Below are 72,089 nucleotides of genomic sequence, written 5' to 3'. Positions count from 1 at the left end.
TTATTTAGCTGGCAGTATTGGTGCTTGCGGAATTGCTGTAGTTCGGGTAATGAAGATTTTTTTGTGAGGTAAGTGAATTATGAAATGTATAGGTTATTGTTAGGATTTCTACTAATTCAGGGCCAGTCTTTTATATTAATTATTAGAAGTCAGGTTATCACTTTTGAGCAATCAGATCACAATACCGTTGAATATTGTGGGCAATTACTGTATAGGGAAATTTTGAGTTCTGTCAGTCAGGGCAAATTCTGTATGTCAGTGTTGAAACGATGAGAATAAGTAAAGAGAAAGTAGGCTCAGTACGTTCAGTTTTACTCTGCAGATTGAAAAATAAATTAAGAAGTTTCAATTGTACAGTCGCTTGCGGAGTGTATATGAAAATCTACAAGACTTGGAAAGCCATATAACACGGGCCTGTGCAGAGATAAGGATTTATTTTATAGCATGCGTCTCTGCTGAAGATTAGCATTTCCAACACTGGATTAAATATTCATAATAAAAGGCACACGAACCGTACCGGAAATACATATTTACTTACATTTGGTACTGTAGGGTAGACATTTGAGAGATTTCTCCTCCTGAAGGTGGGACGATGATTTTGGGAGCTATTATCTCGTTACTGCGAAATCAGTTCCATGCACGTTATTTCGTTGAAGTCTTCTTCGGAGGCTCTTTCCAGTGACACAGGAAAAAGAAAATACACCCACAAAAAAGGTATATCGGTGTCATAATTTATAGCTATAAATGTGAATTACTAGTGCACGCTGAAAATTTGAAACATTGATAGCTGTTGTTGTTGTTGTGGTCTTCAGTCCAGACACTGATTTGATGCAGCTCTCCATGCTAGTCTATCCTGTGCTAGCTTCTTCATCTCCCAGTATATACTGCGACCTACATCCTTCTGAATCTGTTTAGTGTATTCATCTCTTGGTCTCCCTCTACGATTTTTACCCTCCACGCTGCCATCCAATACTAAATTGGTGATCCCTTGATGCCTCAGAACATGTCCTACCAAGTGATCCCTACTTCTAGTCACGTTGTGCCAACAATTTCTCTTCTCCCCAGTTCTATTCAATACCTCCTCATTAGTTATGTGATCTACCCATCTAATCTTCAACATTCTTCTGTAGCACCTCATTTCGAAAGCTTCTATTCTCTTCTTGTCCAAACTAGTTATCGTCCACGTTTCACTTCCATACATGGCTACACTCCATACAAATACTTGCAGAAACGACTTCCTCACACTTAAATCTATACTCGATGTTAACAAATTTCTCTTCTTCAGAAACGCTTTCCTTGCCATTGCCAGTCTATATTTTATATCCTCTCTACTTCGACCATCATCAGTTATTTTGCTCCCCAAATAGCAAAGCTCCTTTACTACTTTAAGTGTCTCATCTCCTAATCTAATTCCCGCAGCATCACCCGATTAAATTCGACTACAGTCCATTATCCTCGTTTTGCTTTTGTTGATGTTCATCTTATATCATCCTTTCAAGACACCGTCCTTTCCGTTCACCAGCTCTTCCAGGTCCTTTGCTGTCTCTGACAGAATTACAATGTCATCGGCGAACCTCAAAGTTTTTATTTCTTCTCCATGGATTTTATTTCCTACTCCGAATTTTTCTTTTGTTTCCTTTACTGCTTGCACAATATACAAATTGAATAATATCGGGGATAGGCTACAACCCTGTCTCACTCCCTTCCCAACCACTGCTTCCTTTTCATGCCCCTCGACTCTTATAACTACCATCTGGTTTCTGTACAAATTGTAAATAGCCTTTCGCTCCCTGTATTTTACCCCTGCCACCTTCAGAATTTGAAAGAGAGTATTCCAGTCAACATTGTCAAAAGCTTTCTCTAAGTCTACAAATGCGAGAACGTAGATTTGCCTTTCCTTAATCTATTTTCTAAGATAAGTTGTAGAGTCAGTATTGCCTCACGTGTTCCAACATTTCTACGGAATCCAAACTGATCTTCCCTGAGGCCAACTTCTACCAGTTTTTCCATTCGTCTGCAGAGAATTCGTGTTAGTATTTTGCAGCCGTGGCTTATTAAACTGATAGTTCGGTAATTTTCACATCTGTCAATACCTGCTCTCTTTGGGATTGGGATTATTATATTCTTCTTGAAGTCTGAGGGTATTTCGTCTGTCTCACACATCTTGCTCACCAGATGGTAGAGTTGTGTCAGGACTGGCTCTCCCAAGGCTGTCAGTAGTTCTAATGGAATGTTGTCTACTCCCAGGGCCTTGTTTCGACTTACGTCTTTCAGTGCTCTGTTAAACTCTTCACGCAGTATCGTATCTTCCATTTCATCTTCATCTACATCCTCTTCCATTTCCATAATATTGTCCTCAAGAACATCGCCCTTGTATAGACCCTCTATATACTCCTTCCAACTTACTGCTTTCCCTTCTTTGCTTAGAACTGGGTTTCCATCTGAGCTCTTGATATTCATGCAAGTGGTTCTCTTTTCTCCAAAGGTCTCTTTAATTTTCCTGTAGGCAGTATCTATCTTACCCCTAGTGATATGTGCCTCTACATCCTTACATTTGTCCTCTAGCCATCCCTGCTTAGCCATTTTGCACTTCCTGTCGATCTCATTTTTGAGACGTTTGTATTCCTTTTTGCCCGCTTCATTTACTGCATTTTTATATTTTCTCCTTTCATCAATTAAATTCAATATCTCTTCTGTTACCCAAGGATTTCTACTATCCTTGTCTTTTTACCTACTTCATACTCTGCTGCCTTTATTATTTCATCTCTCAAAGCTACCCATTCTTCTTCTACTGTATTTCTTTCCCCCATTCTTGTCAATTGTTCCCTAATGCTCTCCCTGAAGCTCTCTATAACCTATCGTTCTTTCAGTTTATCCAGGTCCCATCTCCTCAAAATTCTACCTTTTTGCAGTTTCTTCAGTTTTAATGTATAGTTCATAACCAATAGATTGTGGTCAGAGTCCACATCTGCCCCTGGAAATGCCTTACAATTTAAAATCTGGTTCCTCAATCTCTGTCTTACCATTATATAATCTATCTGAGACATTCCAGTATCTCCAGGCGTCTTCCATGTATAAAACCTTCTTTTATGATTCTTGAACCAAGTGTTAACTATGATTAAGTTATGCTCTGTGCAAAATTCCACCAGGCGGCTTCCTCTTTCATTCCTTCCTCCCATTCCATATTCACCTACTACGTTTCCTTCTCTTCCTTTTCCTACTATCGAGTTCCAGTCACCCATGACTATTAAATTTTCGTCTCCCTTCACTATCTGAATAATTTCTTTTATCTCATCATACATTTCATCAATCACTTCGTCATCTGTGGAGCTAGTTGGCATATAAACTTGTACTACTGTGGTAGGCGTGGGCTTCGTATCTATCTTGGCCACAATAATGCGTCCACTATGCTGTTTGTAGTAGCTTACCCGCACTCCTATTTTTTTTATTCATTATTAAACCTACTCCTGCCTTACCTCTATTTGGTTTTGTATTTATAACCCTGTATTCACCTGACCAGAAGTCTTGTTCCTCCTGCCACCGAACTTCACTAATTCCCACTATATCTAACTTTAACCTATCCATTTCCCTTTTTAAATTTTCTAACCTACCTGTCCGATTAAGGGATCTGACATTCCAATCTCCGATCCGTAGAAATATAGTTTTCTTTCTCCTGGTAACAACGTCCACCTGAGTAGTCCCCGCCCGGAGATCCGAATGGGGGACTATTTTACCTCCGGAATATTTTACCCAAGAGTACGCGTCATCATTTAATCATACGGCAAAGCTGCATGCAATCGGGAAAAATTACGGCCGTAGTGTCCCCTTGCTTTCAGCCGTTCGCAATACCAGAGCAGCAAGGCCATTTTGGTTAGTGTTACAAGGCCAGATCAGTCAATCATCCAGACTGGTGCCCCTGCAACTACTGAAAAGGCTACTGCCCTTCTTTAGGAACCACACGTTTGTCTGGCCTCTCAACAGATACCCCTCCGTTGTGGTTGCACCTACGGTACAGCTATCTGTATCGCTGGGGCACGCAAGCCTCCCCACCAACGGCAAGGTCCATGGTTCATGGGGGGAGGGGGGGGGGTTGATAGCTGTATATGTAAATTACTAGGAAACGCTGAAAATTTGACGCATTGTCCGCTGTTCAACTAAACAACTTTGAAAATTCGCCACATTGTCGGATGTTCAACCAAACAACTTAGTGCACAAATAAAGTGATCGGATGACATTCTACAAGCATCACCCAGGTGTGGCCGGCCGTAGAGACACGAACGGGGTGAGAAGCAACATGCATCTCTGGAACAACTTGAACGATTTCAAGCAAGTATATAATTTAATTGCTGACAAAAACGAGTTGTGGAAATGAAACACTCATGAGAGTGGGGTTGTTGTTGTGGTCTTCAGTCCTGAGACTGGTTTGATGTAGCTCTCCATGCTACTTTATCCTGTGCAAGCTTCTTCATCTCCCAGTACCTACTGCAACCTACATCCATCTGAATCTGCTTGGTGTATTCATCTCTTGGTCTCCACGATTTTTACCCTCCACGCTGCCCTCCAATACTAAATTGGTGATCCCAAGATGCCTCAGAACAGGTCCTACCAACCGATCCCTTCTTTTAGCCAAGTTGTGCCACAAACTTCTCTTCTCACCAATCCTATTCAACACCTCCTCATTAGTTATGTGATCTACCCATCTAATCTTCAGCATTCTTCTGTAGCACCACATTTCGAAAGCTTCTATTCTCTACTTGTCTAAACTATTTATCGTCCACGTTTCACTTCCATACATGGCTACACTCCGTAGAAATACTTGCAGAAACGACTTCCCAACACTTAAATCTATACTCGATGTTAACAAATGTCTCTTCTTCAGAAACGCTTTCCTTCCCATTGCCAGTCTACATTTTATATCCTCTCTACTTCGACCAACATCAGCTATTTTGCTCCCCAAATAGCAAAACTCCTTTACTACTTCAAGTGTCTCATTTCCTAATCTAATACCCTCAACATCACCCGACTTAATTCGACTACATTCCATTATCCTCGTTTTGCTTTTGTTCATGTTCATCTTATATCCTCGCTTCAAGACACCATTCATTCAGTTCAACTGCTCTTCCAAGTCCTTTGCTGTCTCTGACAGAATTACAATGTCATCGGCGAACCTCAAAGTTTTTATTTCTTCTTCATGGATTTTAATTCCTACTCCGAATTTTTCTTTTGTTTCCTTCACTGCTTGCTCAATTTACAGATTGAATAACATCGGGGAGAGGCAGCAACCCTGTCTCACTCCCTTCCCAACCACTGCTTCCCTTTCATGCACCTCAACTCTTATAACTGCCATTTTGTTTCTATACAAATTGTAAATAGCCATTCGCTCCCTGTATTTTACCCCTGCCACCTTCAGAATTTGAAAGAGAGTATTCCAATCAACATTGTCAAAAGCTTTCTCTAAGCCTACAAATGCTAGAAACGTAGGTTTGCCTTTCCTTAATCTAGCTTCTAAGATAAGCCGTAGGGTCAGTATTGCCTCACGTGTTCGAGTATAGACGGTAAGAAACCTCGAATGTCGTGTAAGGGTTGAGCGAGGTTTGGGGAGAGGGGGGACTGAAATGTAAAAGTGGTTGAAAACGACAGATATCGGCGTCTGATCCGTAGCTTCCTGGATCAGTTGACTGGTGATAGTCCTGATAACATTTCACTCACAGGGATAGGGGTGATGCGGGAATAGAAAAAAGGATGATAATCAACAAGAAAAATCACAACAGGTATTTGTAGCTTTTTACAACACTGGGCTGATCGAAGACAGCCCTGATGACATATAACGCCAAGTTTAATCGAATACAAAATTGTGAAGTACTGTATCTATCCTGGTTACATTTCACTCATAGTGATAGGGCAGAGGTGGGTACAATTTGTATTTGCGCGGTTGCATGCTCGAAATTTAATGGACTATTCATTAAACCGTGAAAAGTTGAAAATGCACGTGTAGTGTGTAGTTCGTTGCTCCAAGTGCTGTGCTAGAACATGCACACGCATTGCACATTAATTTTTTCCCCATAATTTATTTATTCCTTCTTCTCATTGTTTATGATCAACCATTATGTTAAATTAATACTAGCGAATTTGTAGAATATTCTCGTTACCATTCGTAAATTGTACAAATACTTTAAATAACATACAAATCAGCAAAAGCGGACAAAAACTATTAGTAACCCCTGTACACATGACGCTAATACCGCGTAACTCCGCCTCTAACCGTCATAATGGCCTCAACTGACGTAGGAAGAGTATCCACAGGTTCCTGCAGCCCTGCCACACCTTGATGAAGCCAGTTGTTGAATATTAGATCACACAGAGCTGAGAAACTGCGGGAGTGTTGATTGCTGCGTTTTACCCGCCGTTTCACACAGTCACAGACATCTTCTATGTAATTTAGCGAGACGGCGGTGTTTTAATAGGGTTCCTGAGTGTTCGCCGAACCATGAACGTATGCGTGAACACTTTTATTGTCAATTGGACGTGTCCATAGCATTGTATTGTATGTATATTGTATGTATTGTACGTTAACTGCCGGCCGAAGTGGCCGTGCGGTTAACGGCGCTGCAGTCTGGAACCGCAAGACCGCTACGGTCGCAGGTTCGAATCCTGCCTCGGGCATGGATGTTTGTGATGTCCTTAGGTTAGTTAGGTTTAACTAGTTCTAAGTTCTAGGGGACTAATGACCTCAGCAGTTGAGTCCCATAGTGCTCAGAGCCATTTGAACCATTTGTACGTTAACTGGGGGCCTAGAAACGACGGATAGGCTCCGTCCCCGCCACAGCCGCAGTGGTCCACAACCCCACGACGACCACCGCAGTCCACGTCACCTCCCCGCCGCCCCACACCGAACCACTCTTTCAGGGTAATGTGAAGTTCGGCCCCCGTTGCCCCCCCCCCCCCCGCCCCCACACCAGCCGAGTGTAACCCCTACGCTTGCGTGGTAGAGTAATGGTGGTGTAGACGTATGTGGGGAACTTGTTTGCGCAACAATCGCCGACATAGTGTAGTGGAGGCGGAATAAGGGGAACCAGCCCGCATTCGCCGAGGCAGATGGAAAACCGCCTAAAAACCATCCACAGACTGGCCGGCTCACCGGACCTCGACACAAGTCCGCCGGGCGGATTCGTCCAGGGACCAGGCGCTCCTTCCCAGTCCGGAAAGAACCAGGCGGGCTGTCCATAGCATACTCATCATGAAGACGTACAAGAGAGAGGCAAACTTGGTCACCGAGAATGTTGAAATTGAAATCCTGGTTCATGTTCCGGTAACCTTAATGAGTAGGACCAAATCATTATACGAAAAGTATTCCCAAACATCAAAGAACCATCTCTGGTCTGGACTACACCTAACACATACTGCAGATTAAATGTCTCATTGGGGAGTTGGTGAACTGCACGCCTTTTACCATTAGAAATGAGCCAAAATAGCGGCTTGTCGAACCACGCTACATGCCTTCTGTCGGCTATGTCCAATTCTGTGTTATTTGGCCTGCTGAAGATATGAAGCTTCATGTGCCACTGTGAAAAGTGACCTTTTACGAGGCAACCCAACCCGAAAAACCCATTTTATGAAGTTGCCATCTTAATGTTCGTCCGGACATTGATTAGTATGGACCCGGATTCCTATCGTGTTCGAAACTGACTGCAATTGTCAAGGTGTTACACTCGTCTTCGACCCCTGTCAGTTTCTGCGACAGCTGTTCTTAGGCTATGTTTCATGGCTGCGAGTGTTGTACCATTACGTGTAAAAACGTTGGAAAGCACGCGCTTGTACACCAACAGTTCGGGCAATTTCGTTCACAGAAACCAGACGGCAGTTACAAGAGTCGAGGCGCATGAAACGGAAGTAGTGGTTGAAAAGGAAGAGATACAGGGTTGTAACCTGTCTCGATATTATTCAGTCTGTAGACTAAGCAAGCAGTAAAGGAAACCAAAGAAAAATTTGGAGTATGAATTAAAGCTCAGGGAGGAAAAACATAAACGTTGGGGTTTCCCGGTGACTCTGTAAGTGTCAGAGGCTGTAAAGGACTTGGAAGAGCACATCAGCAGAGCGGACAGTGCCTCTAAAGGACCATTCAAGCTGTTCATCAACAAAAACAAAACAAGGATAATGGAATGTAGTGGAATTAAATCAGGTGATGCTGAGGAATTAAATTAGGTAACAAGACACTTTAACCGAGCGAGGTGGCACAGTGGTTAGCACACTGGACTTGCATTCGCGAGGACGACGGTTCAATCCCGCGTCAGGCCATCCTGATTTAGGTTTTGCGTGATTTCCCTAAATCGGTTTAGGCAAATGCCAGGATGGTTCCTTTGAAAGGGCACGGCCGTCTTCCTTCCCCGTCCTTCCCTAATCCAATGAGACCGATGACCTCGCGATATGGTCTCCTCTCCAAATCTACCCAACCCAAGACACTTTAAGTACTACATGAGTTTTACTATTTGGACAGCAAAAAAACTGATGAAGCCCGAAGTAGAGGAGATAAATATGTTAACATCGAATATAGATGCAAGTATTAGGAAGACTTTTCTGGAAGCATTTGTATGGAGTGTAGCCATGTATGGAAGTGAAACATGGACGATGAACTGTTTAGACAGGAAGAGACTAGAAGCTTTTGGAATCTAGTGCTACGGAAGAATGTTGAAGATTAAATGGGCAGATCGCTTAGATAATGAGGAGGCACGGAACTTAATTGCAGAAGCTATAAATTTGTGTTAGAATATGACTGGAAGAAGGTGTCGGATGATAAGACACGTTCTGAGACATCAAGGGATCACGAATTTAGTATTGGATGGAAGTGTGTATGTGTGTGTGTGTGTGTGTGCGTGTGTGTGTGTGTGTGGTGGGGGTGGGGAGGGGGTAAAATTCGTAGAGGGGGATCAAAGTTGAATACAGTAACTAGATTCAGAAGTTGCAGTAGTTACTGCAGTAGTTGGATAAAGAGACTTGCACAAGATAAAGCAGCGTGGAAAGGTGCATCAAACCAGTCTTCAGACTTAAGACCACAGCAGTCACAGCAAGACAACAACTTACTGTGCCGATCCCATGAACTGACTGTTACACACAGTCCACTTAAGTCCCACGACGTAGATCAGCGGTGGTGACTCACATGACAGCCTGTTAGCAGTCTTACACTATCCACAACGCTCCAAAGCCATCACCGTGCTCTTTCATAGGTGATCACTAATATTTTGTACCGTGAGGCTTCAATAACTGACATTTTACGCTGCAGAAACATTGTATTCATTATGATAACCAATGGAAGTCTAAGACCTCCGCGAAATGCTGAGCAATCGACTAATATTAATACGAGGGGGATTTAATAAATAATATAACCAGTTTTTTTTCTGTTTGCATGGTGGTTTTATTCAGGATTCCTATATAGTATTTTGTTATTCTCTCTTTTCGCTACAAAACGCTATTTTTCAACAATAATCTCTGTTGAATGAGACGACCTTACGCCACCTTACTGGCAGGGTCTGTATGCCCACATGATACCACTCTACTGGTTGAAGTTGGAGCCAGCGTTTAGCTGCATCAACAACCTCTCCTACCCGCGGAGTGCATCCTTCATTGGGCTAAACAGATGGCAGTCGAAAGGTGCGAGATCTGGGCTGTAGGGTGGATGAGGAAGAACATTCCATTGGAGTTTTGTGAGCCCTTCTCGGGAGCGCAGACTTGTGTGAGGCCTTGCACTGTCATAGAGAAGGAGAAGTTCGTTTGCATTTTCGTGTCGACGAACAGTTCAATTTCATGAGGATAGCACAATACACTTCAGAGTTGTTCATTGCAGCATGAAGGACGACATGAAAGAGAATAACCCCTTCGGAGCCCCAGAAGACAGTTGCCATGACTTTTCCGGCTGAGGGTGTGGCTTTGAACTTTTTTTTCGGAAGAGAAGAGGTATGACGCCGCTCCAAGGAATGCCGTTTTGTTTCTGGTTCGAAGTAATGAATCCTCGTTTCATCGCCCGTGACGATTTTCGACAAAAATGGCCAAGATCAGCCTCGTGATGCGCAAGCAATTCCACACAGCTGGGCCTTCGTTGCTCTTTAGGGTTATCTGTTGGGCGCAGAGGGACCTAGCGGGCACATACCTTTGAGTATCCTAATAGGTGGACGAGTGTGTCAGCACTACCAACAGAGACGTTGTATAGCGAGGTGTTTGATTGTGATCCGTCGGTCACCTCGAAGGAGAGTTTCCACACGTTCCAACACTGCAGAAGTTACACCTGTGTGCGACCGCCCAGCACGGGGCAGATCGGACAGGTTTGCGCGACCTTGTTGCGATGATGTCAGACGTCTAGCCCAACAACTCACTGTGCTTTTGTCTCTGTAGAGATTCTGCAAGCGTCTGTGAATATCTGCGATTGTCTGGTTTTCCGTCAAAAGAAACTCAGTGAGAGCTCTCTGCTTGGAATGCAGCTCCATTACAGACGCCACTGTAAAGACTATGTATAATGCCACACCTATGGGAATTCCGTAACACTACAGGGGCTGTCGATCATCTCGAAGGAGAGTGTCCACACCTTCCAACACTGCAGGAGTTCCACCTGTGTGCGACCGCCCAGCACGGGGCAGATCGGAGAGGTTTGCGCGACCTTCTTGCGATGATGAGAGACGTCTAGCCCAATGACTCACCGTGCTTTTGTCTCCGTAGAGATTCTGCAAGCACCTATGAATATCTGCGATGGTCTGGTTTTCCGACGAAAGAAACTCAATGAGAGCTCTCAGCTTGGAATGCGGCTCCATTATAGACGCCACAGTAAAGACTACGTACAGCGCCGCCACCTATGGGAATTCCGTAACACGATAGGGGCTGTCGGTCACCTCGAAGGAGAGTGTCCACACGTTCCAACACTGCAGAAGTTACACCTGTGTGCGACTGCCCAGCACGGGGCAGGTCGGACAGGTCTGCGCGACCTTGTTGCGATGATGACAGACGTCCAGCCCAACGACTCACCGTGCTTTTGTTTCCGTAGAGATTCTGCAAACGCCTATGAATATCTGCGATGGTCTGGTTTTCCGACGGAAGAAACTCAATGATAGCTCTCTGCTTGGAATGCGGCTCCATTATAGACGCCACTGTAAAGACTACGTATAGTGCCACACCTATGGGAACTCCATGACACTATAGGGGCTGAAGCGGGAACATTCCATGATGTTCCACAGCAACGCATTTTTTTCAACCGTAACTGGCCGAGAAAAAAAATTGTTGGGCTACTTATTGGCCACCCCTCGTAAAAGTTGAATGGTTCCTTCAAATGCCACATAAGTTCGCTTTCGCGAGTGTGTTGCGTCGCATTTAGGGGTTGTTATTACACGACAGCTACAAAGCAGCCTGGTCCACCCTCAGTGGCGACGTCTCAGCAACAACCAAAGCGATCGCTTGTGGCCTATAAATCACGATGCACGAGACAGATAATCGCGAGCCGCTAAATGGGACCCGCGCGCACTGGGGCGGATGAAGCGAGCAGGCCAACTCGGCACACGCGGGCTGCAGCCGCGTCAGCGTAGGAGGCTTCCTGTGCCGCCATTAAGCCGCGAGCGGAATATCTTGGCGCCACAAAGGACCACCTTCCGCTCGCCGCATCTGATTATGACGATAGCTGTTCTTAATATCGGGCGCGCGCGTCCTTGTAATGGCTGCGTGAGGACGCGCCTATTGTGTTGCAAATTCCAGCCGGCAGAGGGGCGCCCGCCCTTGGAGTCTTCCACATCAGGCGGCGGCGGCGGCGGCGGCGGCGGCGTCGCACTTGTAATTCTTTTCATGAAGAATGGCATCGCAGAGGGAGGGGGGAGGGGGGGGGGGCAGAGCATGCAGCCTCGGCGCCCTGCAGCCAATAAAACAGTCCATAAAGCCACGCCCCTGGTCGCCGAATAACAAGGAAATGAAATATAAAACGCTTCGCGACTATCTCGCGAAAACTTTAATCAATTTCTTCCTTTTTTCGCGCGCCCGCGTGCCTTCCCTTTCTCTTCTCCGGGAAAGTTAGCGCGGCGTGCAACTACGTAAATCACGGCTCCAGGGACGCGCCGTCTAGGTCCTGCCGGAATTAATGGCGCTGGAGGCGAACGGGGTTTATCGCTTCTCGACGATCCCTTCTCTGCATGCCTCTACGAGCTGACTGCAGTAACTTGGTCGCAGTCAACAAAGCTAAAGTCGGACGCTCATTAAGTTGCGGCAGTACGCATAAGGAATAAGGCTCTTTAAAGTAGGGGTGAGTCAGTAATGTCCTGCTCTTCTGTTACTGATGGGTACAAATGACCTTTCGTTTTTAGAATTGATGAGGCGCAAATAATTTTTGTCCTCGGGGATGCGACAGTTATAATTTAATCTACTGTAGACTCACAAAATATAAGGAACGATAACACAATATTTTTTAATTCTTAACTCCAAGGAAGAGCGGGCTATGTGAGATTCGCCCTATTTGTAAAATACTTTACTGATCGAAGTCTTGCACGACATAAATCACTATACATTTCCTCGGTTTCACAATCTTAGCCCAATCATCATGTGTATATGAAATCTGAAGTAAAACAACAGGTGTAATTAAGCAATTAAGAAATTTAAAAGTTGAAAAACAGATAAAATGATCGAACAACAGCCCATCTAGTGCATAGCGACTTCTGTCGTGCAAGATTTCGGTCAATAAAGTATATTACAAATGTGACGCATTTCATTACAATAAACGTGTTGCAAAACGGTTGTGGATATCCCACAAATAAAAATTAATGATATTTGATATCCGTCGTTTATAGAGCCTCGGCTATTTTTTTCAGCCAGTTAACAGGGAAAATGTATAGTACGTGTATGCTGTCAGCTCCAACCGCTTTGGGAACTGATGTAAAAAAAAAAAGCAGTACATATAGGGTTACCATACGTCCACATTTATGCGGACGTGTTCGCATTTTCGACGTTTAGTGTAGCGCATGTTTACGATTACTGCTGATGTGAGCATTTTTTAGTTTTGAAAGTTAAGATCTTTTCATTTTTTCATTTCGAAACGTCGGTTATTGAATTATTCCATCACTGATTTATATGGAAGAATCTATTAAATTTTTGTTGGATAAAAATATTGAAATTCATGATGAAAAGCGTTTTGATCACTTTTCATATTAAAAAAAATATCCGTACTCACATATGATGGAAAATCTGAATCAAGCCAGAAGAAATGCAAGTACATTGAGACATGTATTAGTGAAGAACATTTTAGTGAATTAATTAAAACTGTGTAGTTCTCATTTTTCAGTGCAAGCCCCTAACGCTTCTGTTGAGGGTTGCTCTCCTTAACGCAGAGTTAGGACAAAGTCCACATTTCATTTCACTGCACAAAGGAGAGAAATAGACTAACAGATGAATCTGTAAAACTGATTGCAAATGGTAAAATTTAATTTGTAGAAAATTCTGTTTGTCTCAACAAACTAACTTTTAAACAAATTCCAGTCCAGTGAAAAATACACGTGAGACATTGGCTCTATAGTAATGTAGACGTTATTATGTGCGTAATAGTTTTTATTTTGTTCGTTTCATATATATTATAGCCACATGAAAACATAAAACTGTACTAATAATGAAACTTCCTGGCAGATTAAAACTGTGTGCTCGACCGAGACTCGAACTCGGTCGGGCACAAAGTTTTAATCTGCCAGGAAGTTTCATATCAGCGCACACTCCGCTGCAGAGTGAAAATCTCATTCTGGAAACATCCCCCAGGCTGTGGCTAAGCCATGTCTCCGCAATATCCTTTCTTTCAGGAGTGCTAGTTCTGCAAGGTTCGCAGAAGAGCTTCTGTAAAGTTTGGAAGGTAGGAGACGAGGTACTGGCAGAAGTAAAGCTGTGAGTACCGGGCGTGAGTCGTGCTTCGGTAGCTCAGTTGGTAGAGCACTTGCCCGCGAAAGGCAAAGGTCCCGAGTTCGAGTCTCGGTCGGGCACACTGTGTTAATCTGCCAGGAAGTTTCATATCAGCGCACACTCCGCTGCAGAGTGAAAATCTCATTCTGTACTAATAATGTCCCACTCGGCAGTCGTAAAGGGATTACTCTGGATCTCGATAGGAACGTAACAGTCACTGTTTAACAGCAATCGTACTTTCTCATTTGAAACCAAGAAACATCCCAATATAGCACCGGTTACCTGAGTACGCTACATTTTAGCGCCGCTATCTACAATATGATGTCAAGCAATGTTTACCTTATTCTACCCTCTTATCGAGATCCCAAAAGCGTTGTCATCATTCGCGACGAGGGTGTCATGATTTAAGGGTTTCAGAATGCGGTAACCCTAACTACATGTAAACAAAATTATTACAAAAATGTGTGCCCCTGTATTTTTTCCGATTAAATCGTTACTGTATTATGATTCCCACTCGGATCAATACTTCTACTCTTCTCCATTACACCTGAAAGTTTATATCTCATTTTCCTAACAATATATATATATATATATATATATATATATATATATATATATATATATATATATATATCTGTGTGTGTGTGTGTGTGTGTGTGTGTGTGTGTGAGTGTGAGTGTGAGTGTGGGTGAGTGTGTGTGTGTTTGTTTGTGTGTGTGTGTGTTAAATAATGAGAACGAATCGCCTATGTCAGAGAATCAAAACTCTTTATTTAGTCACTGAGACGGCTCTCATGCACAAACAACGTAATGATAAGCCGTTCAGGGACCAAGCAACGACAGCGGACACACGAAATGAAGATTATATGCCTTTCTACCAGGACGTGGTTCGTCATCATTGAAACACATGTGTGGTTGGAATACAATGTTAAACCCATTGTCTGCCTGACACAGTGTGAGCTGCAAAGGCGACCAACTTTACTTTCACCTCCTTCGAGCTTGCATATGGCGTGCTGCAGCATCCCTTTAATAACATTAAGAGTCTCAACATTTTGTGGACGGACTCAATACTGATGTTTTTAGACAAACTTGCAACGAGCTTTAACAAGCTCTCTAGTCGCTCCTTATTTGGCGCAAGTAGCTTGTTGCTGTAGATGTAATCAACTTTTCATTGCCAGATGGAAAAACTAATTTTGCTTCCCAATCGTAAATATTATTTCTCAAGTGAACAGCCCTTTTTCTCAACGCATACTAATCGTGACTGGGTGAATGACGTATCGTTAGATTGATTTTGTAACCTGCTTCTGACACCGTAAAACACTTTCGCGCTGAAACTTACAATGTGTCGAAAATTTAACACAAAAGAGTTTTTAAATATCATAGGCAAAAGGGCATCGCAGATTCCTAGCTACATACCTATATTTTACGAAGCTAACTTATTAATCAACGAATTAGAGACGCCTTTTTCATACTATCTTATTACAAACACCATTTTATTTGTTTTAAAGTATTTATTAACTTGACAGTTTGTATACAGCATTGTCATAGATAATAACAGTGAGTACTGCGTAAAAGTTGACTTTTCTAAAAGAACATACTCGTGCTTTCCGAAACGACAAACGTATTTCTCATTGTTGCCTTTAATTGTAATTTATCGATTGCTATTAGGGCGTAACGTGGTTACTGTAATTGAAAATGTTTGCCGAGTTGAAATTATAGATTATGTGGCCCTACTGACAGCCGAGACAAACATTCCGAATGCAAATATGTACCATAAGTTCATGATTATTAAAATTTAGTCCAGATATTATTTGCCAGTTCTTTCGAGAAAAGTATTGAGGAGTGGACGTTAAAGAAAGAATAAAAAACACCAGTATTACCCTATAAATTCCAAGTTTTTGAAACTCTTCGCAAAAATGATGTTGTATTCTTATGCAGCTTCGTTGTAAAATCGTACAGCTATGTGGGCATTACGAAGAGTCATTGCCCTACATGTGCCCTAGATGTGCAGAACCGAATACGATGTGTCTTTTAGAAAATTGGGGGTGAGACCATTCGCAAGAACCTGGTCAAATGTAACTATTAAGAACATTGTTTATGATTTTTTCTGTTTCTGTGTGTATGCTTGGATTGTTGGAACACTGGTGTCATCTCCAAAAAGAATTAATTCTGTTTGTTGTATATTAGACGGAAGGTCGTTTACATATGTGAGGTGCAACAGGGGACCTAAGATTCAGCCTTGGGAAACCCCATATCTGATTTCTTCTCAGTCAGAATATTGTCCCCAGACCACATCTGTTCAATTACGAAGAACAATTTTCTGCATTCTTTTAATTAGGCGCTGGTTGTCTATATCATTATTCCCATTATAGTCTTTGGGTGTTGATGACTGAGTGGAGCAGATTAGCAAAGGAGCACCGACTAACGTTGTTCCCTTACAGAACACTCACCTGCGGACCTTCTGTCCCAGGCGTTGGACTTCGTTCCTTACGCAGATGTTTCATCGCCTAGTAAGGAATTGATTTACAAAGGGGGCAGTAGGAAAACTGCAGGCAATGCAAGTCAGAATATTCTGGAGGAACATATATTCAATAATGAAGACATAAACGAGAGGTAGCCTTGTCATAAGTTTCCATAAATTATCACTCACAGACTGCAGCAGCCCGGCGAGCAATAGACTTGCTGCTGGACAATTTGAACGTACACAAGTTCACACTACGGAACCGTCTTGAAAAGAAAAACCAGTCGCCAGAGAAAGCACAGAAGGGCTGTCCTTATAACAGGAGATACTAAACATGAGGTCACGCTTAAGGTAACAGTGACATGAAGCGGCCAAAACAGTCTAACAGGCTACATGTCGATCTCCAACGCTAGTATCTTGGGGCGGACACATAGAGGTAGTACAGTCGCAATCATTGCGATTGGTCTGCGGACGACTAACCTAGGCTGTTCCCAAGGTAATGGGATGCAGAAGTTACTAAATGGCGGTAACTACCGTTTGCTGAAGTTCGTAATGTTGACAACTCTAGAAACTTCAACGGAATGGGCTGGACAGCTGATCCCCAGGTTATTTAGAGACTCAGCCGATGAGTTACGGTGCACCTCCAAGGTACACGAAAAGGTTCTTGTAGCCAACCCTAACAGCGATGAGACGTGGAAGCGTTCCTGCGTTCATGACCGCTTGGAGTGGCCGAGTTCCGGCCCTCAAGTTGGATGACCTGCACTGGCTCGAATTCTCAGAACGCTGGACAGCTGTGTATGCCTCCGGCACCGCGTAGCTGCAACGACGATTCGAAGAAACGCCCATATTAATTAAACGAGGAATTTTAAATTTGTCCTGCCCCATCCAACCGATGGTCATCCATCTAGACAACAGCTCAGTAGTGCCTGTGGACTTGGGAAAATTAATCCAGTAATTAATATTCATGAATTGTTAATTAATTATTCGACTGGGCTCAGTTACGTATCAGTTTACTCGGAAATTTATTTGGAGTTCGAATCTGTGATCAGAGTTAGAGCATTAATTGTATTATTCCCTCTTCCTTTGTGGTGAGGATTAATTTGGACAGATACTGTTGGTTTAATAGGTGCGTTTTGTGCTTGACGAAGTCACTATGTTACACCATAAAACTTCAGTTTATCTACGAGAATATTGTAATTCACACTGTCAGTATGAAAATCTCACGGTACAGTGTGACTGAGAATATAGCGCTAGTGAAGGCCTACTATGCGTTCAATAACAGCCCAACTGATGCTCACAGGGAGTTTGCGACCGAGTTCAAGGTGAAGACAACCAGTCCAAGTGTGCTAACAATCAAGAATTTGATTAGCAAGTTGAGAGAACTGATAGTGTTCGTGATGGCAGTGTTGGCAATGTTGGTTAAACACCTGAAAACATCAAAAAGAGGCGCGCTGTGTTTCAAACCCGCCCTAGGTAATCGATCAGACGAGCTGCACAACACGTGGGAATCAACCGGGAGACACTGCAAGAAATTGTTGTTGAAGACCTCCTCTTTCATTTAGGTTGGATCGTCAATAAGTAAAAGTGGCGCGTTTGGAGGACTGAGAATCCGCATTTCGCGATCAAGAAGTCTCTTCACCCTCAACAGGAGACTGTGTGGTGTGCAATGTCCAGTCACAGAATGATCGGTGCGATATTCCTTGATGGCACGATGACTACTGAATGTTACGTGAAAGTTTTGGAAGATAACCTCATCCCCATTATCCAAAGCTATCATGATTCCGACAAGATGTGATTCATGCAAGACACAGCTCGGTCCCATAGAAGCAGGAGAATGATGTCCTAGAGGAGCACATTGGGAACTCAATTCTGCCTCTGGGGTATCCAAAGGCCACTGGTATGGGTCTCGATTGGCCGCCATCTTCTCCGGATCTGAACACGAAAGGCTCCTTTTTGTGAGGCTACATTAAAGACAAGAAGTACAGCAATAATTCCAAAACCATTGCTGTGCGCCGGTCGTTGTGGCCGAGCGGTTCTAGGCGCTTCAGTCTGGAAACGCGCAGCCGCTATGGTCGCAGGTTCGAATCCTACATCGGGCATGGATATGTGTGATGTCCTTAGGTTAGTTAGGTTTAAGTACTTCTGATGACCTCAGATGTTAAGTCCCATAGTGCTCAGAGCCATTTGAACCATTACTGTGCTGAAAACAACTATTCAGGAAGTCATCGACAGCCTCGATGTTCCGACACTTCAGCGGGTCGTGCAGAATTTTGCTACTCGTCTGCGCCATATCATCGCCAAGTGGGGCAGTCATATTGAACAACCCGTACCCTAAATGCGAATATCAGTAGTGATGTTTACATCTACACTCCTGGAAATGGAAAAAAGAACACATTGACACCGGTGTGTCAGACCCACCATACTTGCTCCGGACACTGCGAAAGGGCTGTACAAGCAATGATCACACGCACGGCACAGCGGACACACCAGGAACCGTGGTGTTGGCCGTCGAATGGCGCTAGCTGCGCAGCATTTGTGCACCGCCGCCGTCAGTGTCAGCCAGTTTGCCGTGGCATACGGAGCTCCATCGCAGTCTTTAACACTGGTAGCATGCCGCGACAGCGTGGACGTGAACCGTATGTGCAGTTGACGGACTTTGAGCGAGGGCGTATAATGGGCATGCGGGAGGCCGGGTGGACGTACCGCCGAATTGCTCAACACGTGGGGCGTGAGGTCTCCACAGTACATCGATGTTGTCGCCAGTGGTCGGCGGAAGGTGCACGTGCCCGTCGACCTGGCACCGGACCGCAGCGACGCATGGATGCACGCCAAGACCGTAGGATCCTACGCAGTGCCGTAGGGGACCGCACCGCCACTTCCCAGCAAATTAGGGACACTGTTGCTCCTGGGGTATCGGCGAGGACCATTCGCAACCGTCTCCATGAAGCTGGGCTACGGTCCCGCACACCGTTAGGCCGTCTTCCGCTCACGCCCCAACATCGTGCAGCCCGCCTCCAGTGGTGTCGCGACAGGCGTGAATGGAGGGACGAATGGAGACGTGTCGTCTTCAGCGATGAGAGTCGCTTCTGCCTTGGTGCCAATGATAGTCATATGCGTGTTTGGCGCCGTGCAGGTGAGCGCCACAATCAGGACTGCGTACGACCGAGGCACAGAGGGCCAACACCCGGCATCATGGTGTGGGGAGCGATCTCCTACACTGGCCGTACACCACTGGTGATCGTCGAGGGGACACTGAATAGTGCACGGTACATCCAAACCGTCATCGAACCCATCGTTCTACCATTCCTAGACCGGCAAGGGAACTTGCTGTTCCAACAGGACAATGCACGTCCGCTTGTATCCCGTGCCACCCAACGTGCTATAGAAGGTGTAAGTCAACTACCCTGGCCAGCAAGATCTCCGGATCTGTCCCCCATTGAGCATGTTTGGGACTGGATGAAGCGTCGTCTCACGCGGTCTGCACGTCCAGCACGAACGCTGGTCCAACTGAGGCGCCAGGTGGAAATGGCATGGCAAGCCGTTCCACAGGACTACATCCAGCATCTCTACGATCGTCTCCATGGGAGAATAGCAGCCTGCATTGCTGCGAAAGGTGGATATACACTGTACTAGTGCCGACATTGTGCATGCTCTGTTGCCTGTGTCTATGTGCCTGTGGTTCTGTCAGTGTGATCATGTGATGTATCTGACCCCAGGAATGTGTCAATAAAGTTTCCCCTTCCTGGGACAATGAATTCACGGTGTTCTTATTTCAATTTCCAGGAGTGTATATCTACATCTACATGGACACTCTGCAAATCACATTTAAGGACCTGGGAGAGGTTTCATCAAACCACCTTCACGACTCCCTATTATTCCAATCTCGTATAGCGCGCGGAAAGAACGAACACCTATATCTTTCCGAACCAGCTCTGATTTATTTTACGGTAATCGTTTGTCCCTATGTAGATCGGCTCAAGAAAATATTGTCATATTCGGAGGAGAAAGTTGGTGATTGGAATTTCGTGAGAAGATTCCGCCGCAAATAACAACGCCTTTGTTTTAATAGTGTCCGTCCCAAATCGTGTATCATTTCAGTGACACTCTCTCCCCTATTTCGCGATAATACAAAACGTGTTGCCCTTCTTTGAACGTTTTCGATGTACTCCGTCAATTCTATCTGGTAAGGATCCCACACTACGCAGCGGTATTCTAAAAGAGGACCGACAAGCGTAGTGTAAGCAGTCTTCTTTGTAGATCTGTTACATTTTCTAAGTATAAAACGCAGTCTTTGATTGTCTTCCCCACAACATTTTCTATGTGTTTCTTCCAATTTAAGTTGTTAGTAATTGCAATTCCTAGGTATTTAGCTGAATTTACGGCCTTTACATTTGACTGATTTATCTTGTAACCGAAATTTAACGGATTCCTTTTAGCATTCATGTGGATGACCTCATGCTTTTCGTTATTTAGGGTCAACTGCCTATTTTCGCACCATACAGAGATCTTTTCTAAATCGTTTTGCAATTTGTTTTGATCGTCTGAAGACTTAAGTAGTCGATAAACGACAGCGTCATCTGCAAACAACCGAAGACGGCAGCTCGGATTGTCTCCAAATTCGTTTATATAGATAAGGAAAAGCAAAGGGCCTATAACACTACCTTGGGGAACGCTAGAAATCACTTCGGTTTACTCGACGACTTTCCGTCAATTACTACGAACTGTGAACTCTCTGACAGGAAATCACGAATACAGTCACATAACTAAGACGATACTCCATAAGCACGCAACTTCACTACAAGCCACTTGTTTGGTACAGTGTCAAAAGCCTTCCGGAAATCCATAAATACGGAATCGATCTGAAATACTTTGTAAGTAGCACTCAACACTTCGTGCGAGTAAAGAGATAGTTGTGTTTCATAAGAGCGATGTTTTCTAAATCCGTGTTGACTGTGTGCCAATAGACCGTTTTCGTCGAGGTAATTCATAATGTTCGAACGCAATATATGTTCCAAAGTCCTGCTGCATATCGACTTTAACGATATGGGCCTGTAATTTAGTGGATTACTCCTACTACCTCTCCTGAACAGTAGTGTGACCTGTGCAACTTTGCAATATTTGGGTATGGATACTTCGACGAGCGAACAGTCGTATGTGATTGATAAGTATGGAGCTACTGCATCAGCATAGTCTGAAAGGAGCCTAATTGGTAGACAGTGTGGACCAGATGACTTGCTTTTATCGAGTGATTTAAGTTGCTTCACTACTCCGAGGATATCTACTTCTACGTTACTCATGTTGACAACTGTTCTTCATTCGAATTCTGGAATATTTACTTCTTCTTTTGTGAAGGCATTTCGGAAGGCTGCGTTTAGTAATTCTGCTTTGTCAGCACTGTCTTCGATTGTGTCACCATTGCTATCGTGCAGAGAAGGCACTGATTGTGTCTTGCCTCTAGCGTACGACCAGAATCTCTTTGGATTTTCTGCCAGGTTTCGAAGCAAAATTTCGTTGTGGAAACTATTATAAGCATCTCGCATTGAAGACCGTGCTAATTTGTGAGAGTCTATAAAAAATGGACAGTCTTGGCGATTTTGCGTCTGTTTGAATTTGGCATGTTTATTTTATTGTTGTTGCGTCTGCAACGGTGTTCTGACCCGTTTTGTGTACCAAGTAGGATCAGCTTCGTCTTTTGTTAATTAATTTGTTATAAATCTCTCAATTGCTGCTGTTAGTATTTCTCTGAGTTCAAGCAACATCTGTCTACACTTATATTGATAATTTGGAAGTAGCCGGCAGGGGTGGCCGAGCGGTTCTATGCTCTACAGTCTGGAACCGCGCGACCGCTACGGTCGCAAGATCGAATCCTGCCTCGGGCATGGATGTGTGTGATGTCCTTAGGTTAGTTAGGTTTAAGTAGTTCTAAGCTCTAGGGGACTGATGACATCAGAAGTTAAGTCCCATAGTGCTCAGAGCCACTTGAACCAATTTGGAAGGAGTGGAGATTGTCTCTCAGGGAAGCGTAAAGTGGATTTTTATCTGCTTTTTTGAATAAGTATATTTTTCATTTATTTTTGTAGGATTTGGAGGTTGCAATATTCAATCTCGCTACCACAACCCTGTTTTCACTAATCCCTGTATCCGCTTTGATGCTCGTTAGTAACTGAGGATTATTTGTTACTAAGAGGCCAACTGAGTTTTCACAATCGTTTACTATTCACGTGGGCACGTTGAATAAAGTGCGTGCACGCCGTAGTTTAATTGAGTTTTTTTTCATACGGTTCAATAATTGTTGCTTCTTCTTCAGTAGCGCTACAGCCCTTGGTGAGCCTTGGCTTCTTCAACAATCTTCCTCCACACTTCGCGGTTATTTGCTGCTCTTTTCCACCCCCGGACTCCCATATTGGTGATATCCATTATTACCTCGTCGATCCATCTTCTTCTAGGTCTCCCTTTTCGCCTAGCTGAATGAATCATAGCTTTCATCATTTTGTTTGGGATTCTATCCTCTGCCATTCTCTCCAAGTGTTCTAGGCATCGTATTCGCTGTGATTTCACAAATTTTACAATGTCCCTGCCTTGTATTACCTCTTGTAATTCGGCATTGTGGCGTATTCTCCAGCCTTCTTCCTCCCTCATTGGCCCATAGATTTTGCGAAGTATTTTCCGTTCAACGCTTCTTAGTGCATTTTTATCGTGTTCTGTCAACGTCCATACCTCTGAGCCGTATGTGATAACTGGGCGGACTAGGGAGTTATATATTAGCAGTTTAGTTTTTCTTGTAACAAGGCTATTTTTGAAAAGCTGCATATTTGCAAAGAAAGCTCTGTTTCCTGCATGTATTCTTTCCCTTATAGCCTTTCCAATACTGTTATCATTTGTTATTAGGGCTCCCAAGTAGTTATAAGAGGATACTCCATTGAAGCATTTCCCATTGATGTTTAGGATTTTAGGGGTTCTTCTGGCCTCAGATTGTGACATTACCATATATTTTGTTTTGTTTTCATTTACTACGACGTCAATTTTTAAGGCTTCTGTTTCCATTGCCCAGTATATTTCTAGGAGTGTATTGGTATTTCTTCCTACTATAGCAAAGTCATCAGCGTATGCACATATCTGGCTAGTTTTCATAAATATGGTGCCTCTTTTGTTGATTCTATTTACTACACTATGCAGGGCTATATTGAATAGGGCAGTGGAGAGACTGTCCCCTTGCTTCACACATTTATTAAAGTCAAAGCTTTCACTTGTTCTGCTTAAGACCTTTACTTTTGCTCTTGTCTCTGTCACTGTCATTCTGATTAGTCTTATTAATTTAGCCCATATGCCAACTTCTTTCAGTACTCCGTATAGTTCTTGCCGATTTATGCTGTCAAAGGCTTGTTTGAAATCGATGAGTAGGAAATGCAGGTGTATGAGCCAGTCCTGACAAAACTCTACCATCTGGTGAGCAAAATGTATGAGACAGGCGAAATATCCTCAGACTTCAAGAAGAATATGATAATTCCAATCCCAAAGAAAGCAGGCGTTGACAGATGTGAAAATTACCGAACTATCAGTTTAATAAGTCACGGCTGCAAAATACTAACGGGAATTCTTTACAGACGAATGGAAAAACTAGTAGAAGCCGACCTCGGGGAAGATCAGTTTGGATTCCGTGGAAATATGGGAACACGTGAGGCAATACTGACCCTAAGACTTATTTTAGAAGCTAGATTAAGAAAAGGCAAACCTACGTTTCTAGCATTTGTAGACTTAGAGAAAGCTTTTGACAATGTTGACTGGAATACTCTCTTTCACATTCTAAAGGTGGCAGGGGTAAAATACAGGGAGCGAAAGGCTATTCACAATTTGTACAGAAACCAGATGGCAGTTATAAGAGTCGAGGGGTCTGAAAGGGAAGCAGTGGTTGGGAAGGGAGTGAGACAGGGTTGTAGCCTCTCCCCGATTTTGTTCAATCTGTATATTGAGCAAACAGTAAAGGAAACAAAAGAAAAGTTCGGAGCAGGTATTAAAACCCATGCAGAAGAAATAAAAACTTTGAGGTTCGCCGATGACATTGTAATTCTGTCAGAGACAGCAAAGGACTTGCAAGACCAGTTGAACGGAATGGTCAGTGTCTTGAATGGAGGATATAAGATGATCATCAACAAAAGCAAAACGAGGATAATGGAATGTAGTCGAATTAAGTCGGGTGATGCTGAGGGAGTTAGATTAGGAAATGAGACACTTAAAGTAGTAAAGGAGTTTTGCTATTTGGGGAGCAAAATAACTGATGATGGTCGAAGTAGAGAGGATATAAAATGTAGATTGGCAAAGGCAAAGAAAGCGTTTCTGAAGAAGAGAAATTTGTTAACATCGAGTATAGATTTAAGTGTCAGGAAGTCGTTTCTGAAAGTTTATGTATGGGGTGTATGTATGGAAGTGTAACATGGACGATAACTAGTTTGGACAAGAAGAGAATAGAAGCTTTCGAAATGTGGTGCTACAGAAGAATGCTGAAGATAAGGTGGGTAGATCACATAACTAACGAGGAGGTACTGAATAGGATTGGGGAGAAGAGGAGTTTGTGGCACAACTTGACTAGAAGAAGGGATAGGTTGGTAGGACATGTTCTGAGGCATCAAGGGAGGGTAAAAATCGTAGAGGGAGACCTGGAGATGAATACACTAAGCAGATTCAGAGAGATGTAGGCTGCAGTACGCACTGGGAGATGAAGAAGCTTGCACAGGATAGAGCAGCGTGGAGAGCTGCATCAAACCAGTCTCAGGACTGAAGACCACAACAACAACAACACCTTCTCAAAAGTTTTGGAAAATGATGTCACCAGTGAAGGAGGTCGGTAGTTACTGGGATGGGTGGAATGTGCGGTGCAGCCGTTGTCCAGCCAGTCTGCCGGCCAGAAGGGTGCTCGTGGATGGTTCCTCTCAGGAGGCGAAATTTCAAAAGGATTTCCACTGTGTGCACAGCCAGACTTTGAGGCTGGGACGAGACGGAGCGGCTGAGTAAGGGGCGCCGTGCGGACAGAACGAGATATTGAGCGAGGCTGAGCGGGCGGCGCGGCTCGGCGCGACACACGGCCGTGCTCATCGGTGTGACTCCATTGTGAGTCGCGGGAACAACAGGTGCATCCGAGACACAATGCGGCGCGCTGCTCCGCCAGCGCCGCTCCCAATACAGCGGCAAAGGCGCGGCCCACGGCCAATCAGGCGGGGACCCGGCCTGCCTGCCCGCGCACAGTAGCGGCTGCAACCAGCGTCTAGCACAACTCGCACCTAATCATCACTGCCTTCCTTTCGCCCTCGTTCCACCAGTCTGCACAAGGCCCTTAATTAGACTGCGTCCCAACCCCCTATGACCAATCTGTTATCTTCAATTGCCTTGGGAAAAAAGCGTTATCTGGAATTATGCTTATCCATTACGGATATTTTAGAACCATGACTGTATATTGAATGTAAATAAGTTATACAAAACTGCAACCAGTCACTTTTTTGAATAATTATATTTTATTCCATGAACCGGTTTTCGAACCTATTCAGGTTCATCTTCAGATGGTTTCAGGAAGTTACATCATTACTGCAAGAATAATGCTGGGTGCTGGCTCTATGACACTCTAATGTATTGCCATGGCTATAGCTTATCTGTCGATATGGATGTAGATTTAGTCTCTATGAGTTCATAGATTTCACCGGTGTGGCCGTGCGGTTCTAGGCGCTTCAGTCTGGAACCGCGTGACCCCTACGGTCGCAGGTGCGAATCCTGCCTCGGGCATGGATGTGTGTGATGTCCTTAGGTTAGTTAGGTTTAAGTAGTTCTAAGTTCTAGGGGACTGATGACCACAGATGTTAAGTCCCATAGTGCTCAGAGCCATTTGAACCATTTGAAATTCATAGATTTCAGCTCTACCCATCGTCCCATGTTTGAGTAAGTTATTTCTTATTAAACTATTATTAATTTAAATTTAAATATAAAGATCCTAGTCTAAACTTTATTTATTTATTTTATTCTGTACTCTCATGTTGTCGCCAGTCTGATGAAAATATTTGCCCTTACATCGACTTCAATACATGTAAAGAAGAACAAATTACATCTTTCTGCGAAGTTGGCGTAGGCCATATCTTTTTGTCAAGATCTTTGTTACAAGCAACAGTTGTAAAGCGCATCCTGGATGCTGGAAAAGTCGCGCTTTCCGAGTGTAAATTAATATAGTTTGTGTGGAAGTGTGTGTAGTATTATAACAACTGGACGTCAAAATGGAGACAGACAGATGGACACTAACCGGAAAAAGCCGTCTGTACTGTCGCAGTAAGTAAAAAACTAAATTTACGTCCATATCAACAGATAAGCTATAGTCATGGCGATACATTAAAGTGGGTTCCATCATTTTATCATGGAGCCAGCACCCAGCATTATTCTAACAATAATGATATAACTCCCTGAAACCATCTGAAGATGAACCTGAAAAGGTTCGAAAACCGGTTCATGGAATAAAACATAATTATTCAAAAAACGGGACTGGTTGCAGTTTTGTATAACTTATTTACATTATCTGGAATTATTAAGTGGTTCTGTGGCATGTCAGTTGACTTCATTTATTTTCTTTATACGTTTGTAATATAATTATAATTGATTTTCTGGCCTACATTTGAACTTTCTGTATAGAGCTCGGAACGTGGGACGGCCGCTGTGGTCGAGCGGTTCTAGGCAGTTCAGTCAGGAATCACGCGGCTGCTACGGTCGCAGGTTCGGATCCTGCCTCGGGAATGGATGTGTGTGGTCCTTAGTTTAGTTAGGTTTAAGTACACTACAGGCCATTAAAATTGCTACACCAAGAAGAAATGCAGATCATAAACGGTTATTCATTGGACAAATATGTTAGGCTAGAACTGGCATGTGATTACATTTTCACACAAATTGAGTGCATAGATCCTGAGAAATCAGTACCCAGAACAACCACCTCTGGCCGTAATAACGGCCTTGATACGACTGGGCATTGAGTCGAACAGAACTTGGATGGCGTGCACAGGTACAGCTGCCCATGCAACTTCAACACGATACCACAGTTCATCAAGAGTAGTGCCTGGCGTATTGTGACGAGCCAGTTGCTCGGCCACCATTGACCAGACGTTTTCAGTTGGTCAGAGATCTGGAGAATGTGCTGGCCAAGGCAGCAATCGAACATTTTCTGTATCCAGAAAGGCCCGTGTAAGACCTGCAGCATGCGGTCGTGCATTATTCTGCTGAAATGTAGGGATTCGCACGGATCAAATCAAGGGTAGAGCCAAGGGTCGTAACACATCTGAAATGTAACGTCCACTGTTCAAAGTGCCGTCAATGCGAACAAGAGGTGACCGAGACGTGTAACCAGTGCACCCCATATCATCACGCCGGGTGATACGCCAGTATGGCGATGACGAATACGGGCTTCCAATGTGCGTTCACCGCGATGTCGCCAAACACGGATGCGACTTTCATGATGCTGTAAACAGAACCTGGATTCATCCGCAAAAATGACGTTTTGCCATTCGTGCACGCAGGTTCGTCGTTGAGTACACCATCGCAGGCGTTCCTGTCTGTGATGCAGCGTCAAGGGTAACCGCAGCAATGGTCTCCTAGCTAATAGTCCACGCTGCTGCAAATGTCATCGAACTGTTCGTGCAGATGGTTGTTGTCTTGCAAACGTCCCCATCTGTTGACTCACGGATCGAGACGTGACTGGACGATCAGTTACAGCAATGCAGATACGATGCCTGTCATCTCGACTGCTAGTGATACGAGGCCGTTGGGATCCAGCACGGCGTTCCGTATACCCTCCTGAAGCTCCCGATTCCATATTCCGCTAACAGTCATTGGATCTCGACCAACGCGAGCAGCAGTGTCGTGATACGATAAACCGCAATCGCGATAGGCTGCAATCCGACGTTTATCAAAGTCGGAAACGTGATGGTACGCATTTCTCCTCCTTACACGACGCATCACAACAACGTTTCAGCCGGCCGAAGTGGCCGTGCGGTTAAAGGCGCTGCAGTCTGGAACCGCAAGACCGCTACGGTCGCAGGTTCGAATCCTGCCTCGGGCATGGATGTTTGTGATGTCCTTAGGTTAGTTTGGTTTAACTAGTTCTAAGTTCTAGGGGACTAATAACCTCAGCAGTTGAGTCCCATAGTGCTCAGAGCCATTTGAACCATTTGAACAACGTTTCACCAGGCAACGCCGGTCAACTGCTGTTTGTGTATGAGCACTTTGTATGTGTCGCCACCGGCGCCAACCTTGTGTCAATGCTCTGAAAAGCTAATCATTTGCATATCACAGCATCTTCTTCCTGTCGGTTAAATTTCGCGTCTGTAGCACGTCATCTTCGTGGTGTAGCAATTTTAATGGCCAGTAGTGTATTTCTAAGTCTAGGGGGCTGAAGACATCAGATGTTAACTCCCATAGTGCTTAGAGCCATTTGAACCATTTGAATCGGATCATGGCTCTTAGCTCCGTTGCATTATTACACTGAGGTTACAAAGCCATCGGATACGCTCTGATATCGTGTCGAATCCCATTTTGCCCGGCGTAGTGCAGCAGCTCGACATGCCCAAGGACTCAGAAAGTCGTTGGAAGTCCTCTGTAGAAATACCGGGCAATGCTGCCTCTATAGCCGTTCATAGTCGGGTCAGTGCTGCCGGTGTAGGCTTCTCAGCACGATCTGACCTCACGATTGTGTCCTAAAAATTTTCTACGGTATTCATGTTTGGCTACCTGGGTGGTCAAACCATTATCTCGAATTGCCCAGAATGTTCTTCAAATCAGTCGCGAATGATTGTGGCCTGGTGACACGGGGCACTGTTTTCCATAAAAAAATCCGTCGTAGTTTGGGAGCATGAAGTCCTTGAATTGCTGCGAACGGTCTTCAAGTAGCTGAACATAAATATTTCCGTTCAATGGTCGGTTTAGTTGGACCAGAGGATGCACTCCATTCCATGTAAACACAGCCCACACCATTACAGAGCCACCCCCAGCTTGCACAGTGCCATGTTGACAACCAGGGTCCATGGCTTCGTGAGGTCTGTGTCACACTCGAACCCTGCCATCAGCCCTTAGCAACTGAAATCGGGACTCATCTGAGTAAGCCACTGTTTTCTAGTCGCCTAGGGCCCAACCGCTATGGACAGGACTTCAGAAAAGGTGCTGTAGGCAATGTCGTGCTGTTCACAAATGCCCTCGCGTCGGTCGTCTGCTGCCATAGGTCATTAACGTCAGATTCCGCCACACTGTGCTAACGGATACGTTCGTCGTACGTCCCATATTGGTGTCTGAGGTTATTTCACGCCGTGTTGCTTATGTGTTAGCACTGAAAACCTTACGCAAACGGCGCTGCTCTCGGTCGATAAGTAAAGGCAGTCGGCCACCTCGTTGTCCGTGATGATTGGTAATGCCTGAAATTTGGTGTTCTCGGCACACTCTTGACACTTTGGATCTCGGAATATCGAATTCCCTAACGATTTCCGAGATGAATTATCCCACGCGTCTAGCTCCCCCTACCATTTGCGCGTTCAAAAACTGTTAATTTACGTCTTGCGGCCATAATCACGTAGGAAACGTTTTCACGTGTATCACTTGAATACAAATGACAGCTCTGCATTGCCGTTTTATACTATGGGTACATGATGCTACCGCGAAAGTATATGTGCGTATCACTATCCCGTGACTTTTATCACCACAATGTACAATAAAATTATTTCGCACAAGCATTTACTGGCAAATGGCGTCTCCGCGTCTCCACAGACAGTCGTTGTCTAGTCTGCAATGTACAGTGCTCGGTGAGTGAACACGCAAGTGGGCAACAATACTATCTTTGCGAATTTTTGCGTGACAGCAGAGAAAGAGCTAGTAGTTGGAAGGAGAAAGACATGTGGCAGAGAGCAGAGTACTGTTCTAGCGTCTCTGAAGGACGATCTCGTATGTGGTTCATCTTTGGTGAAATATAGCTGTGCTTCGTGTGTGAAATTGTAGTTTATGGCAATGGTTTTGCTCGAGACGGGAACATGGGCGAGTGAATCCATACGATATTCACCATCCTCACTTGTGTCAGGGCTGACGACCCTCTTTCAAATGATAATGGGGATAAGCTCTCGTTTGCAGACGACATGGAGTGAGGATAATACATAGCTCGTGGTCTAGTGTTTAACGTTGGTGCCTCTGAATCCTGGGATCGCTGTTTCGAGTCTGGGCGGCTCGTGAAATGGTTATTTGTCTTGAGCTCATCAATTCATCTTATCCTCATCACAAAAAATTCGTATGTCGCCTAGGTGCCATTAAATAGAAATACTTCCACTAACCAAGCTAACTATCCCAGATATTTTATCCAGCCAATAATGCTGTACGGTCTTTATATACGTAGGTTATGCTATGAAATATTCTCTTGTTTGATATAGTCAGTCACTTTCCTTTCTACACAACCGACGTGTTTCCTGGGACATAGACTGATTTTCTATGTAGTGAAATTTGACCGTCAGTCTGATGTGAAGTTCGTGTTATTTTCATTGCTGGTTGTCAGGAGCGCCATCAATGACTCCACATGTAACTTATTGTTCAAATAAGTAGTTATGTGTAAATTTATATCGGTCTCACGAGTGTTTTTTTCTGGAACATAGTATCATCTTCTCCCTTGCCGCTACCAGAGCCCGTCGTAAGCCCATGACAGGCCCGGGTGTTCCAAAAATGATTGTGCAGTCCTCTCTCTGCTACAGCCTCCCATAGCGGCAGCAGAGTTATTTTTTTGTCATTAATTCTCAGCTCCATTAGAGTATGTTCGGCGAGCTGTGCCCACGTGCAGTACGAACCTTTATATGTTGTTCAAAAGCGAATTTCACTTGACGCTTGCGGTGGACGCCAAAAACATGTCAGTGTTTCAAGGCGTTTGAGCGCGTAGATAACTCAGTGAGGAAGTTATTACCGTAGTCATAAATGTGTAAATTTTTTCAATTACTCATTTATGTAGTCCTGTCCAGATACCAACAGCAAAAAGTTACAGTCATGTACTAAATGTTTTCGAGATTTAACCTTTTAATTAATTATTTTATTCAATCTGCATTCTGCTTACCAGAGACAACTTTCAAACTGGCAGCATACGCCAGGATTTTATTCAGATAAAAACAGAAAGCTTACAAATTGGCAACGTTTACCTGGACTTCATCGAGCTACTAATACATGAAGCTTAAAAGTTCTGCCATTAGTAGTAGCAGTTTCTCCACAACAGATGCAAACGGTACAGCGTAAACATTAGGCTCACTGTAGCCAATGAGGAAAAACTAATTATTACAGATTCTCGAATGAGCGACATGTGAGCTGATCCACTGTTCTCTGGTGCTGTTGCTCTCGAATATTGCACTGTTTACCTCCGACAGCCTTACGCTCGCGATATGCTTTGCTGAACTGCCATGGTTTAGTTCCTCGAGAAAACAACTCCTAAGCAAAACATGAGGAAGCCTGGTTACCTGCTACTCGCCTTAGTGGCCACAGGTAGTCATAACAGCTTGGCTACTTTGGTTTGCATTACGCGGCGTGCAAAGAGTTTCATTGTTATACTTTGATTTATTTGCTAACCGTAAAGCGTTTCTTAGAAAATTTGAAGAGAGTCGTCAGGGAATTTGACTTTGAATTAATCTTACACATCTGAGGGAACAGTTGAAGTTTCGGTTTAAGTTTCAGGCTTTCTAGCTAAAGAAATCTTTCCAAAGGCGATATTTTGTTTTTGTTTCAGCCACAGAAAGAATCCAAAGTTCTCTCATTCTGTTTCGCGTGTTAAAGAAGGAAGAACTTTTTTCCGTCAACTTGAAAGATTTGGTTAACTTTCTCAAAAATTGTAAAATTAAACGTTCGAACTCGGAAAAAATGTAGCGAAAAGAACCCCGAGAAGTGACTTCACAAGTTGTATTTTCTCATTTCGTCTGATTAACGTTATGAAAGATTGTCGCGCCTATTTTGATAGAATGCGATGGATGAGACTTCAGATTAATACATCGACAATGCAATGGAAGTGCAAAGTTTGTTACAATTCTAAGAAGTAGTCAAATTTATTTTCTGCTGTTGGTATTTCGTAAAATTTTCGGTTACTTAGGTAAAATGTTGCGTGCTCTCTAGTCCAGTGGTTTGGATATTATGCTCTCTGCAAGGCGACCAGTATTAAACCTAAGGTTATAATATAATTAAACGCGGTCAGCGATTCAAACATTCCGCGGTTTGGAAGATACATCTTCTGTGAGGACGAACATGAAACTGCACTTTTAGTGACAGCACTTGACATTGAAACATTCGATGACATATTGAACAAACCAATTCTGCATTTCTCTTTAAATTTTTCGAAGTAGGAAGCAAGGAGATAAAATTTCATGTCACTGTATCTGAAAAGTAGTTAGAAATTTCTGTATTGCTCGATTAAGGAATGAATTTACCGTAATTTCTTCATTCCAAAACTCCATTTACAAACTCATTTATCAGCTATACTGTACATTAACCCCGTTACCGTTTTACAAATAAAAACGTAGCCCTTAATTTTATGTTTCCGTCAGATCGAATAGGGGGTCCATTGTGGCGGCGCTATGAAAGTTCATGCGATCGTAAATGGTAGCTAGCCTCAGTGTTGCCTCAAATAGTTGCTAAACGGAAGAGTGAATCTTGTCTTGCGGGTGAATTCGGATGGATCACTCGGAAAAAAAGTGACACTCAAAGACCGATGTGCGATTGTAGACCCGGTCCAGCACGCAGTTTCTAACTCTTAGCAATTCATCAGCGTCTTCTCCGTATGAAGTAAACCGACTATGAAAGATATATTTTTATATGCAGGCAATGGATTCGTTGTATCAGGCAAGCCTAATGAACGCAATAACTGACAATACTTGATGGCGTTGATGCTTCGTTAAGATTTGAATTACTGTTAAGTAAATTCATAGGTAAAATGCATCAAAGCAAGATTTTTTTTATGAATTAGGTTTGGAGCAACTGAAGTATGTAACTGCAGCATAAGGTGCTCAAAGGAAAAAGCACCTATGCTATCTGTTTAGTGATACTGATAACTTCTGTCACGCCGCAAGGTTTCATAACTATGCTGCACATCACGTTTCATTTTCAGCTTATCACATAAATCTAGATCGTATTCTGAGGGAAGTAGATCGACAAAATTAAAAAATATTGCAAATCAGAGATAAACTACTGAAGAATTCCACTACTTTCGCTGGAAAGAAAGTCGGATTTTTCAGCAGTAGACATTCATCCGATAAGCAACCGGTCTGCACCAGTCTCAAATCAGAAAGATTGGAAGTCGTGAAACATAGATAACAGATTGGCGACACAGGCAGATATTGCATGGTCGACGCTCATTGCTGATTTTTTAAGGATACGGACTTTCTAGAGAGTGAAGAGCTAAAACTGAAAAGATACCGTTTTCCCAGCAGAGCATCCATCATAAACGTAGAAACGTGTTGCCATCGACGAAGACGATGGCTGATGTTTATCTCAATTGGGTAGTTAAAAAATTTGGTATGAAATTAGGCATGAAAATCTCCGAACCTGTATAATCACCAATATATTTCTTGCTAAAATTGATATTGTTAGAAAGATGGTGAATGTCTTAGATGTCTGACTGGTAGTAAGGAATATATGGAATTTATTCTCAAATCTTGGATGTATTTCTCAATCGTTAAGAATGGGTGCACTTATTATCAATTCAAAGAAAAATATAAATATTCATTGGTTCAAAATCGTTAATCTCCGTTAAGTTCTTAACCGACTGCATCGAAATTTTCACGCTACGTTAATTCCTATACGGGAATGTTTTCAGGTACCTAATTCTTTAATTTATGTATATTTTTAATACACAGAATATGTAAACACATAGAGTGAAACACGTAGAAGTTTCACGGCTAATATTATGGTAACGGAAATGTTGTGCGGTTTTTACTGAATGGATTAGTAGTCAGGGCTTCTTATTGTTAGTCAATAAACAGATTCTAATAATACTTAGAAAGTATAGTTTTTGTGCAAACTTACATTTTTAAATGGAACAATGGCAATCGACATTGACGGACTAAAAGCAGGGTAAATTAGGACGTTAGTGGTATTTGTTGCAGGATTCAGGTGCGAGTATTTTACTGGATTTCGTGTTTCGAAAAGCTCCCACATCGAAAGCTGTGCTCGGCGGCACACACCGAAGAACAGCACAAGTGCATAGGTTATTTATGTGGAGTCTGACCAGTAACGAAACAAGTGACCATCACAGGCTGTGTTCAAAATGACAAGCGGCAACGCCAATCTACGCTTCCAGTCTAGTATGGAACGACTGCTGCACACGTGCTAGCATTTCAGGCCGCAGTAATACGGCGCTGAATATCATCGAACGTAGTGTCCGCACCGATAGCTGAGCTGCCGGCACGGTAGCTCAGCGTGTTCGGTCAGAGGGCTGCGTGCTCTCTGTAATAAAAAAAAACTGAGTCAAAGAATCAACGATCAACTTGAACGGATGTCTTGTGACGTCCGCCCAGACCAAACGCAACGAACGATATAGAACAAAATGAATTAAAAAAAAAAAAAAGGGTGGCCAGCGCGACGGTCTGCCGTCCTAAGGGGCCCGGGTTCGATTCCCGACTGGGCCGGGAATTTTCTCCGCTAAGGGACTTGGTGTTGTGTTGTCTTCATCATCATTTCATTCCGATCCGACGCGCAGGTCACGCAATGCGGCGTCGAATGTAATAAGACCTGCACCAAGGCGGCCGGACCCGCCCCGTAAGGGGCCTTCCGGCCAATGGCGCCAAACGCTCATTTCCATTTCCATCGAACAGGAAAAAAGTCTGTCAAATCTGGGGTACAGGTCCTCTCCGTCCACTCCGACGACTTGGAAACAATTCTTGAAGACATGCTGTAGTACTTCGTCCACTATTGGTTAGGCAGCCGTCATGTTGTTACCACAGGTCCCTCCCAGTTTACACAGAAACGTATTCTAGCATCCGTCTAAGATGGTCTGTTGGGAGGCTGCGATACTCGTGGGCGTTCGGTGTTCCGTCTATGTAAAACAGGCCTATGGGCTCTACATCTACATCTACATTTATACTCCGCAAGCCACCCAACGGTGTGTGGCGGAGGGCACTTTACGTGCCACTGTCATTACCTCCCTTTCCTGTTCCAGTCCCGTATGGTTCGCGGGAAGAACGACTGCCGGAAAGCCTCCGTGCGCGCTCTAATCTCTCTTATTTTACATTCGTGATGTCCTCGGGATGTATAAGTAGGGGGAAGCAATATATTCCATACCTCATCCAGAAACGCACCCACTCGAAACCTGGACAGCAAGCTACACCGCGATGCAGAGCGCCTCTCTTGCAGAGTCTGCCACTTGAGTTTGTTAAACACCTCCGTAACGCTGTCACGCCTACCAAATAACCCTGTGACGAAACGCGTCACTCTTCTTTGGATCTTCTCTATCTCTTCTGTCAACCCAGCCTGGTACGGAGCCCACACTGATGAGCAATACTCAAGTATAGGTCGAACGAGTGTTTTGTAAGCCACCTCCTTTGTTCATGGACTACAATTTCGAAAGACTCTCCCAATTAATCTCAATCTGGCAGCCGCCTTACCAACAATTAATTTTGTATGATCATTCAACTTCAAATCGTTCCGTACGCATACTCCCAGATATTTTACAGAAGTAACTGCTACCAGTGTTTGTTCCGCTATCATATAATCATACAATAAAGGATCCTTCTTCCTATGTATTCGCAATACATTACATTTGTCTATGTTAAGCGTCAGTTGCCACTCCCTGCACCAAGTGCCTATCCGCTGCAGGTCTTCCTGCATTTCGCTGCAATTTTCTAATGCTGCAACTTCTCTGTATACTACAGCATAATCCGCGAAAAGCCGCATGGAACTTCCGACACTATCTACTAGGTCGTTTATATATATTGCTCATGGTTCACTATCCCAAATCACACGTTTACATTCCATGGACGCTGACGGTCCACCTGACGAAGCCAACAGGGATTGTCAACAGATCAAATGGTTCAAATGGCTCTGAGCACTGTGGGACTTAACATCTATGGTCATCAGTCCCCTAGAACTTACAACTACTTAAACCTAACTAACCTAAGGACAGCACACAACACCCAGTCAACAGATCAATGGTGCATGTTTCGGCCGTTTACCTGGCCATGATTGGTAAATGTCGATTCATCACTAAACAAGGCACATGATACATTTGGAGTACCCTGTCTTAATGCCTATGTACAGAAGTTATACGATTCTCATAATTGTTTCCATGCAGCTCTTGATGGAGAGAGATGTGATGGGGATGGATACTAAGTCGATGGAGATTGCATAAGACACCTGACTCATGCCGCTGCCTCGTGCTACCGCGCGAGAGGTAACGTGTGGATCAACTGCTACAGGAGCAAGAACATTAATACCCCACTCTTCTGTCGTCACTTGTTTCCTTCTGTTACGTTATTTAGGTGTTACTCTACTAGTTGCACGGAACTAGTCTATGGAGAACGAACTGCATTCTTCCTACTCTCTCCATACACCACGAGCATGTCAGTTTTTTCTGCATTGGTAAACCCCATCGTCTACTCACGACATCCTGCTTCGACTGTCACATCCTAAGTGACTAGCAAATTGGAGTGCACTCAAGGAACGCACAAGCACGCCGTAAGCAAACATAACAGCACCATACGTAGCAACTACACAGGTGGAAACTTTTCAAAACACGCTGTCTCCCAAACGACTCGCACTAGAATCCTGCAACAAACACCACTGACATTCTAATTTACCCTGCTTTTGATCTGTTAATCTAAACAGGCATTGTTCCATTTAAAAAAGTGTATGTTTGCACAAGAAATATACTTTCTAAGTGTTATTATAATCTTTTTATTGGCAAAAATATTTAGCCCCTGATTAGCAATCCATTCTGTGAAAACCGTACGTCAACGGCAATTTTCATTTCCACAGTATCTGCCGTGCAAGTCTGACGTGATTCACCCTGAATATATGTAATACACTCCTGGAAATTGAAATAAGAACATCGTGAATTCATTGTCCCAGGAAGGGGAAACTTTATTGACACACTCCTGGGGTCAGATACATCATATGATCACACTGACAGAACCACAGGCACATAGACACAGGCAACAGAGCATGCACAATGTTGGCACTAGTACAGTGTATATCCACCTTTCGCAGCAATGCAGGCTGCTATTCTCCCATGGAGACGATCGTAGAGATGCTGGATGTAGTCCTGTGGAACGGCTTGCCATGCCATTTCCACCTGGCGCCTCAGTTGGACCAGCGTTCGTACTGGACGTGCAGACCGCGTGAGACGACGCTTCATCCAGTCCCAAACATGCTCAATGGGGGACAGATCCGGAGATCTTGCTGGCCAGGGTAGTTGACTTACACCTTCCAGAGCACGTTGGGTGGCATGGGATACATGCGGACGTGCATTGTCCTGTTGGAACAGCAAGTTCCCTTGCCGGTCTAGGAATGGTAGAACGATGGGTTCGATGACGGTTTGGATGTACCGTGCACTATTCAGTGTCCCCTCGACGATCACCAGTGGCGTACGGCCAGTGTAGGAGATCGCTCCCCACACAATGATGCCGGGTGTTGGCCCTGTGTGCCTCGGTCGTATGCAGTCCTGATTGTGGCGCTCACCTGCACGGCGCCAAACACGCATACGACCATCATTGGCACCAAGGCAGAAGCGACTCTCATCGCTGAAGACGACACGTCTCCATTCGTCCCTCCATTCACGCCTGTCGCGACACCACTGGAGGCGGGCTGCACGATGTTGGGGCGTGAGCGGAAGACGGCCTAACGGTGTGCGGGACCGTAGCCCAGCTTCATGGAGACGGTTGCGAATGGTCCTCGCCGATACCCCAGGAGCAACAGTGTCCCTAATTTGCTGGGAAGTGGCGGTGCGGTCCCCTACGGCACTGCGTAGGATCCTACGGTCTTGGCGTGCATCCGTGCGTCGCTGCGGTCCGGTCCCAGGTCGACGGGCACGTGCACCTTCCGCCGACCACTGGCGACAACATCGATGTACTGTGGAGACCTCACGCCCCACGTGTTGAGCAATTCGGCGGTACGTCCACCCGACCTCCCGCATGCCCCCTATACGCCCTCGCTCAAAGTCCGTCAACTGCACATACGGTTCACGTCCACGCTGTCGCGGCATGCTACCAGTGTTAAAGACTGCGATGGAGCTCCGTATGCCACGGCAAACTGGCTGACACCGACGGTGGCGGTGCACAAATGCTGCGCAGCTAGCGCCATTCGACGGCCAACACCGCGGTTCCTGGTGTGTCCGCTGTGCCGTGCGTGTGATCATTGCTTGTACAGCCCTCTCGCAGTGTCAGGAGCAAGTATGGTGGGTCTGACACACCGGTGTCAATGTGTTCTTTTTTCCATTTGCAGGAGTGTATATACAGGAGAAACATGGTTACCAAAATTCTCAGAATGTACCTTCCCGATTTTCATCAAATTTTTCTACGTACTGTAATAAACGTTTAGAGCCATATAGATTATATATTTGTAATGTATAAATATATTTGTAAAATATACAGTACCGATACGTTGTTCGCAGACAGAAAAGTTGTATTTCTTGGTTTATGATTCGAATACTGCTACATAATCTGAATTTGCATCAACAGTAAACAAGGCTCAGGGTCAGAGAGAGGGGGATGGCTCAAATGGCTCTAAGCACTATGGGACTTAACATCTGAGGACATCAGTCTCCTAGACCTAGAACTACTTAAACCTAACGAACCTAAGGACATCACACACATCCGTGCCCGAGGCAGAATTCGAACCTGCGACCGTAGCACCCGTGTGGTTCCGGACTGAAGCGCCTAGAACCGCTCGACCACAGCGGCCGGCCAGAGAGGGGGGGAAAGTGGAGATGGACAGAGGAGTGAAAGGAAATTGAGTAGCAAATGGGAAGTAGGAGATGAAGAGAGAGGGGAGAAAAGAAGAAAAGGGGAATAGCTGATGGACTCGGAGAGAGAGAGGGGAGAAGAGGAGATGGAGAGTGGTGGGCTGAGGAGGAGTTGGACAGAGAGAAGGGGAGGAGGTGTTGAGCAAAGAAAGGGGTAAGAAGGAGAAGATGAACAAAGAAAGGGAGAGGGAAGATGGACAGACACATGGGAGAGGAAGAGATTAGGACGTATACCCAATTCCCATACAAATTAGGGAGAAACCTGTGATTTCTCTTTTCTTTCTTTTCCACTTAAGCAGACTAAGCCACACCAAAGCGTACTCTGGTGCAGATAGTTTATGTATATTTGTTTAGATTTAAAATAGTGCTCCAAAAACCATTGGAAGGTGTTTGGCGGTATATTCATAAAGTGCCGCTATCACTAGCGTCTACTGACATTCCAGTTGTGGATGATGCTCTGGAGGAATTAACGCCTGTATGATTGTGAAGGATCTCTCATTTTAATATCTTTGTCATCATAAGGTGTATGTATGAGAATCAGTTGCATAATTCTTCATCTACCTCTAAAATGAAGTCGAGAAGATGTATTGATATAGGAGCGACTGAGAACTGGGGTTAATTATACAGGGATGAAACGGTAGAGTGGTTGGTGTCATGTTTGCCGGTAGTGTAGGAAATCTGAAGGTGTTCAGCGTGGGAGAGGGGAGATGGGAAATTAATAAGCTTATGCAGCGTCCTAGTGAGAGAAGGTAGACAGATACGGAGGGCGAAGCGGAATGCCCGACGATCGATGATTTGGACGGAGAGATAGAACTGTGGGATAGAGGAAATCCAGGCGACGCTGGCATAGAGGAAGGCTGGTCGGTTTAGACCTCCAGGTATGTAGTACGATGAATTTGACTCCCAGCTGGGACACCACGCTGGTCCACCAGAAAGGATTTTCCGTTGCATAGTGGGACATTCATTCCAGTCATGGAATGTTTGAAGTCACCTGTCAGTTGAAAGACATTTTGGACTCTTTATCGCCATCAATAATGGCGTTCAGTCGTCCTGTTCTGACAGAAACACATGATACATTCCGGGTGCTCATAGTCCAAGACCCTATTGCGACCAATTCTATAGATCCTTAGTTTGGAGTCCTTATCAAGTAGGCATGACAACAGACTTCGATCGAATTAAGAGGCGAGCAGCTAAGATTGTAACAGGTCGGTAGACCGCACACGAAAGTGTAACAGAGATGCTAGAGGCACTTAATGGAAATCTTTGGAAAGAAGAGAAGATAGTTCTCGCTATACACAGTTGGGTAAATTTGAGGAACTTTTATTCGAGGAAAGCTGTACGAATATTCAATTTTCATCTCGCGTTGAGATCATGAAAGTAAGATAAGTTGGATTAGGGAATGTACAGAGGCATATACTCGTAGACATACGTTTCTCCCCCGCACAATATCCAAATGAAATAGGACAGGGAGCAGTTGATATTCTTACGAAGTACTCTCTATCACTAAGCATTATAGTCTAGAGAAGAATGAAGAAATCTGTGGAACACATAGAAACGTGACCAATTTCGCAAGTACGACTGTCTCGACAAAGTTACAGATAGCCTTCGGGATACTGTGTCATTCATTGAGAAACGATGACAGACTATCAGGAACTCTAACTGATCCCATATGAATATTCCCTACAAGAGAACACCACCACGATATGCCTGAACAGTGGTGCTCTGTCTACACTTATGATGCATCACCCCATCTGGTTTTCAAGGTGCATGTACGCTTTCAAACGACGTGCACCAGATTCATGAAAGTTCAGAAATTAAGTAGTCAACGGCAAAACATTAAATGTTTCTGGCCGTGTACAGCGTCGAGGTCAGAGAAAAAAATTCTTGGAACAAAACCATGTTGCGTTAATTTAGAAAATCTGTAATCGAATCGAAGAGGTCTGTGCGACCATTAGGCGCCATCATTGTGTATATCGGCGCAAGAATCATGAGAATTGCATAAGAGAGATCAGGGCACGTACTGGAGTATACATAATCCTTCCCACGCTTAGTGAATGGAACAGGACACAAAACTGACAATAGTGATACGATGTAACTTCCGCCATAGACTGTACAGAGCGCGCGGAATATACTGAATCTGTAGATGTTGTCACATGTGAACTACTTCTAGTCACTGTAGTCAAGTCGCCAAAAGAACCTCTATGACAGCCTGGTGCTATGTTGCCAACGTTACTAAGCGACTGTTGTTCGTTACGCCGTTCAGGTCGCCCCACTATGAATGTCACACTAGAGAATTGTAGAGCAGTTACACTGCCGTACTATCGAAGCGTGAAAAATTGCTAATAACATACTCTCTTCGTAATTAAAAAAAAACTGAGGATTGGAATTATTGTCAAGAAAGAGTACTGATTACGATGTTTTAGTATTTCAACACATATTTTAGTGCAGAGATGCATGTAAGATGCATAAGGTGTGCGTGGCAATATTGTTCCGTATTGTGAGGAGTAATACTGCCCAATGTCTCACATACTAAAATTTCGCCGTCTTTTAACCCCAGATTACTAAACCCTCGTAAAATTTACGATTGTGATTGGTATCAATTCGCGGATTTCGCCAATCTGGTGCTGTAAGTACAGTGTATACAGCAAGACATTTCGTACTTATTTTGTATGTGACGTACCATTGGAGACCCTATAACTGTAATTAAGTAATGAATAAACTGTAAATTGTGACTTCCTTTGAATAGAATATGGAGCAGCAAAATTTACGACGGTTTAGTAACAGTGTAACGTTCCTACCCGATCCCCCCTTTAGTGTTCTAGGGTTAATTTAAAACTTTCATTTCTGTCTCCAACTTCACCTCAGGTCATACGAATTCTAATGCACGGAAATGGCAATGATATAGTGGAAGGCGAAACACATTACGACCATTTTCTTCTGCAGTTTTGTCAATCTCGTAAATGGAAATGGAAATGAGCGTTTGGCGTCATTGGCCAGGAGGCAGGTCTTATTACAGTCGACGCCACATTGGGCGACCTGCGCGCCGCATGGGGATGAAATGATGATGAAAACAACACAACACCAAGTCCCTGAGCGGAGAAAATCCCCGACCCAGGCGGGAATCGAACCCGGCCCCTTAGGACGGCAGCCCGTCAGGCAGACCATTCAGCTATCGAGGCGGACATCTGTCAAATGATATTAAGTGATTTGTGCTCTTTCACAATTTCCAGCAGTTCTGCTTTCTTCATTTCCCTATCAAATGAATCTACACCGTTCTTCTCTACCCAGTCTACTACGCCACTCTTCCTGCTTCTGCATGTCATGTGGAGTTCTTTTCTGTTTGGAAGCAAAGACGGTACGAATAATTCGTTGCCGTAATTCTCCCTTGGAAGTATCCAGATTTCTTTGATGTAAACAATAACAAAGCATTTGGAAAAAACGCACCGATTGTTCAAGGATGCAAAAGAATGAGCCAACTGACTTCTTCAAATGGTTCTATCATTGCTTCTCCTGCAGTGACATCAATCCTCGCAGTCGGTCGGGAATGACCAGCATTTACACACGTTTCGTTCAACCAAACGAATTCGTGAGGTTCGCAGTTAGAAACTTCTCTCAAAAACAGCATCTCCACGCAACAATATCCTCCCTTTCAAGCAGAACTCTTCTTCCAGAAAAAGTTTTGCATCAAAACCATATCTTCTCCAGTATAACTGAAAGACTGGTTTTACCTCTGGAAAACAAGTCATTACCTCCTAATGAGAGAAGCAGCTTCTTCCTGTATGGATATTCTTTCCGCGCGTAGTAGTCACATAACATGTATGTCATCGAATTGCGTCAGCTTGAAAATTACCGAGTTCTGTCATTTTAGCAGCATGCGCTCTGATTTTTGCTGGAGTCTAAATAGAATCAGTTGTTTCCTGTTGATCTCCCTAGTCAGTTTCTTCACGGAGGTGGTTCCAGTTTTCAGAGCTGCAGCTATTCGCTCGACAATCATGTACAAAGGTACAAGAGAACCTTCGTTATTCCTCTTTTCCTCAATATAAGATCGTATAATATACAGGGTGAATCACCTAAAACTTGTACCACAAATATTGCGGAAATGGAAAGCGCTATTGATGTGCGGTTTTCAAATGGCTCTGAGCACTATGGGACTTAACATCTATGGTCATCAGTCCCCTAGAACTTAGAACTACTTAAACTTAACTAACCTAAGGACATCACACACATCCATGCCCGAGGCAGGATTCGAACCTGCGACCGTAGCGGTCACACGGTTCCAGACTGAAGCGCCTAGAACCGCACGGCCACACCGGCCGGCTGTGCGGTTTTCACACAATGGATTGGTACTCAGCGGCTCGTATTTTTAGACAGTAAACATATTACAATAATGCTTAGAAAGTGCACTTCCTGTGCGAACGTACATTTTCTAAATGGAACATTGCCTATTGACATTAACAAACTAAAAAGTAGGATAAATTATAATGGCCGGCCGTTGTGACCGACCGGTTCTAGGTGCTTGAGTCCGGAACTGCGCTGCTGCTACGGTCGCAGGTTCGAATCCTGCCTCGGGCGTGGATGTGTGATGTCCTTAGGTTAGTTAGGTTTAAGTAGTTCTAAGTCTAGGGGACTGATGACCTCAGACGTTAAGTCCCATAATGCTTAGACCCATTTGAACCATTTTCAGATTAGAATGTCAATGGTGTTTGTTGTAGGATTTTAGTGTAGGTCGTCTACGAGGGAAGTATCAACACCGACACTTGTCGTGCCATTCACCCTGCGTAGTTTCTGTGTACTAAGTTGTTATGTTTTCTTAAAGCGTGCTTGTGTGTTCCTTGAGTGCATTGCAACTTGCTAGTCAGTTAGTGAGTGAATGTCCACGCAATAGGTCGTGAGAGGACTACGGGATTTACCAATGCCGAAAAAGCCGACATGCTCATGATGTATGGAGAGTGTAGGATGAACGCAGCTCGTTCCTGTACGATGTATACAGCAAGATATCCCAATAGACGTCAACCACCGCGGCAGTTATTTATGAACTACAACTGGTTACGTAAAAGTGGTAGTGTAACAGCCAGTCGGCGTAACAGAAGGAAACAAGTGACGACAGAAGAGGGGGTAATTAACGTTCCTGCTGCGGTTGCATTTGATGCGAACGTTAGCTTCCGCACAATCGCACGAGGAAGTGTCATGAGTCAGGCAAGTGTCTTACGCATAGCGCGGAAGCGCTGTAACAAATATGTACGAAAAGGCCGCAGGCAGAATCCCGATTTGTGGGGGAGGTTCCTAATGCTCGATTCTTACTTGAGCTAAGAACTTATGGTAGAAAGGTTTTAATTAGCCCGCACCAGCAGTCATTTGGATAGCTATTCGAACAGCAGTCTTACTGTATTCATGTTACAGAATATTAAGCAAGGTTTGGCACACAGGCAAACTTTGCAATTATATTAATTTCTTACGCAAAAGATTTTAATTCAGCTGAAATTAATGCTCAGCTAATGGTACTATTTCTGTGTGCACTGTTCGGATTTTACGAGCAAAAACAGCCATCCTCATTGTGGATTTTACGTGCAAAAACAGTAACTAGACAGGATCGAGACTGATGGTTCAAATGTAGTCCACCGGTGTATCGGACCTTGGTCTAAGACAAGTTTCCATAGATTGAAAAAAATCTTGCTTTGTTTCGATTTTACTTGCAGCAAACGTGTTTTTCTGGGTAGCACGTAAAATACGTTCTTGTGTGAGCTGAATGCACGGAAACGGTTTAAAGTCAATCAAATAAATAAAAAAAATGCATTCTTACGATAAAGTTGAAAAATCGCTTTCAAAAATCTAACTCCATTCGTATTTTACGTGCAAAAAAACACGTTTTTTGTGAATTTTTTTGACACACGCCACTTCCATGTTCCAGCCTTGTGCGGATCGGTTCAAATTTTGTAAGAAGGTAGCTTTATACATGTAACTAATGATCGTCCAATTGCTTTGTGAAAGCTTTATCTGTCGCCAAGATATAAGCAGCATGGTTCGAAAGACAATTACAAAAGACCTATATCGGATCAATCACCGCCAGAGTCAACAAAAATCTACATGGGTAGCTAAGTTATGGCGGTCTAATGCCAAAATTGTGGTAGAGCAAAAGTTGGGAACCAGAATGAAATATGCTGCTATCATAGGAAGAAAAAAATCGCGAATACGTTCTGGGCAGAGTTGGGAATGTGAAAGGAGGGCGCTAGCTTTTCGACTGATCTGGTACCTTCAAAGACATTTTAAATAAAAAAATCTTGACATATTCACGCTTTTTTACAAGTTAACCGTACTTCCTCAACGCATTGAGCTCTTTTACTGCAACGTGTTGCCTGCATCTAGCAATTTATGGGCTGAAGTCCCTGATCCTATGCCAAAAATCCAGAAGATTCGCCAACCATAGTAAACAATAAATAATAGCATGTGGCTGAAGAGCATCACGTAATTGCGAAGAAAAGTTTTCCTGGGGGGGGATACAATTTCTGGGGGTGGATTTGCTGCTGAGGGAACGGTAAAACAATTCTTTGATTTCAGAGTGTGAGGGAGGGGGTTGATTTTTTCCCTGAAGGGATCAAAAATGGTTCAAATGGCTCTGAGCACTATGGGACTTAACTTCTGAGGTCATCAGTCCCCTAGAACTTAGAACTACTTAAACCTAACTAAGCTAAGGACACCACATACATCCATGCCCGAGGCAGGATTCGAACCTGCGACCGTAGCGGTCGCGCAGTTACAGACTGTAGGGCCTAGAACCGCTCGGCCACTCCGGCCGGCTGAAGGGATCATTTCTCTCTCAAACCCACCCCATGTTACAAGTATGATGAGGCATCTAGGGACAAATAGACGTAAATTTATGTGCTTCCAAACAGTTGGATGCATCTACAGTAGGAAGTATCCGAGAGAGGGGGTGCCTCTATAATACGAAGTATGGCAGAGTGGGGATGCATGCATCCTAAACTTTAGTGACACATTGTCTCATACTGCACGACATGGCAAATGCTGTGATGGATGATATGATGACATGTGTCGTGCTATACGACATGACATAATGTCTCATGGTACATTACTTGCCTGGTTGTATTATATTATATGACATGGGTACTGCTACTAACAAGTAAAATGTACGAATATGTAGAGATGTTTTGATTTAAATGCCTTTGAAGCTGCCAAGTAAATTGAAAAGCTGGTTCCATTCTTTTACATTCGTAACTTTGCCCAGAACATGTTCGCCTTTTTTCGTACTATGATAGAAGCAGGTACACAGATGGACAGACAGAGGTAGGCAGAGAGAGAGAGACTGTTACGGAGAGACGATGCAAAGTACTGGCAAAGACTGCGGATCGGAAGTCTGCGGACTAAAATAATCACAGTCCCCCGCAGAATTCGCGGGTTTACTCGGACGGCCGAAGTTCCATTGTGCTGCCTTCCGCTCCGCTGATCTCAATAAACGTTCCCACTAGGTCCGGTCCGGTTTAGTTGCAAGTAAGGGTCGGCAATCGACCGCAGGCTTTGATTTAGGGGGATTCTCCGGCAGGGTAGGAGCGGGCGGCGGGGGGAGGGGGGTAGGAGGGAGGCCACCCCCTCCTTCCCACGGCTGCGGCCCGGGGCACGGCTTTATCTGCCGCTAAATGGAGTATGAGCCGGTGGCTGCACTTAATAGCGGGCCGGAGCGATCGCTATCTGGCCTCGCTACCCTGTTGTTATCACCTCGGCCGCCTCTCGCCGCCGCCTTCCTCGCCGCCGCCGCCCACACGTAATTAATTTTAATCGCGAGCTGGCGGCGCGCCAGCACTGCCGGACGCTGCCGCTACACGCGGACTGCTACGTCAGCAGAAGGCACGCCACATTTAGCCGCTAACTCGCATGTCACACGCACACCCTCCGCCTACCGCCCGCTTCCGTCACCGCAGCTGGCGCCTGGCTTCGGGGAACCGGAAGTCGATTACATCTGCATACACATTGTTGAACGAGACGATGAAAAGTACCGGGGAAGACTATTGGTGACTGAGGACGTATGCTGAACAACATTACATCAGTATCTACGAGGGTTGTTTTTTAAGTAAGGGCCGTTTTTATTTTTAAAAAAAGATACAAATACTTTTGTAAAAAAACTTTTATTTTCTGATTCTACACACTTTTACCTATTTTTCTACATAGTTGCCTTATTTATTTAAGCACTTGTCATACCGTACAACTAAGTTTTTAATTCCCTCTTCAAAGAATTCGGCCGCCTGCTCCGACAGCCAAGAGTTCACGGCCGCTTTCACTTCATCGTCGTCATTGAAGCGCTGCCCGCCAGGTGTTTCAGGTACCGGAAAAGGTGAAAATCCCTAGGAGCAAGGTCGGGGCTGTATGGTGCATGGTCCAAAACTTCCCAGCCAAAAGAATCAATCAAATCCCGAGTCTTTTGAGAGGTGTCAGGCCTAGCGTTATCGTGCAGGAGCAAAACTCCTTTTGTCAGCATGCCGCGCCTTTTGTTTTGAATTGCTCTGCGGAGCTTCTTTAGAGTTGCACAGTAGGCATCTGAGTTGATTGTCGTTCCTCGTGGCATAAAGTCCACTAGCAAAACACCGCGCCGGTCCCAGAACACAGTTGCAATAATCTTGCGCTTTGACAGCGTCTGTTTGGCTTTGACCTTGACGGGTGAGGTTGCGTGTCGCCATTCCATCGATTGTCGCTTGCTTTCGGGAGTGATATGGGATACCCATGTTTCATCTCCAGTGACAATTTGACTCAACATGTCATCCCCTTCTTCCTCGTAACGAATCAAAAAGTCCAATGAAGTGGCATATCTCTTCCCTTTGTGGTCCTCTGTGAGGAGTTGGGTACCCACCGAGAACACAGTTTCTTAAAGTTTAGGTTTTCAGACACAATTTTGTACAAAACCGATCTTGAAACTTGTGGAAATTCCAAAGAAAGAGTGGAAATTGTGAATCTTCTGTCCTCACGAATCTTTGTTTCGACTGCAGCCACCAAATCATCAGTGATCACAGAGGGCCGGCCTGAGCATTCTTCGTCATGGACGTTTTGAAGGCCATTTTTAAACTCTCTAGCCCGTTGACGCACTTTACCTTCACTCATTGCATTCAAGCCATAAACTTCTGTTAACTGACGATGAATTTCTGCAGCTGATAGGCTTCTCGCGGTCAAAAAACGTATCACTGACCGTATCTCACACGCGGCGGGCGATTCCATAATCGTAAACATTATAAAGTAGCACAGGGATGCGTACACGCCAGCTACAGAGGTGCAACTTGCGTCAGTGTGAACGGGAAGGATGCCGGCGAGTGGCGCGGTGGCTTGTTGCGGCGTCCGCGCGAACTACGGGACTATACGCGCGAACGGCCCTTATTTAAAAAAAAACAACCGTCGTACTTCATTCGCAGACTAATATTCATGACTATTAGTAGTATGTGTGTTCTTAGGTTGGTTAGTGCCTCCACGTACGTGTGGCAAGACAAATTCATTAACGCTTATTTTCCCCTGGGCAGCAGACCAGGTGTTGTAGTGTGGACACGTGGCCGCAAAACGGTTAGTCTATACTGACAGGCATAGTCCACTTGGCGGTGCAATTACGGCCGTGTAGAAAACATCACAAGGTAAAGTTTGTCACGTGTTTGTGGGAAAACTGTTCGACACAGAGAAAAAATAACTAACACACTGATGGGTGTAAAAAATAAGGTATTATGTACAACAATATCTGCACTTATACCTGTTACATCCAGTGTACTCTGCGAGTTTCTGTACAATACATATTGTAGTGTATGTTTTACCAGTATCATTATTTTTCTTTTCTATTCCATTCGTTTACTAGGCGAGGGATGTATACCTCTATATTCATCCTAATCTCACTATAGAGTTTACTCGGATGGTTGCATGTGTGTACATATTAAGGTATCACATACAGAAGTAGCTACACTTATACCCGTTACACCCTATGCGCTCTGCGAGACTCTGCACAATACATGGCAGATGGGATATCTACATCTACATCTACATTTATACTCCGCAAGCCACCCAACGGTGTGTGGCGGAGGGCACTTTACGTGCCACTGTCATTACCTCCCTTTCCTGTTCCAGTCGCGTATTGTTCGCGGGAAGAACGACTGCCGGAAAGCCTCCGTGCGCGCTCGAATCTCTCTAATTTTACATTCGTCATCTCTTCGGGAGGTATAAGTACGGGGAAGCAATATATTCGGTACCTCTTCCAGAAACGCACGCTCTCGAAACCTGAACAGCAAGCTACACCGCGATGCAGAGCGCCTCTCTTGCAGGGTCTGCCACTTGAGTTTGCTAAACATCCCCGTAACGCTATCACGCTTACCAAATAACCCTATGACGAAACGCGCCGCTCTTCTTTGGATCTTCTCTATCGCCTCTGTCAACCCGACCTGGTACGGATCCCACACTGTTGAGCAATCCTCAAGTATAGGTCGAACGAGTGTTTTGTAAGCCACCTCCTTTATTATCGTGCCAGTATTCTTAATTTTCTTTTCTATTCGATTCGCTTGGAGGGCAAGGGATGTAAATCTCTATACGCTTCCTAATCTCACTTTATAGTTTATTAGGATGGTTCAAACCTTCGATCTTACTTGTCCGTAACACGTCTGTAGATCCTATGTCTGGATATGCTCCAAGTTTTTCTTAATTCTTCTCTAGGTCAAAGTTCAATACTGTTTCATTTGCCTTCCACTTTACCTCCCACAGTTGTAGTCTAGATATGAGGTACTTACAATCATTCCGTTGAAAGAATGTCTGTGACAGTTCACGCACGTAGAGCTCATTGTATGGACAGGTACTCCAGCGCCCTCCGAGCCTTAGAGTTGGTAAACGTTGCCATGGTGACGGTTCTCCGCTGCCACCCTGACAACCAAGATCGCCCGTAGTCCTACATTCAGCGGCCACAAAGGATTTTTCGCGGATCGTGAGTTACCGTTTCAGTTAGCGTTAACGGAGCGGTGTTAATTTCAAATGTATGCGATATGTCTCTTCCTGAAGCCGCAGGGACGCTATCATAAAGAACCATTCTCGTGAACTTGTATTCATAGCGAATCACCTAAAACTTACGCGGCAAATAGTGCAGAAATGAAAAATGCTATTGATGTCCAGTTTTCACATAATGGATGAGCAATCAGGGGCTCGTAATGTTCTCCAATCAACAGATTGTAATAATACTTAGGCAGCGTATATTTTTGTACAAACATTCACCTTTTAAATGCAGTAATGCCTATTGACATTAAGAAATTAAAAGTAGGCTAAATTAGAATGTTAGTGGTGTTTGTCGCCATTTAGTGCGAATCGTTTAAGAGATATTGTATTTTGAAAAGTTCCACACCGACACCTGTACTTTGTAGTACACACTAAAGAACAATACAGGTGCATATATTTGCTATGTGGATTCTAACCAGGAACGAGACAATTGATCACCAAAGGTTGTGTTCAAAATGGCAGCGGCAATACACGTCTCCAGTCTAGTATGGAACTACTGCTGCACACGTGCTAGCATTTCAGCAGAGATGTCCGAGCAGGCTGCAGTAATACGTCGTTGCATATCGTCGGGTGTAGTTGGCATGCCCTTGTAAACAGCGTCTTTCAGCTTTCCTAATAGAAAAAAAGAGTCTACAGCGTCAAATCCGGGGTACTCGCCAGCCAAGGTACAAGTCCTCTGCTCCACTCCAGCGATTTGGAAACAATTCGTGCCGGCCGGAGTGGCCGTGCGGTTCTAGGCGCTACAGTCTGGAACCGCGTGACCGCTACGGTCGCAGGTTCGAATCCTGCCTCGGGCATGGATGTGTGTGATGTCCTTAGGTTAGTTAGGTTTAAGTAGTTCTAAGTTCTAGGGGACTGATGACCACAGCAGTTAAGTCCCATAGTGCTCAGAGCCATTTAAACCATTTTGAAACAATTCGTGAAGACATGCTGTAGCACTTTGTCAACTATGGGCTAGACAACCATCATGTTGCTACCACAGGTTTCTCCTAGTCTGCAGAGAAACATCTTCTAGCATCCGTGTAAGACGGTCTGTTAGGAGGCTGCGATACTCATGCGCGTTCAGTGTTCCGTCTATGCACAAGGAGTCTATGAGCTGATGGTTCACTATACCACACCACACGTTTGCACTCCATGGACGCTGGCGATTGTCAACAGATCAAAAGTGCATGTTTCGGCGGTCTACCTGGCTATGATTGATAAATGTGGCATCATCACTAAATAAGATAGGTGATACATCTGGAGCACACTGTCTTAATGCCCATGTAGAGAAGTTAACACGATTCTCATAATCGTTTCTATACGACTCTTGACGGAGAGAGATGTGATAGGATTGGAACCTATGTAGATTCGTTATAGACGGGAAGTTCTTGCTGACTTGTGCTTGACTGGCTACTACAAGTGCAACGTCATGTAGCGCGTTTTAGAAGGAATAGTAAATATTTCAGAAGATAGCAGCAGAGCCAAGCAGAAGCGATATCGTGCCCCTGGCTGAACAGCCACAGTTGCGCCCTCGCCCCTCTTGATACAATTATCTGTCTGAATTTTTTTCTACGCATATTTAGCAAACTTAACATTTTTGGAAGTAGGTTACAAAAAGTGCAGCACAGAGAAACAGACTGTGTAGTGAGATTTTATACAAGGATTACATGGGTGAAACGCTTAGCTTTGTTATTGACAAAGAAACTTGAAGGTCTTGTACGTCCCAGCGTGTATCAGAGTTTCATTCGCATCATAACAAAAACAAAACACGTAATACGTAAGTAAGGCCTACTTCCACGGGTCTTACACCAAAAGCTTGAGCAATGCAGCCGCTCTACTTCTACATGTACATCTGCATCTACATCTGTAGTCTGAAAACCACTGTGAAGAGCGTGCCAGAGGATACGCCCCATTGTTTCAGATATTAGGGATATTTCCGTTTCATTCACGCATGGAGCATGCGAAGAATATGCTTTGATGTCTTCATGCGTGCTGTAATTAATATAATTTTGTTTTCATGATCCTTACGGGCTTGATACGTAGGGGGTATAGGTGTATTCGCAGAATCACCATTTAAAGCGGGTTCTAGAAACTTTGTAGCCGCGCGGGATTAGCCGAGCGGTCTCAGGCGCTGCAGTCACGGACTGTGCGGCTGGTCCCGGCAGAGGTTCGAGTCCTCTCTCGGGCATGGGTGTGTTTGTTTGTCCTTGGGATAATTTAGGTTAAGTGGTGTGTAAGCTTAGGGACTGATGACCTTAGTAGTTAAGTCCCATAAGATTTCACACACATTTGAACATTTTTTTTTTTCTAGAAACTTTGTAAATACGCTTTCTTACAAGGGAACATCCCCATCGCACCTCCCTCAGATTTAGTTATAAGTTGGCACAGTGGATAGGCCTTGAAAAACTGAACACAGATCGATCGAGAAAACAGGAAGAAGTTGTGTGGAACTATGAAAAAATAAGCAAAATATACAAATTGGGTCGTCCATGTGTAATATATGCAATATTAAGTGCAGTATGAGACGAGGAGCGCCGTGGTCCCGTGGTTAGTGTGAACAGCTGCTGAACGAGAAGTCATCAGTTCAAATCTTCCCTCGACCGAAAATTTTAACTTTTTATTTTCAGTTTATGTGAAAAACTCTTATGTTTTCATCACTTTTTTTTGGAGTGGTTATTACATCCACAAGAAAACCTAAATCGGGCAAGGTAGAAGAATCTTTTCACCCATTCGCCAAGTGTACTAGTTAGGCGGGTCGACAACATATTCCTGTCATGTGACACACATGCTGTCACCAGTGTCGTATACAAAATATCAGACGTGTTTTCCTGTGGAGGAATCGGTTGACCTATGGCCTTGCGATCAAATGTTTTCGGCTTCCATTGGAGAGGCACGTCCTTTCGTCAACTAATCACACGGTTTTGCGGTGCGGTCGCAAAACACAGACACTAAACTTATTACAGTGAACAGAGACGTCAATGAACTTTGCGAAAATAAAGAAAGCAAAATTTTCAGTCGAGGGCACATTTGAACCAAGGACCTCTCGTTCCGCAGCTGTTCACGCTAACCAAGGGACCACGGCGCTCCTCGGCTCACGTTGCCCTTAATATTGCCTATCTCAAGCATGGACGACCCAGTTTGTATATTTTGCTTATTTTTTCATAGTTCCACACAACTTCTTCCTGTTTTCTCGATTGATCTGTGTTCAGTTTTTCAAGGCCTATCCACTGTGCCAACTTATAACTAAATCTGAGGGGGGTGCGATGGGGATGTTCCCTTGTTAGTACAGTTTACGTCTATCTCCTACAGGCAACCAGTTCACTTTCTTCAGAATGTCTGTGACACTCTCCCAGGGATCAAACAAACCTGTGACAATTCTGCTGCTCTTCTATGTATGCGTTCAATATCCCCTGTTAGTCATAAGTACGGGTCCCACACACTTGAGCATTATTCTAGGGTAGGTCGCACAAGTGGTTTGTAAGCAATCTCCTTTGTAGACTGATTGCATTTCCCCGGTATGCTACCAATAAACCGAAGTCTACTACCTGCTTTCCCACCACTGAGCCTAAATGATCATTCCATTTCATATCTCTACGAAATATTACATAGAGTCATTACGTACTACGTTTTTTCGTTTTCTAAAGTGTGCAATTTTACATTTCTGAACATTTAAATCAAGCTGACAAACAGTGCATCATTTTGAAATCTTATCAAGATCTGACTGAATGTTTATGCAGCTTTTTTCGGGCATTCCTTCTTTATAGATTTTGCTGTGTGTTGTGTTTGTGGATTAGGGGCGGTCACCGAGCATGTTACCAGCAGTCGTAGGAAATTTGTAGAAGCGAATGTAGATAAAACGGAGAAAATGCGAGAAAACAGATAAAAAGCAAACTCGGATAAAATTGCACCTCCCCCCTCCCAAATCTCACACATGATCAGCCGCACAATAACACTAGACCACATCATGGAAAATATCTTTGAAACTGTTCCAATGTTGTAAACCTGTTAAGAAAATCTAAGAAAGACGAGAAGAAACTAAAATAGACTCACATGAATATGTGGCTGGCTGATCACACACAAAAACCACGGATGAGTAAGCCACCCTGATAGCACATTAAAAACGTCGCCCTAAAATTTTAGCGAAGAAGTTGGACAGTTCACAAAATTTTAAAAGTCGTGTTACATTCGTTTGACCGACAATTAATATAGAGGGAAAATTTGTCGGTCAATGAGATGCCGTCCTTTGGTCCGAAAAAAATACAGTCTAGTAAAATATGCCTCACTGTGACCTATACGCCACAACCGTCACACATTGGTCCCCTCGCCGGAGCAAGAAGCCATGCATCATAGGCCTGTCGCCTATACGAAGACTGAGAATAACGACACGCCTCCCTGACAGCTACGTATCATCTGGAAGAAGTTCGATGTTGCTATCAATATTTTCCACGATGTCATTAATACACAACATGAAAAGCAAAGGTCCCAAAACACATCCCTCGGGCACACCCGAAGTTACTTCCACATATGTCGATGGCTTTCCATCCAAGATAACTTGCTGCGTTCTCCCTACCAAAAGCTCCTCAATCCAGTCACAAATTTTACTTGGTACTCCATACTAAACTAGAAGAAACATAAAACTAGAAGATGATGTTCTAGAGCAGGCTGAGAACTTCTGCTATTTGGGGAGCACAATCACTGACGACAATAAATGTATAGCAGATATAAAGAGAAGAATAGCCTTGGCAAAGCAAGCTTTCCAAAATAAAAGGAATTTACTAACAGCAATCATATATGCCTAGAAAGCAGGAAAAAGTTTGCCAAAACTTTTCTCTGGAGTGTCTTAACATACGGATGTGAAGCGTGGACTCTGGGAAAGGCAGAGAAAAAGAGACTGGAAGCAATGGAAATATGGATATGGAGAAGAATGACGAAGACAAGCTAGGTAAATAATAAAAGTAATGAACAGGTCTTAAGAGAAGTGAATGACAACAGAACGCTGCTAAATTATATAGGAAGAAGAAAATAAAAAATTATAGGGCACATAATATGACACAACCAGTTCTTTAAAAATGTATTTGAAAGAAACGTTTAAGGGAAAAAACCAAGAGGCAGGCCAAGAGCAACGTATTTTAATAATAAATCGACAAGGTATAGCCTTTAGTTTATGATGATGACTCCATACGATCGTACTTTTGATAGGTTTGGTAATGAGTCAAATGCTTTTCTGAAATTCATAAATACTGCATCGACCTGACTGCTTCGATCCAAAGCTTTTACTGTCACATGAGAAAAGTGCAAATTAGGTTTCAATTGATCGACGTTTTTGGAATCCATGCTGGATGGCATCGAGGACATCATTCCGTTCGAGGAAACTCATTATGTCTGAGCTCAGAATATGTTATGAGGTTCTACAACAAATCCATGTCAAGGATATTGGACGTTAATTTTGTGGTTCACGTCTACTGCCCTTTTTGCAGACACATGTTACCTGCACTTTCTTCCAGCTAGTGGGGACAGTTTTTTGTTCGAGGTATCTACGACAGAATACAGTTAACAGAGGTGCTAACTCAGCCGCGAATTGGGTATAGAATCATAGGGATTCCATCGGGTCTTCGCGCGTTATTCAGTTTTAACGATTTCAGCTATTCCTCGGCGTGGGTGACAGTAATGTCATTCATCTTTTTCATCTTTTCAGTGATACGACGATTAAATTGCGGCAATTCTCATGGGTTTTCCTTTGTAAGGAAACATTTAGAAACGGAATGAAGCATTTCTACTTTTGCTTTGTCACACCCACTTTCAGTTCCTGTCTCATCCGTGAGTGCCTGAACACTAAATTTGGTACCGCTAACAGCCTTTACATATAACCAGAATTTCTTAGGATTTTGTGAAAGATCATTTGGTTGTATTCTGCTACGGTAGTCACAGAAGGTTTCGCGCTCTGCCTTCTTGACAGTCAAACGCATTTCATTTGGCATCTCTCTATCATTAGTCCTATGCTTTGTTTTATGCCTGTTATGCAGTAATCTCTGTTTCTTTAGAAGTTTCTTTCAGCCACTGTATGCCATGGAAGCTCTCTCCAATCATGAACTGTCTACTGGATACATGTCTATCCAGTGCATAGCCAACTATTCTTCTAAACTTGAGCCGTAGTTCTTCTGCATGTTTTTATCTAGTTTACTGAACATCTACAGTATAGCTTGCTACTCGTTTTCGTTGTCCTTTGTAGTTTGGTAATCATTGTTGCTACAACCGCGTCATTATCACTGACACCAGTTTCGATGAGGACATCCTCAAAAAGGTCAGGTCTATTTGTTGCCTTTAGATCTAACGTACACTGAAGAGCCAAAGAAACTGGTACACCTGCATAATACTGGGTAGGGAACCCGCGAGCACAGAGAGGTGCCGCAACACGACGTGGCGTGGACACAACTAAAATGTGAAGTAGTGCTGGAGGGAATTGACACCATGGGTCCTGCAGGGCTGTCCCTAAATCAGTAGGAGATCTCTTCTGAACAACACGTGCTCAATAATGCTCGTGTCTGGGGAGTCTGGTGGCCAGCGGAAGTGTTTAAACTCAGAAGAGTCTCCAGGAGACACTCTGTAGCAATTCCGGACGCGTGGTGTGTCGCATTGTCTTGCTGGAATTTCACAAGTCCGTCGGAATGCACAATGGACATGAATGGCTGTAAGTGATCAAACAGCATGCTTACGTACGTGTCACCAGTCAGAGTCGTATCTAGACGAATCAGGGGCCAATATCACTCCAGCAGCGCACGCTCCACACCATTACAGAGCGTGCACCAGCTTGAACAGTCCCCTGCTGACAATCAGGGTCCATGCATTCACGAGGTTGTCTCCATACCCCTACACGTCCATCCGCTCGATACAATGTCGGTGTTGACGGCCCAGGCGAGGCGTAAAGCTTTGTGTCGCTATGTGATCAAGGGTACACGAGTGGGCTTTCGGCTCCGAAAGCCCATATCGATGATGTTTCGTTGAATGTTATTCACGCTGACACTTGTTGATGATCCAGCATTGAAATCTGCTGCAGTTTGCGGTAGGGTTGCACTTCTGACACGATGAACGATTCTCTTCAGTCGTTGATGGTCCCGTTCTTGCAGGATCGTTTTCCGGCCACAGTGATGTCGGATATTTGATGTTTTACTGGATTCCTGATACCCACGGTACACCTGTGAAATGATCGTAAGGGAAATTCCCCACTTCCCCACCTCGGAGAAGTTATGTACCATCGCTCGTCCGCCGACTCTAGCACCACCTTCAGACTCACTTAAATCTTGATACCCTGCCATTGTAGCAGCAGTAACCAATCTGACAACTGCGCCGGGCACTTCTTGGCGTATACAGGCGTTACCGACGGCAGCCCCGTATTCGGCTTGTTTACATATCTCTGTATTTGAATATGCACGCGTATACCAGTTTCTTTAGCGCTTTGGTGTATATTCTGCAATAGTTCTTTAAATATGACACGGTTGAACAAATAACTTTAAAGTATTTTCAGCGTTTGTCATTTCTTTGCAATTCTTGATTATAATGGAGGATACTTTTGTAAAGGGACTTCTCTAAATCAGTGGTGCAGCGAACATAACTGGCGCCTGAGGCACGACGCTTTATTGGCGCTCCTCCCACCCCCATCCCCACCTCGCCACAACCCCGTCGGCGGCTGGGCACAACCCTTAATTGGGGCTCCCTCCCTCCTATGGCGCCTGGGGTACTACAATATACTTTACTGGCGTCCCCCCTCCAGAAACACGTATAGTAACATAATATATAAGATTTACTCTAATAATAATAATGATATAGTTTCCGGAAAATCTTGTTTCTCTTGGAGGCCATTTGGCACCCCTCTGCAAGTGGCGCCTGGGGCAACATACACGCCCGTCCGCTCCCCCGCTTCGCACCATCGCCGTCCTCGCTACGCCATTGTTCTAAATTTCCCAGTACGCTATTTAAAAATATCAGCATTAGCGCAATTTACCACGTCATCATCCATTACCCAATCTTTGCCATTCACTAGATAAAGGTTCACAAGTGTAATTGAAAATGCAGAGACATTCCGTGGACTCATTGCACACGTTCACTGTAGCTAGTTTGACGCTCAGTAAATGGGACGCTCCTTTTTAGCAGCTTTCAATAGCAGCAACAGCAGCCGATTCCAGAGAGCAGTTATCCGAGCTTTTTTCATTGCCTCAGGTAAGCCAAGAGAGTAAAAAAAATAAATTTCAGATTTCAAGGGACTCCCTTTTATACGACCAAAAATCTTTTAAGGTTTTGTCAAGGTTCATGTAAGAGAAGTAAAGAAGTATGAAACAGAGTGTTCGAGTTTTGAAGGGAACTTTATTATAATCTGGTTTTCTTTATTAGACGACTCAGTACATTTTCCAGTAAATAACGCAGTTAGATTAACTTCGATTCATTATTGGCAATAGACGCAGCTTCTCACAGAATCTTTCAGATAATTCAATCAAGGCAATTGCCAATACAAAATCGATAAATAGAAAGTATCAGTAAATAATTTTTCTTTTAGAGAAACTTTCAACATGTTCGTGACGAGTATGCTCAGGACACTCCCCTCAGCCAAGATTACAACTGTCTCGTGCACAGGGCTGTTCCTGGTTTGACGAACACTCGGGCACCCCATCGTTCCTCGACTGGCCCGTTAAAGCAGCCACTCATAATCCTACATAAAATGTCTGGGACTCTAGGATAACAACTCAAATGTAGCGATCAACATCCCCTCAATTTGTTAGCTCAACGGGATCTAATAATGAATGAGTATCTTGAGATGGTTGTAGCTTACCCGAAAAACTCTTTTGAACTCATTTCCTCGCCGAATTAGGTCATTATCAAGGCTACAAGCTGTGTTACAAGGTATTTTTAGCTTGATGTCTCCTGGGGACGACTCACTTTTTGTCCGGTGAACGTATTTCAGTACATAATTTCATCGGAAGGTTTTCATAATCGTGTCACGTTTCGACAATATGCTAGTGACCAAAAACAAGTAAATACAGATTTTTTGGCTATGTTTTGTTCCAGAATGAATTAAACTTCCAGAACCAAGCTACGAACAGCTAACGGCCGGCCGCGGTGGCCGAGCGGTTCTAGGCGCTTCAATCCGGAACTGCGCGACTGCTACGGTCGCAGGTTCGAATCCTGCCTCGAACATGGATGTGTGTGATGTCCTTAGGTTAGTTAGGTTTAAGTAGTTCTAAGTTCTAGGGGACTGATGACCTCAGATGTTTAAGTCCCATAGTTCTCAGAGCCAATTGAACCATTTTTGAACAGCTAACGCACCATGTATTACTGGAGCCTGGCAACCCCACACTGGTTCCATGAAGCTATACATCGGTGTCCTTGGTCAATTACAATTTAGTGTGAAGTAATAGGTGACAAATTTCATTCTGTTTATTATTTTATTTTTAGGGAGAAGGGGTCAATATGAACGTAGAAAAGTACGCAAAGTTTGTGAAGGACGAACTACTATTACTGTGTGAAACTTGTAGCCTTCAGTTGCGTCGAACTATGTGGGTGCATCATGATAGTTATCCAGCACATTCGCCACAAAAAGGAAGAATCTTCTGCGAGGGGACGAAATATGGAAACACCAAAAACACAACTCATTACCAAGCCCATGGTTTTCAATGGCATCTTATTCCATTCTTCCTGCAAAATAGTAGCAACTCAAGGTAACGATGATGGAGGTGAATAGCAATGATGCACCCTTCTCTCCAAAGCAAATCACAAAGACTGAGTAGTATTGACATCTGATGAGTGTGGTCGCCATGGGAGATGCGACAATGCGACATCGTGCTCATAAAGCCAGTCCTGGACAATGCGAACAGTGTGAGCAGTGGCCCTGTACTCTTGGTACACATCATCACCACTGGCGAACAAATGTCATACCATGGGATGGATCTGATCAGACAAAGAGGCCACATAATCCTTGACAATAATGTGACCAGCCAGAGTAGCCGGGGGGGCGGGGGGGGGGGGAGGGGGGAGATGGAATAACATATTATTGCTGCCCAAATTATCACCACTGAACCGCTACCATGTTTCACTCTTGGCAGCAAGCAGTCTGCATCGTACACTACTGGCCATTAAAATTGCTACACCACGAAGGTGACGTGATACAGACGCGAAATTTAACCGACTGGAAGAAGATGCTGTGATACGCAAATGATTAGCTTTTCAGAGCATTCACACAAGGTTGGCGCCGGTGGTGACACCTACAACGTGCTGACATGAGGAAAGTTTCCAATCGATTTCTTATACAAAAAACGCAGTTGACTGGCGTTGCCTGGTGAAACGTTGTTGTGATGCCTCGTGTAAGGAGGAGAAATGCCTACCATCACGTTTCCGACTTTGATAAAGGTCGGATTGTTGCCTATCGCGATTGCGGTTTATCGTATCGCGACATTGCTGCTCTCGTTGGTCGAGATCCAATGAGTGTTAGCAGAATATGGAATCGGTGGATTCAGGAGTGTAATACGGAACGCAATCCTGGGTCCCAACGGCCTCGTATCACTAGCAGTCGAGATGACAGGCATCTTATACGCATGGCTGTAACGGACCGTGCGGCCACGTCTCGATCCCTGAGTCAACAGATGAGGACGTTTGCAAGACAACAATCATCTACACGAACAGTTCGACGACGTTCGCAGCAGCATGGACTATCAGCTCGGAGACTATGGCTGCGGTTACCCTTGACGCTGCATCACAGACAGGAGCCCCTGCGATGGTGTACTCAACGACGAACCTGGGTGCACGAATGGCAAAACGTCATTTTTTCGGATGAATTCAGGTTCTGTTTATAGCATCAATATGGTCGCATCCGTGTTTGGCGACATCACGGTGAAAGCACATTGGAAGTGTGTATTCGTCATCGCCATACTGGCGTATCACCCGGCGTGATGGTGTGGGGTGCCATGGGTTACACGTCTCGGTCACCTCTTGTTCGCATCGACGGCACTTTGAACAGTGGACGTTACATTTCAGATGTGTTACGACCCGTGGCTCTACCCTTCATTCGATTCCTGCGAAACCCTACATTTCAGGCGGATAATGCACGACCGCATGCTGCAGGTCCTGTACGGGCCTTTCTGGATGCAGAAAATGTTCGACTGCAGCCCTGGAAAGCACATTCTCCAGAGCTCTCGCCAATTGGAAACGTCTGGTCAATGGTGTGCGAGAAACTGGCTCGTCACAATACGCCAGTCACTACTCTTGATGAACTGTGGTATCGTGTTGAAGCTGCATGGGCAGCTGTAGCAGTACACGCCATCCAAGCTCTGTTTGACTCAATGCCCAGGCTTATCAAGGCCATTATTACGGTGAGAGATGGTTGTCCAGAGTACTGATTTCTCAGGATCTATGCACCCAAACTGCGTGAAAATGTAATCACATGCAAGTTGTAGTATAATATATTTGCCCAATGAATACCTGTTTATCATCCGCAGTTCTTCTTGGTGTAGCAATTTTAATGGCCAGTAGTGTAGGTTTGGGACAACGTACCCTAGATGTAAGCTCGGTCACAAGATGGCAGCAGTGTACAGCAAGAATCATGGCCGAATGACTTTCTCCCATTGTGCTCATAGTCCAGGTCATTCGCCTTCGGCACCATCTTTTCCTGTTGCGGGGACCTGTGTTACTGATGTGTGGTTTTAACAGCTGTCGTCTTCTTATTTTTCGTCTCAGTCCTGTTTAGTGACCGTCAGATACGACCACTCAACACACACTTCCGTCCGCATTGTGACAGATGTGCCCGTATGCCGTATAAAGCTTTGGAACACTGAACGCTTCGGCTACGTTGGTTGCGGAAGCGCACACCATACGACCACCAACAATTTACCAAGGTTCGAAGTCACTCAGCTCCGACATAGTGCGCGCACAACTACACAGGACACTGTTCTCAGCACGGCTGACACTTGAAACACATTACAGTTACTGCACGGGTGCCGTTCGTGGTCAAATACAACAGCACACTTGCAGGCTTGGCTAGCTTCTGCATTTATGTTCAGGCACACATTTCTTGCGGTGTTTCCATAATTTCGTCCAACCCTCGTACAATGTGTCAGAGGAAGAGATGTTGCAGAAAAGGAAGTATGTAGTATTTTTGTGATGAGTAATTCAAGATGATTTTCGAATGAAACTGAAACCAGTCTACATCTACATCTACGTGATCACTCTGCTATTCACAATAAAGTGCCTGGCATAGGGTTCAATGAACCACCTTCAAGCTGTCTCTCTACCGTTCCATTCTCGAACGGCGCGTGGGAAAAACGATCACTTAAATTTTTCTGTACGAGCCCTGGTTTCTCTTATTTTATCGTGATGATTACTTCTCCCTATGCAGGTGAGTGCCAACAGAATGTTTTCGCAATCGGAGGAGAAAACCTGATTGAAATCTCATGGAAAGATCTCGTCACAACGTAAAACGCCTTTGTTTCAATGATTGCCACTCCAATTCACGTATCATGTCTGTGGCACTACCTCCACTATTTCGCGATAATACAAAACGAGCTGCCCTTCTTTGTACTTTTTCGATGTCATCCTTCAGTCCCACCTGATGCGGATCCCACATCACACAGCAATACTCCAGAATAGGGCGGACAAGCGTAGTGTGAACAGTCTCTTTGGTAGACTTGTTGCACCACTTAAGTGTTCTGCGAATGAATCGCAGTCTTTGGTTTGCTCTACCCACAACATTATCTACATGATCGTTCTAATTTACGTTGTTTGTAACTGTAATCCCTAGGTATTTACTTAAATTTACAGCCTTAAGATTTGTGTGACTTATCGCGTAATCGAAATTTAGCAGATTTCTTTTAGTACTCATGGGGATAACTTCACACTTTTTCTTATTCAGAGTCAACTACCACTTCTCGCACCACGCATATAGCTTATCTAAATCATTTTTCAATTCGTTTTGATCGTCTGATGACTTTAAAAGACGGTAAATGACAGCATGATCCACAAATAATATAAGAGGGCTACTCAGAATGTCTCCCATGTCGTTAATATAGATCAGGAACAAGAGAGGGCCTATAGCACTTCGTTGAGGAACGCCGGATGTTTCCTGTTTTACACGATGGCTTTCCGTCTATTACTACTAACTGTGGCCTTTCTGACAGGAAATCACGAAACCAGTCGCACAACCGAGGCGATACTCCGTAGGCACGCAGTTTGGTTAGAAGACGCTTATGAGGAACGGTGTCGAAAGCCTTCTGGAAATCTAAAATTATGGAATCAATTTGACATCCCATGTCGATAGCACTCATTACTTCATGAGTATAAACAGCTAGTTGTGTTTCGCAAAAACGATATTTTTTGAATCCGTGCTGGCTATGTGTCAATAAACCGTTTTCTTCGAGGTACTTCATAATGTTCGAATACAGTATATGTTCCAAAACCCTACTGCAAATCGACGTTAGTGATATGGGTCTGTAATTCAGCGGATTACTCTTACTTTCCTTTCTGGGTATAGGTGTGTCTCGAGCAATTTTCCAGTCTTTAGGTACAGATCTTTCTGTGAGCCAGCGGTTGTATATAATTGCTAAATATGGAGCTTTTGTATCAGCATACTATGAAAGGAACCTGACTGGTATACAATCTGGACCGGAGGCCTTGCCTTTATTAAGTGATTTAAGCTGCTTTGCTACACCGAGGATATTTACTTCTATGTTTTTCATATTTGCAGTTGTTCTTGACTTGACTTCAGGAATATTTACTTCGTCTTCTTTGGTGAAGGAGTTTCAGAAAACCGTATTTAATAACTGTGCTTTAGTGGCACTGTCATCAATGACTTCTCCGTTGTTATCGCGCAGTGAAGGTATTGATTGCGTCTTGCCACTGGTGTGCTTTATGTATGACCAGAATCTCTTTGCGTTTTCTGCGAGATTCCGAGACAGTGTTTCGTTGTGGAAAATATTAAAAACTTCTCGCATTGAAGTACGCGCTATATTTCAAACTTCTGCAAAACTTTGCCAAATTTGAGGATTTTGCGTTCTTTTAAATTTGGCTTCTGCAGCAGCGATCTGACCCGTTTTGTCATAATAAACAAAGAGAAACTTCGTGATCCACACAATGAAAAGAAACTGTTGTAGAGGTCACTCGAGATGGAGCGCAAGCTCGGATCTGGGAAGGATATCGATCGTGCCTTTATACAGGGTGTTACAAAAAGGTACGGCCAAACTTTAAGGAAACATTCCTCACACACAAATAAAGAATAGATGTTATGTCGACATGTGTCCGGAAACGCTTAATTTCCATGTTAGTGCTCATTGGAGCACGTTATCATGATTTCATACGGGATACTCTACCTGTGCTGCTAGAACATGTGCCTTTACAAGTGCGACACAACATGTGGTTCATGCGCGATGGAGCTCCTGCACATTTCAGTCGAAGTGTTCGTACGCTTCTCAACAACAGACTCGGTGACCGATGGATTGGTAGAGGCGGACCAATTCCATGGCCTCCACGCTCTCCTGACCTCAACCCTCTTGACTTTCATTTATGGGAGCATTTGAAAGCTCTTGTCTACGCAACCCCGGTACCAAATGTAGAGACTCTTCGTGCTCGTATTGTGGACGGCTGTGATACAATACGCCATTCTCCAGGGCTGCATCAGCACAACAGGGATTCCATGCGACAGAGGGTGGATGCATGTATCCTCGCTAACGGAGGACATTTTGAACATTTCCTGTAACAAAGTGTTTGAAGTCACGCTGGTACGTTCTGTTGCTGTGTGTTTTCATTCCATGATTAATGTGATTTGAAGAGAAGTAATAAAGTGAGCTCTAACATGGAAAGTAAGCGTTTCCGGAAACATGTCCACATAACATATTTTCTTTCTTTGTGTGTGAGGAATGTTTCCTGAAAGTTTGGCCGTACCTTTTTGTAACACCCTGTATAAGGTGATTAAACGGAACCAGGGAAAATCTATAGTTGGACGCCCTTCCGAATACGAGACCAGTGATTTAACAAAGTTATATTTCGCTAGGCGCTTTTCGATAAGCCCATAAATGGTCGTCAGTGAAAGTGAACTGTGGTTTACAGTACGTTTCTGTAACTTAATACTTGCGCCATCCATATATACCAGCTCCTCGCTCACTACTGCAGTGATGTAAAAGGTAGTTGCGGACAGCGCACGTTACAGCAGCGATCAAAGAGGGCCGGCCCCGCCTTAGTGCCTAATTGTCGGTCAGCCCTTTGTGCCGCTCTCGGCATTCTGACAGAACGCGAGTCGCTGACAACCCTCACAATGCTGCGCTGCGGCCACCATTAACAGCAGAACAGCAGAGTAACGCTACCTCGCGGGCAGCGCCGCCACATAGCGAACAGGTGGCCACACTTCCTCCGCCGCGACGTCATGCACTTCGCGTCACGTAACGCCACGTGACGTCATCGCGCCAAACAGCGTTCTTTCGCGCCTCTGCATGTTGGCACCAGGAATAGCGGTGACGTTGCGGATTACCTGACGCTTACGGCCTCAAACAGCAGAGAACTAACTGCTCACCCGTGTTACACCTGTACTATCTCTCAGCGTCATCGTCCTATTGTGTGGCAGTTTCTCACGCATAATACTCATTGTCACGTGAGAAAGACTGTCGTACTGTTTTCTGTAATTACGAAATCGTAAGACTACTCCTTCCCTGTACAATGTGAAAATGCTGTGCTGATCGTACTGCAATGTGCTATCACTTTTCTAATAACTGCGTCAAGTAGCTTTCATATACCTCCGATGAAGGTCACGCGAAACCTCATTGGCGCTTTTCTCACATGCCAGCCTGAAAGTCATAGATAAAGGCAGTCAGGTAGATGCAGTATTTATTGGCTTCTGAAAACCATATGACGTAGCACGAGGCGTACAATGACGTTTACGTAGTCAGCTACTGACCACGCATTTTTTTTTTTTTTTTTTGTGTGTGTGTGTGTGTGTAGTGTGGACTGAAGAGATCATCCTTGATGACTTATTCTTCTAGGATGGGATGTAAGGATAAAAGGAAAACACTTTATTTATTACACATTCAGTTAGGCTTGGGCACACAACGGGTCCTTTAGCCTGCTGTCTTTGGTGATGTCCATCTCCTGTGGAAGGTGAAATGTGTCGAGGCCGTTATGTGTGACTGCTTCCTCGTGTTATGACAGATCGCCTATGGGGGGGGGGGGGGGGGGGGGTGAAACGTTATTGACTTCGGTACTCCATACTTGTGCCTTCTTGCAGGGTTTACCGTTCCTACCGATTCTAATTGTCGAACTTCGTCCCTAAGGGCATCGATTTTGTCAAAAACTCGTAGAGCCTTGTCATGAACCTTCTCTTGTATAGTGGTCTCGTGGAGTGCGGTGCGGATGTCGACGTTTCTTGTCCACCATGGAGCTCCTGTGATCCATCGATAGCAAATGTTTTGCAGCGCTTGGAGTTTGTTGTAGTTGGAGACGCACGTAGTTCCCCACGAGGTGGAGCCATACAACATTGTGGGTTCCGCCGTTGCCTTATACAATTGGAGTTTAGTCTTAGGGTTGAGATCCTTACTCTTCAGGAACGGAATCAATGACCGGGCCATCTTCTGGGCTGCCGTCTTCTTGTCGGCACACGGCTGCCGTCTTCGTCGGGTTGATCGTTAACTGACCACGCCCAACGGTTCTTAAGCCTAGTTTACACGACGACACTAGGTCGCAGGCAACTGCGCTACCGGCCACTGCCCAAGTGCGCTGCACGTTTGCGCAACTCGTCGGTGAAACCAAACACTTTCGGCGTGTTCCAACTTTGGCGACACTAGTTTCATGAGTTTTGAGGTTATGTGTGTTCGTAGAGTGTAGACAAACTGAAATATGAAGTGGGGAACGGAGAATAATCTTCGCTTTTTGGATACTTCTGCTTTGCATAGCTGTTGCTGGATTTCAGTGATGCTGATTACAAAAATAAGCAACATATTGCTGTCGCTGAGACCGTCATGTGCGATCATAACATAGATGGTTTCACAATATCTGAGCTGCAGGGCAAAATTTATTGTGTTAGGAGCACATATACAACTGAATTAAGAAAAATACAAGCAAGTGCAGTTCTAGCTGTGACTATGCTCTCGTCTACAAGACTAAAATCCCATCGTTCGATTTGCCCAAGTCTTTGTTAAGCAATATTGTTGACAGGAGGGAAGGCTATACAATTTCAGGAAGCTGCATTCTTTATTCAATATTCATCTATTTAAAACGTCGCTGCAGTGCTCCCCATTCACATATGTTAGAATTTTGAAATATTGCCACTGTTCAGATCTATCTTCAAGAGAGTTGTTTGCAAACCATTCTCTTCTTAATGCGGCCTGCTTCGAATAGCTATTGCTGTTAATGTTAATAATTATTACTGTTAATGTTAATAATTGTTGGTGTTAATGAAAAAGCGTCATCACCAACTTAAACCGCATCTTATAGCATGCCGAGTGTTCTTGATTGTAATGCACGCAATATGATATGTAATTTCAGCTCTGGCGACAGTTCTTCATGCATTACAGTACCTTTATTCCTTATCGCATAATTAACTCTATTTAGAAGAACCGTGAACAGTTCTGGTGACATTCTAAGATAATTAAAAGATCTTCTTGGATCTTCCGCTATAAATTATTTCAGCAAAAATGCTGAGCAACCGAGCTGACGTCTTTTCTTCATCCAGTCACCATTCGAAATAAGTTTCTTATTTTTTTCTTATGCAGCGATTCCACGCAACAAGCTTTAACTTCATCACAACTCGTGCGACGTGCAGGTGCCAAAACTTTCATTCCAGACACGACTCAGGGACCCACAAAACGACGAAACTGAAGTGTATACTGGTTCAAATGGTTCAAATGGCTCTGAGCACTATGGGACTCAACTGCTGAGGTCATTAGTCCCCTAGAACTTAGAACTAGTTAAACCTAACTAACCTAAGGACATCACAAACATCCATGCCCGAGGCAGGATTCGAACCTGCGACCGTAGCGGTCTTGCGGTTCCAGACTGCAGCGCCTTTAACCGCACGGCCACTTCGGCCGGCTGTATACTGGTGTCGCCGTGTCTACAGACATATATGAAACCACTTTCGTGCAACTCATTCCACGCAACGAGTGGCGCAACCCAATGTCGTCGTGTAAACTAGGCTTTATCTTCGATGATCTGGCGGGAACCGGTGCATCCAGCTCGGCACGGCCGTTGAGACCGGCAACACGACACCACACGCGACAGCGGCCATCCCGACGGAGTATAAAAGAAACGTAGAATTGCGTTGCCTCAATGACGGGTCCCAGTTACTCATCACATAGGAAGGCAAATCACATAAAGCGAACTGCATTTGTGCACATTTACTTAGTTAAAAATAATACACCTTTAGTTGTAACTGAATAAATTAAATTTTACGCGTAGATAAGCATAGAGTACACATACTAGTTTTATAAAATTATATTTCTTTTACTATACATGGATTCAAATTTGTGCGTAATAACCAAACTGACAGTTCTTACTGGTATGGTTCAAATGGCTCTGAGCACTATGGGACTTAACATCTGAGGACATCAGTCCCCTAGAACTTAGAACTAATTAAACCTAACTAACCTAAGGATATCACACACATCCATGTCCGAGGCAGGATTCGAACCTGCGACCGTAGCGGTCGCGCGGTTCCAGGCTGAGGCGCCTAGAACCGCTCCCTACTGGTATGCATAAATTTTGGTTGGTTGAATGGTTATGATACCAAACGCTAATAATTAAATAAATATAAATGCAACAGTGATGTGACAGGTTAGCTGCCCCGCCGATGGGGGTTCAGGAATGGTAGAACAGTCTACTCCAGAGGTGTCCAAACCGCAGCCCGCTGGCAGGATGCGGCCCAAAGCAAGTTTCAGTGTGGCCCAAGAAGTGAGACTTATCACATGACTGGTAAAAAATGTCGGTTTTTGTAAAGTTGTAATAAATTACTTTCATCTGAAACTCACGTACGAATTACTATTCTTTCACTGCTGCATTTTTTTAGCAGTTATTGTTAATAGTGTTAAGCATATTATTCGCGGGCCAGAAATACTCGTCTTCTTCCTAAGTGGCCCAGGTAAGCTAAAACGTTGGACACCAATGGTCTGCTCTCAAAAAACACACTCTTACACAACTACCATCTTACAAGACTCATACCGTGGAAAGTCACACAGTTGTCAAGACTGTGGCCTAATAGTAACGAGAGAGGACGTTCAAAGAACCGCATTAGGCCACTTTAATATACGTTTTCTGTGATTTCTCAAAATAATTGAGTGAGAATACTGCTGCTTCCTTCGCTTATCAGCTATTACATCCAAGCTCGTCCCCTGTCTTTAATGACGTAATATCGACGACACATTAGACTCTTAGCCTGAGATCTTTCTTTTTTTTTTTTTTTTTTTTAATGCAGCAGTGTTCAAGGGAAATAAAGCGATGTAAAATATAAAAGGCGTCACTATTTGTCGAACTTCATAAATCTACTGCAGATTCAGTATTTCTCAACTTTCAAAACGTATGCCCATTTCATTTGGGACGCGCACGCATGTACTACGCAAACCGAAGGAGGCAAATCATGCACAGAAGTGAAATACATCAGTAATTCATGCCCTGCAAGTGTACTCGTAACTTGTCTCTCTGGATTTGGACATATTCGTCTACACCTGCACACTGTAAATCACTTTACAGAGTGTTGAAGAGTGTACTTACTACGACAGGTTTTCTTTCCATTTTGCTGAAGATTAGGAGGAGTAAAGAATGAAAAGCTATATAGAACTGTCCTAGCTGTTATGGGTGTAATCTTATCGTAAGGAGATATTAGTAAATTGGGGCCAGAAAACCGGTTCTGGATTTTGTAACCATATTTTCGCTACGTATATCCGCAGTTCGTGGGCTAGTGGTTAGTTTCGCTGCCTCGCGGGATCCCAGGTTCGATTCCTACATTTCGGTTTAAGCAAAGGAATAAATGTCGACACAAAGAATTCTTCCTCAAATGTGAATGCCATATGCATTTCGCGTCTTGTTTGTTCATTATGTAATTGAATGAAACGATTTTTATAAGTATTTTATAATTGCCTCGTGATAAGATAGACAAGTTGCCGCCGGCTCATATCATGAAACTCCGCTTGTGCATGAAATTAGAATGTGGCGATATGTTTGCCTAGACAGCAGACAGTTTATTAACACTGCAACGTATACTTCCATCTTAAGTCTACAGAGAAGGCGTCTGGCCCGTTGTGAGCTCAAAATTATTCAAAAGGACAATGTCAAACATGTCATAAATTGCTGCTATTCATGACGCCTTCCTTGAAAGCCGTAGTCTGTTGTGATGAGGCCTCTCGGAAGGTGTAAGAATATTCCTGTCAAAGGAATTAGCGGATCAGTAAACACTGCGCATACATCAAGCCGAAAACATTGTGGACGAGGCATCTTGGAGCACAACATCTCAGTATCATTACAGGATGGCGAAAAAGACCATTTCACTCTCCTGTACAATATTCCTACACAAAAGGTCTGTTATATGCCATTTTTATTTCTTTCTATATTTCTGTTTAGCGTATAGTTGGATAAATTTTACAGTAAACACTTAAAGGTGCCTAGAAAATAGCCTCTCTTGCCTAGTACTGCGTGGTTATAATTAAAGTGCAGTTACTCTCAAAGGTCCAGGATGGGCTATAATTATTATCGTACGGGAACGAAGCTTGGTAGATATGCTAATTCGTTAACGGGGAACAGATTTAAAATGGGAAACAAATTAGTTCCAACTGTGGCCAACAATCTGACATCGTACACAATTTGTGTGACGGTATGACATCCACGTTGCATTTGACGAGCCATAATGTGATTGAGATACTAAAAGGTATCAGATAGATTATATAATGGTAAGACAGAGATTTAGGAACCAGGTTTTAAATTGAAAGACATTTCCAGGGGCAGATGTGGACTCTGACCACAATCTATTGGTAATGACCTGTAGATTAAAACGGAAAAAACTGCAAAAAGGTGGTAATTTAAGGAGATGGGACCTGGATAAACTGAAAGAACGAGAGGTTGTACAGAGTTTCAGGGAGAGCATAAGGGAACAATTGACAGGAATGGGGGAAAGAAATACAGTAGAAGAAGAATGGGTAGCTTTCAGGGATGAAGTAGTGAAGGCAGCAGAGGATCAAGTAGGTAAAAAGACGAGGGCTAGTAGAAATCCTTGGGTAACAGAAGAAATATTGAATTTAATTGATGAAAGGAGAAAATATAAAAATGCAGTAAATGAAGCAGGCAAAAAGGAATACAAGCGTCTCAAAAATGAGATCGACAGGAAGTGCAAAATGGCTAAGCAGGGATGGCTAGAGGACAAATGTAAGGATGTAGAGGCTTATCTCACTAGGGGTAAGATAAATACTGCCTACAGGAAAATTAAAGACACCTTTGGAGAGAAGAGAACCACTTGCATGAACATCAAGAGCTCAGATGGAAACCCAGTTCTAAGCAAAGAAGAGAAAGTAGAAAGGTGGAAGGAGTATATAGAGGGTATATACAAGGGCGATGTACTTGAGGACAATATTATGGAAATGGAAGAGGATGTAGATGAAGATGAAATGGGAGATACGTTACTGCGTGAAGAGTTTGACAGAGCGCTGAAAGACCTGAGTCGAAACAAGGTCCCCGGAGAAGACAACATTCCATTGGAACTACTGACGGCCTTGGGAGAGGCAGTCCTGACAAAACTCTACCATCTGGTGAGCAAGATGTTTGAAACAGGCGA

Source organism: Schistocerca serialis, chromosome 2 (genome assembly GCF_023864345.2).
Source record: "Schistocerca serialis cubense isolate TAMUIC-IGC-003099 chromosome 2, iqSchSeri2.2, whole genome shotgun sequence".
Lineage (NCBI taxonomy): Eukaryota > Metazoa > Arthropoda > Insecta > Orthoptera > Acrididae > Schistocerca > Schistocerca serialis.
The sequence above is the reverse complement of the archived record's forward strand: the minus strand, read 5'-3'. Positions refer to the sequence as shown.